The following is a 72,089-nucleotide window of genomic DNA, read 5'->3' as shown; positions in this document are numbered from 1 at the left end:
ATTAAAATGTAGATATTTGAGTAGACCCTTCTTTACTCAGTATTGTACCCCCATTATGCAAGTGATTGAGCATTACCAATTCGACAAGCTAGTTTATTGTAGTCATGCAGTAAATCATGATTTGTGTGCTCAATTTTATAATAACTTAGAAAAAAAATAGATGACCTGACTTACTCCACCAGAGTTGGTAGAAAGGATTTTCAGTTTTCCCCAACCCTATTATGTACCGCCCTAGGACTCAGGCCATCTGCATGTCCATTTTTGTGTTACCCTGGTATAGATCTGGCGAGCCCTACTCCCACATTACATTAGATACTATCTATATGTATTTTTTTTTGGAGGAGAGACTGTTGGGACCCGTTGGCCAGCTAAAAGGGGGGGTTGAATAGCTCTGCACAAAATCAAAAACAAACCCTTCTCGGACTTAAAGGAACACTTGCATTAATAAAATAAGAAATGAATTGAAAAACAAAGACACCGAAGTTTTACTTTGTTATAACCAGGGAAGTTGTTAATCCAAGGAAGTAGAACGCACTAATATCTCCTTTAGGCGGAGAAGCCTCTTTACAACAGTGAAAGCTCAGAAAAGAAGAAGCTAAACAAAACAGAAAAGCTCACAAGTGTTCTATCAAGAATTGCTTATGCTACTTTAGCTTCTAGACCAAAGCTGTATTTATAGCCTTGGTCGGGGCGCCTGGAAGGGTTCCAGGTGCCTGGAGTGGAATAGAATTCTATCCCCGATGCATCGGTCAATGCCCACGTCAAGCATGATAAAAATCATGTTCCGGGCGCCCAGAATGGGTCCGGTAGCCCAGACCCATAAAGTCAACATTGTTGACTTTTTGGTCCAGGCCCTTTGCTCCGATTTTGCTGACCTTGGTCCGGGGTCTTCCGCTCTGCTCTCTTGGATGATTTCGGCCATCCGGAATAGAGTTCACCCAAACCCAACTTCCATCCTTCTCCTCGATCAAGCTTCCGCTCCAGCTTCTCGTACCTCAGAATCGTCGCATGCTTCCTTCTCGTCCGCCAACGTACTCTTCCACAGCTTCGTCCCTCAGATGCACTGAGCCCATCGGCTCTCTCCCATGCTGACCTTCTTACTAGCTGCATCTTTTACTCCCCGAGCAATCTTCCACTCCAGCTTCTCGTCCCTCAGAAACATCGTACGTTCCTTCTTGTCTGTCGGTATACTCTTCCGTAACACCTCATCCCTCAAATGCACCGAGCCCATCGGCTCTCTCCCGTGCCATCCTCTCGGATCCTCGTCCTGATCAATGACTGAGCAACCATGGTAACCAGAATACCCTGCTCTGTCGGTCCCTGCTCCTCAAGGCCTAACTCAGAGAAACCTTGAATCAAGTCTGTGACTGAAGTCCGGTGGCAAGCCAAAGTCCCTCTGAACTTCCTACTGAGTGCATCGACAACCACATTAGCTTTCCCCGAGTGGTAGCTAATGGTACAATCGTAATCATTCAGGAACTTCATCCATCTCCTCTGCCGGAGATTAAGCTCCTTCTGGGTAAAAATATATTTGAGACTCTTATGATTAGTGAGAATCTCAAATGTAATGTCGTACAGATGATGTCGCCAAATCTTCAAAGCAAAGATGATAGCGGCTAGCTCCAGATCATGTATTAGGCAGTTCTTCTCATGCTCCTTCAACTGTCGAGAAGCATAGGAGACTACCCTACCGTGTTGCATTAGAACAGCACCTAAACCCTGAAGAGACGCGTCGGTGTAGAGTACAAATCCATCCTCTCCAAAAGGTAAAATCAAAACTGGAGCCAACACTAATCTCCGCTTCAGCTCCTGAAAGCTGGTCTCACAATCCTCGGACCACGTGAACTTCACGCCTTTCCTGGTAAGGCGTGTCAACGGCATAGCAATACGCGAGAAACCCTCGACAAAACGTCGGTAATATCCGGCCAGTCCGAGAAAACTACGGATCTCCTGCACTGACTTCGGCTGCTCCCAACTGGTGATAGCCTCGATCTTCTAAGGATCTACTAAAATACCTCTGCTAGAGACCACATGTCCCAGAAAACTGACTGAGGATAGCCAGAAAGCACACTTGCTGAACTTCACGTACAGCTGATGTCGTTGAAGAGTCTCCAAAACTATGCGAAGATGCTGCGCATGTTCCTCCTCAGAACGCGAGTAGACCAATATGCCATCGATGAAAATGATAACAAACTGATCAAGATACTCCAGAAAGACGCTGTTCATCAGATCCATAAACACCGCTGGAGCATTGGTAAGCCCAAATGGCATTACCAAAAACTCATAATGACCGTACTTGGTACGAAAAGCTGTCTTCTGAATATCAGATTCTCTGACTCTCAGCTGATGATACCCAGATCGCAGATTAATCTTAGAATACACTGATGTACCTCTGAGCTGATCAAATAAATCTTTGATCCGTGGTAAGGGATACTTATTTCTGACGGTCACTGCATTCAGCTGTCTATAGTCAATGCATAATCTCAGTGTACCATCCTTCTTCTTGACAAATAACACCGGAGAACCCCATGGAGAAACACTAGGGAGAATAAATCCCCTGTCCAAAAGCTCCTGGAGTTGAACCTTCAGCTCGTTCAACTCTTTTGGTGTCATACGATAAGGAGCTTTCGATGCCGGTGTGGTCCCCAGAACCAGCTCAATAGCGAACTCCACTTGCCTTCTGGGAGGCAAACTTGGTAGCTCCTCTGGTAGCTACTCTCTGACTACCAGCACATCAGAGAGCTACGAACTACTGCTGTCGTCAGTACTAATCAAAGATAGCAGAAAACCCTAACAACCATGCGACAGCAGCTTCTGAGCCTGAATAGCTGAAATGATTGATATGTCATCGTCTCTGATGCCAGTGAAATCCCACGAGGGTTGGATCGGAGGCCGGAATGTGACCACTCTCGTCTGGCAATCAACAGTGACATGATATGCTGACAAATAGTCCATGCCAAGAATAATATCAAAATCGACCATTTCCAATACTAAAAGATCTACCGTAAGTATCATGTTGCCAAAGTCTAACGGGCAACCTCTGACCTCTTGGGTGACGTCCATGGTGTCACCGGACGGTAGAGAAACGGTCAGTCGCTGCGATCTAAAAGTGGGTAATCTACCAATCTCCTGCATAAAAGTACGGGATATAAAAGAATGCGAGCTACCAGTATCTATTAGTATATCTGCAAATAAGGCATAAATAGAAATCGTAACGCGGAAAATGGATCCATCGGCTCGCTGCGCATCCTCTCTGGTGACCACATGAATACGCCTAGTCTCTGGTGGAGGAAGAGGTGGTAACGCTGCCTGCGACTGCTGCGTCTGGGCAGGAGCCTACCACTGAGGCAGTGCTAGATACTGTGCTAGAGAAGTCTGAGAGGGCGGCGATTGATACTGTACCGATGGCTGGGACTGCGTCTGATACTGAGCCTGTGGCTGGGGCTGCGACGGGTACTGGAATAGGGGCTGAGGCGGCAGCTGATACTGCCCCTAAGTCAGATAATGAGGTCCCGGAACAGAGCTCTGGGGTACTTTGGAAGTACTGGGGTACTCCTGTCCGAGCATGCCAAATGCAGTTGCTGAAGGGGAAGCTGTCCCCTGCTGGCGATGTGAGGGTGGAAATCTCCGCCCTCCTCGTCAAGTCCCTGACTAACTGTGATGTCCTCCCTGAGCAGTGACTCCGGGAGTAGTATGCTGAGCCTTCAGTGGACAATCTCGACTCTGGTGCCCAGGCAGTTTGCAATAAAAGCAAACTGATTGTCCCAGAGAGCAGGCTGTGGTGATGTGATCTTTGGACCCCCACATCGGAAATAGTGAATGTCGCTGACGGTTTGTTTCCAGTCCTGCTGAGGAGACCAGAAACATCCTGAGGAAGACTGCCCTGATCTCTGAGGCCTACGTAATACCCCAGAAGTACTCTGACCTGGCTGACTGCGACTACTCTGCCGCTGTCCGGTCATCTGTGCCTGTTGGATCTGTCCTGATGTCTGACCCATCTGCTTCCTTTTTCTGTCCGGAAATGCTCTCTGCTGAGTTGACTCAATCATGAGGGCTCTATCCAACGTCTCTAAATAAGATGCGCTACCAAGACCGGCAAGCCTTACTTGCAAATGTCCATCCAGCCCCTGAATGAACTGCTGCATACGTGAACTGTCCTCAGCAACTAGCTCTGGACAAAATCTGGCCAATCTGTCAAACTCTGCATTATACTCTGTCACCGACCAGTTGTTCTATCGCAGACTCAGGAAATCCTGCCGGCGAGCCATCTAATAAGCTCATGGGAAGAAGCGGCTCTCAAAAGCCTCTCTGAACTTGGCCTAAGTGATGTTCTGCTCGTCGATGATAGAACGCTCATCAACCCACCAAGTGTCAGCCTCATCCCGTAAATGGAAAGCAGCCAGCTCTGCTTTCTTCCACTCGGAGCAAGCCATATAGAAGAAGGTCCGCTCCATAGCCTCTATCCATAACAGGGTCACACTCGGATCAAGGTCTCCTCGGAAGAGTGTAAATCGACTCTTCATCGACTCTGCTAATGCTGGAATCCTGGCTCGTGCCGCGCCAATGTCAGTGAGGTGTGTCGGGACGGCTATAGGAATTGGCGGAACCACTGGAGCTGGTGCTACAGGTGATACCGCTGAATAGACCGAGGGAGGTACTCCCGGTGCTGCTGCATAGACTGGAGCATATGCCGCCGGTGGCACTGCAGGGTCAACATAGGTGGCCACGGCTGAATGTACGGTAGGTAGTGGTACAGGATATGGTGCAACCGGTACCGCTGGTATAGGTGCTGTTGGGTACACCGTGGGTACTGGGGGCATAGGTGTCACTGGTGTCGGGTAGTCCAGGTGGCAGTGGTGTCAGGACCACCGCAGGCTCTGCTAGAGCAGGTGTCGGATATGCCAATGGTACCCCTGGTGGTACCGTAAATACAGTAGGGGTGGATACAGCCAGTGCAGCCGAGGTAGGTACCTCTAAAGGAGTCATCAGGGTCTGAGAGCCCGACGCACCCGCTATATCCTGAGTCTGTCCCTGGCTGACAAGCTCAACCCCAGTAGGCATCTCTGGCAAGTCCAGATATCCCAAGGTCCTCGTACATGGCCATCCAGCACCACGTCTCGCAGCTATTCGTGTAGATCTCCTCATATCTGTTAAGTTATATCACAGATATTACTACAAGTATAAAAATTAAAAAATAAACATCATACCTATTTGTCATCTGGAGATGTTCCATCACTGTCCAATCCCCATTTTACCTCAAAATTTCGTACGAGAAAAGCAACGGAAATCCATACAAATCCGAAAATAAGTACCCAAGTTTACTCGCAAACTTGGGCTAACACAAAAATCCAGAACACCAAAAGCAGGTATTCGTAACCCGCTCTGATACCAATAAATTGGTATCAGATAAATCTCGAAATCCTTAACACGATATACAAACAAGTATCGCCTACTTGGCTCTGACACCAAATAAATTGTTACGCCCCGGGGGAGTCCCTGTCCGAAGAAATTTTGGCAGCATCTCCCCTGTACGGCTGACAATCTGAAACTTTATACATTGCCTCCAGGGCCACATATACATCAGCCAACACGGCCGGAATAATAATAATAATAAAATACAACACATAGACATCCACGTAGTTTAATAGATAACAAAACTAGAACAGTGATAAGAAGACTCAAAAACAACCCTACTCAACTACACCCATAAAGCACAAAACTGATGTCCTACTCCACTACACCAATAAAGCTCAATCCGACGATAAAATCAACTCACCTCTTCTGCCGTCTAGGCAGGCATGTAGTAAAATAAATCCAAATAAAACTCATCGACAATATCCATAAAGTAATACAAGTCCAGATAGTGCAATAAGAAACATAACAAAAGACCAAATGAATGTATCCTCTCTGGATCTTCAGGGGACTAGCGACTGGAACTCTCCGAACAGCCTCAACCTGAAAATAGTAAATATCCACGGGGTGAGTCAACTCCTTAGTGGGTAACTACTGATATGCATAATAAAGAAAATAACAATCAGCACTAATCATGCGTACAGTCTCCTGATACAAGAAGGATAAATGCAACTGAAATAAGCAGGAGAAAACTGTACTAACCAAGACCAGGGTATCAGTATAACAAGGTCATCAGACCGAGAGGTATTAAAATCCTGTATGCATGTCAAACATATGCATCCATCCAAATGCAACATATAAGTGCAGCAAACACAATCAAAAAATGCATAAATGCAGATGATGCCAATGATGGGTCCTGGTCACCCCTAACGCCAGTTAACCATCTCACACACGATGGTGAGACTGAGTGGGTAGGGCTGTGACAATCGTGCACTCTGATATCACTACTCCTGATGAGTGACCGAGTGGACGAGATGCTGTCGGAGTACACCTATCCTCCTACCTCAAATCATAAGTGGGGGAGCTCAATGCTCTCATCTCCCGGTACACGATGACGGGGAGGGATCCCGGCGTGCTACCACGCTGCAGTACACTACCCATGTGCGTCCCAGCGGAGCACCACCGAGCAAACTGACGTGCTACCACGTTGCGTCACGCTACCAATGAGCGGACCAGTGGAGCACCGACAAAAATGAAACTGGCGATGTGCTCAACAATAATGGAGCAGACTATCATGCAGCATGCAATCATATGAATGGTGCATGACACTAAGCATGGCAAAATCCTGAGCAGCATACCAATATCCATATATATGTAAAATGTATACCATAGGATAATGAACCAAATCAAAGGTACACAGATCAGATAAGGTACAAAACCTATGTTGGTTGCTACTCGGAAAACCTAGAGGTTCCACTGTACAAAAATTTTGTACAAAGGTCTGAACCTTTTCCTAGCTACCATGTGTTCTTTTAAATTAAATTTTGGATCGCCTGCGGAACTTAACACGTTTGATCCAAAACTTAATCTATTTGTTCTTTTAGGTTTTGACTTGGATCTCCTGCGGAACTTAACACGTTCGACCCAAGTCACCTTAAGTTATTAATTCCATTAAATATTAATTTCCATAATTGGTTCCCAGTACTGACGTGGCGAGGCACATGGCCTTCTTGGATATGGGAGCAACCACCACCGACTAGACAAAATCTTTTATGGAAAGCTAATATTTAATTTCCTAAAATAACTTTAGGTCAACCGAAAAGAACAATCAAATCACAGGGAAAAGAAAAAAAAAAGAACACTATATCGAAAACTAATTCGAAACACTAGAATAGTATGCTTCTTGTATTTAGTATTATTTCCAAAAATAACTAGTATGATGCGGAAAGAAAAATTACTAGTTATACCTTTTAGAAAGACCTCTTGATCTTCTACCGTATTCCTCTTCTAACCTCGGACGTTGTGTGGGCAACGATCTTCCGAGATGAGAACCACCTAGCACCTTCTTCTTCCTTACAAGTTTCGGCCATCAAAACTTCTCCTAGGATGAAGAGGTTCGGCCACCACCACCATGCTTCAAGGGATGCTAGAAAAGAGGCTTCTTTTCTCTCCTTCTTAGTTCCGGCCACCAAAGCTATCTCCACCATGAGAAGGTTTCGGCCACACAAAGGAGAGGAGAGGAAAGAAAGGGCCGGCCACACCCAAGGAAGAAAGGAGGGAGAAAAATAATAGAGTTGTTCATCCATGAACGCACCTCTACCCCCTCTTTTATAATCCTTGGTCTTGGCAAATAAGGAAATTTAAATAAAAACTTCCTTAATTCTTTTTCCATGAAAATTAATTTAATTAAAAAAAAATTTTCTCTTCTCGATTTACAATGGCCGACCATTATACAAATCTCCAAGCAAATAAAATTTTAAACACAAATTAAAACTTCCTTATTTGCTTCCGGAAATTTATAAAATTTTTCCAATAATTTTATCCCTTCATGATTGGTTAATAAAAAGAAATTTTATAAATTAAAATCTTTCTTTTAAACATGTGGATAAAAAAGAAAGTTATCTCTAAAAATTAAAATCTCTTTCAATCTACAAATAAGGAAAGATATCAAATCTTTTCTTAATCTTTTGTAGAAACTTATAAAAGAGATTATTTAATTTTTAAACTCTCTTTTAAATAATGAACATGTTTAAAAAGTAAAGTTTTCTTAAAATTTAAAATCCACCTTTTAATCAACAAATAAGGAAAGATTTCAAATTTTTAAACTCTCTTTTAAACATGTGGATGATTTACAAATAAGAAAAGTTTTTAATAAAAATTAAAATCATCCTTTTAATCTACAAATAAGGAAAGAGATTAATCTCTTCTCTTAATCTTTTGTAGAAAGCTATAAAAGGAAATTTTAATTTTTAAACTCTCTTTTAAATCATGATATCCACATAAGAAATAATTTTAATAAAAAAAAACTCTTTTAATATTCTAGTGGCCGGCCACCTAAGCTTGGGACCCAAGCTTTGGTCGGCCACCTACATGGCTCATCCACTTGGTCTTGGCCGGCCCTAGCTTGGGTTCCAAGCTAGCTTGGCCGGCCCCATTGGATGGGTAAGAAGGTGGGTATGCGGTGGGTATAAATCTCTATATACTAGAGGCTACGATAGGGACCGAGAGGAGGAATTGGTTTTGGTCTCCTGATAAAATTAAGCATCCCGTGTTCGCCCCGAACACACAACTTAATTTTATCAATAATAATTTATTCCACTAAAGACCTATTATTGAACTACCGCACCAATCCCAAATTACATTTTTGGGCTCCTTCTTATTATGAGTGTGTTAGTCTCCCTGTGTTTAAGATAACAAATGTCCACTAATTAAGTAAGTTACTCACAACTCACTTAATTAATATCTAGCTCCAAGAGTAGTACCACTCAACTTCATCGTCATGTCGGACTAAGTCCACCTGCAGGGTTTAACATGACAATCCTTATGAGCTCCTCTTGGGGACATCCTCAACCTAGATTACTAGGACACAGTTTCCTTCTATAATCAACAACACACACTATAAGTGATATCATTTCCCAACTTATCGGACTTATTGATTCATCGAACTAAATCTCACCCATTGATAAATTAAAGAAATAAATATCAAATATATGTGCTTGTTATTATATTAGGATTAAGAGCACACACTTCCATTATAATTGAGGTCTTTGTCCCTTTATAAAGTCAGTATAAAAGAAACGACCTCTAATGGTCCTACTCAATACACTCTTAGTGTACTAGTGTAATTATATAGTTAAGATAAACTAACACCTAATTACACTACGACCTTCCAATGGTTTGTTCCTTTCCATCATGGTCGTGAGCTAATGTTTATAATTTATAAGGTACTGATAACATGATCTTCTGTGTGTGGCACCACACACCATGTTATCTACAATATAAATTAATTGAACAACTACATTTATCACAAATGTAGATATTTGACCAATGTGATTCTTATTTCTATATAAATGTTTATACCAAAAGCTAGGATTTTAGTATACACTCTAACAACCTAGGCCCTGAACATAATAAAAATATGGTTGTGTCACTACCCCTATAAGCATGTATAATCAGGGAGGTACTAACATGATGTGCATAACAAATAAACAAACAAGCATGTAACAGATCAGGTAGTGACCAACCGAAGCAGATAAGAAACACAATCATTGCTATTTGTTAAAAACATTACTATACATATCAAATGACATAAAGTCAAAGTACCCGCCTCCAATAAGAAAGGTCTAATCGGTCCAAATCTGACGTGGAGATACTCATCTCGCGTCAAAATCCTATAGTACATGGTATCCAGATTTAGCTAATTATGTATAAATAAATTAGCTAAATCAAATCCTCGAGAAGCTAACATAAATCCAAATCAACTTATAAACCTTAATTGGATCATCTAACACCTCAACCAATTCTAACTAATCCATTCGAATTAGGACTTGCAATAAGCAAAATCAATCATAGCAACTTACCCAATTTAGCCCTAATTCAACACATATATTAAATCCTTATGTCTTACCTCAAATCACAGCTTTGTTCTAGAACAAGAAGCTGCTAGAATCAGTGACTGAAAATCACAGCTATTGTCGGATCCAAGAACAACCCACAGCACACTATACCCGCTGGAAACTTCACTGCTCGAAAACAATAAGAGAAGATTCACTTATCAACACCCAACAATACTACCCAGAAACAACTACCCAATTTACCAATTAGGGTAGAACACTTACCTCCCAGATCACTGCTAGGGTGACCTCTTACTTCTCACTGTCAGCTAGAAGATCGAAAAATCACAAATAATGCTAGGGCACGGGAGGCATGACCACAATGAGGAAGAAGGTGTGGAGGTAGTAGCGCGAGGGAAGAAGGACTCGCCACTGGATGGCTAGTGAACCGGCGCTAGGGCACAAGGACGATAGCACTGCTCGGGTCGAGAGACGGCAGCGGCGCCGACAGGGTACAGCGGCGACAGCCGGCGTTAGGGAAGAAGGTAAGGTCAACTGGAGAACTAGTGTAGAGGAACGGAGACCCTCGGTTGGCTCTCGTCGGCCGATGAAGATAGCGTCGACAGAAGAGAGGAGAAGGGAGTCTTCGGCGTCGGCGGTGGTGGAGACAGCTAGGGCACGGGTAATTTACGCAGAGAGGAGTGGAGACCGGAAGAAGGGGAGAAGAACTGCCGCATGCGGTTAGGGTACGGGCACGCAGGGGATTCGGCGAGGGAAAGAAGAGGGGCGCGCGGGGTTCGGCGAGGAAGGAAAGAAAGAAATTTAATAAAAGAAAAGAAAAAAGGATTTAAGAAAATAAACATTTCCTCGCTTAATTGGGGTAGCCCAAACAGGCTTTCCCCGGGCCTCGTTTTTATCCCCGTAAACTCGTCCATACGAGCTCCGAAAAATTCCCGAAAAATTTCTAAAATTCCAAAAATTTTCCTTATCATTATTCACCCATTTTCGGTATTTTACGGCACTAATATCTCCTTCAGGCAGAAATGCCTCTTTAAAGCAGTGAAAGCTCAAAAAAGAAGAAGCTAAACAAAACAAAGAAGCTCACAAGTGTTGTATCAAGAATTTCTTGTGCTACTTTAGATTCTGGAACAAGGCTATATTTATAACCTTGGTCGGGAGGCCTGGAAGGGTTCCAGGTGCTTAGAGTGGGATAGAATTTTATCTCAGATACTTCGATCAACGTCCATGTCAAACATGATAAAAATCAGGTTCTGGGCGCCCAGAAAGGTTTCGAGCGCCCGAACCCACAAAGTCAACATCATTGACTTTTCAGTCGGAGCCCTTTACTCTGGTTCTGCCTGCCTCAGTCCGGGATCTTCCGCTCCAGCTCTGCTCGCTTGGGTGATTTCGATCATTCAGAATAGGGCTCACCCGAACCCAACTTCCAGCCTTCTCCTCGAGCAAGCTTCCGCTCCGGCTTCTCGTACCTCAGAATCATCACATGCTTCCTTCTCGTCTGCCAGCATACTCTTCCGCAGCTTCGTCCCTCTGACGCATTGAGGCCGCCTGCTCTCTCCCGTGCCGACCTTCTTGCTAGCTACATCTTTTGCTCCCCGAGTAATCTTCAGCTCCAGCTTCTCATCCCTCGGAAACATCGCATGATCCTTCTCATCCGCCAGTGTACTCTTCCGCAACACCTCGTCCCTCAGACGCACCGAGCCCGTCGGCTCTCTCCCATGTCATCCTTCTCGCTAGTTACGTCTTTTGCTCGACTTCTTGTGCTCCTAAGCTGCTGTACACTTAGACATAAGGTTAAACATTACAGGACCTAACTTAACTTGTTTGATCATATCAAAACAATCTTGGGGTACCAACAGAGACCACATGTAGTGACTGACTTCAAGTCACTCTCTCTTAGGGTCCAGGACTATATCTTGTATCGAGTCCTGACTACTTGCATTTTGCCGATCACATCTCACAACGTTGCAATGATGCATCCTTCAGACTCTTTCTTTTTGTATGCCCTATGTCAGCATCTTGATATAGACATTGCATTACATATATTCCATAATGTAATTCATGCATCCGGTCTTGTCACTAGACTTGAAGTCCTCTTGCCTTATTATCGTATTTTGACATATATTTTTTCGACCTTAGAGATAGACACGACCCAAGGGAGGATCACTTCCCTTAGTGCATATGACGAGATCAGTCAGTGTCAACTAGTGTTAGTACATATGAACATTACTGCTCAGGGGATCCTAGCCTGGAGAGGTGGGCAGCAGCTAGCTGCTCCAGTCGAGGCCGAGGATGAGTTTTTTGTTCCAGCCGAGGGAGAGGAGTGGCTAGAGTTTACGAGTGAGGAGCTTGGATATCCTCCTCCGGCACAACCCTCGACTTTGACCCAGCCCTCGACCTCACTATCCGTCGAGGATCGACTCGCTCGTCTCGAGGAGTCCTCCGCGCAAATAAGGCAGTCAGTCTCGGATGGTTTCAGCACACTCCGGGGGGAGATGACCTCCGGATTCACTTCTCTCCAAGATGACATGACCACCAGATTAGCTGAGATTCTTCAGACTCTGCGCACACCCGAGCGACCCTACCTCCACCTCTAGCTGACGATGATCAAACTTAATCGTATCACATACATTACTATGTATTATATATATTTAACTTGTTATTTATAAATAGTTTTTTGGTCTATTTGAGAAATTAGTAGTGTGTTTAAATAGACTAGGATTCTTAATTGTAAAATTATTTTCAAAATTTTTCTTTAAAATTCTATGATAAAACTTTTATTTATATTTCTCAAAATTTCTTATTTTTAGAAATTTTAAAATTAGTTTTAGTCTTAGTCTAGATTAAATCCTTAGAATGCATGCTCCTATAGATCTAGAACTTGAGCATCTCACCAACATAATAGGACTACCTTGTTTGTGTATTGCTGAACTTAGAAAGGGGTGAGATGCATAGGCAGATTTTCTGGACTTAAGATACTTACATCAGTGCATTAATATAAGTCTGGGCGTTAAAACCCAAACTAATATAAATCAGGTTAAGTTTTTCAGCTTAGTCAAACACTAACTAAATAAATTAACTTAACCTGACTAACTAAGAGAAAATTATTATATTTTGATAGTCAGTAAGTAACTAATGGTTGGACAGTTAAGGACACTTTCAAGTTGTTTTATTTTAAAATACTGTCAGGTTCAGGGGGAGTATTAATAGTTTGCAAACTGTTTGCATTTTTTAAAACTATTTTGTAAAATTATTTTTAAAACCAGCTTCCAATTTTTTTTAGGGGGTTTACTAAATTTTTGACAAATGTCTAAATTTTTGAAAATGACTTAACATAGCCTTCAAAAGGTTTTCTTACTTAAAATTTTATCATCTTATTTTAAAAACCTAAAATTTTTTGAAAAGATATTTTTGAAAACATCCCTTATATCTTTTTCAAAATTCAATTTTTGAAAATGTTTTTCAAAATGTTTTTGAAAGTTATATTAAAATTTTTTCAAAATTTAATTTTCAAAATGTTTTCCATTTTTCAAAGTCTATATCCTTTAGAACTCTAATGAAATGATAGTAAATTATGCGAAGTTAGAAGACTCTAAAAGTCATTTCAATTTTATTTTTAGAAATTATGACATAAAGATTTAAGACATATTTAAAATTTTTATTGAAAATCTTTATTTTTTTAACAACTTATTAACTTATTTTTGTAAGTTTAAACTTCCTCCAGTAACCTTGAAAATTTTCTTTTATTAAAATTTTCCTTCCTTAGCCAATTTTCCCAAATTTGTCTATGCTTATTATTTTTGATGAATGCCAAAGGGGGAGGGTTAGATGGATTAAGTTAGCAAAATACCAAACTCAGACTAAATCAAAATCATCTCATTAGTCTAGTTATTTTTTGCATATTTTTCACTAACTTAACCCAGGTTGTCATTGCATCAAAATGGGGGAAATTGTTGGTGCAGTTAGCACTAACGGTCTAACTCAGATTTTAATGAATGACAAACTAAGTTAAGTTAGGTTCATCATGATCTAATAATCTGACTGAGTGTGCAAGAGAAATCTAGCTAGGTCAATGGGTCAACTGGATAGTTGGTATGAAGTCCAGCTAGGTCGATAGGTTGACCAGATAGCTGGCACGAAGTCCAACTAGGTTGCTGGGTCAACCGGATAGCTGGCACGAAGTCCAGCTAGGTCAACGGGACGACCGGATAGCTGGCACGAAGTCTAGCTAGGTCGACGGGCAAACTGGATAGCTAGCATGAAATCCAGACTGGTCGACAGGCTGATTGGATATCTACAAAAAGGTAAGTAAAGGTAACTCACTAGAGGAGAGTGACTCTGTGAGGACGCATCCCAGTTGAGGGACAGTAGGCATTGGTCCAGTTTAGGTCCATTTGTGATCCCTAGACTGAGACCTTGACTAGTTCCTAGTCCTGGGAGGACAGGAACTAATTACTACTATTTATATTTGTGTTAACACTTGTCTTGCAGGTTATTTTGACTAACACATGTTTACAGGGAAAGAAAGCAACATTGCCTTCAAGTGAACAGTACCCGAAGGTGCCTTCAATGGCTATAAAAAGCACCTCGGTACTGTTCATAGAAGGCGCCTTCCATGGCTATGGAAGGCACCCTCCGTAGGATGATTTTTGGAATCTTTCGCAGATAAGTGCCTGTTTGCTCGGGATAGGATTTGCCTTATTGGAGGTGTCTTCCATGCTTATAGGAGGCACCCTCTAAACCCTTTATAAGGTAGTCTCGAGTAGGCACTTACACATCAACTACATATGAGCTACTGCGCACACATTTGAACCTCTGATTGCTCCCGGGTCCTGTTGTGACTCTACTGCAAAGCTGCTGAGCCCGACGACTACTCCGAGGAGTTCCGATCACGCCCGGCAGATAGACATCAACACAAAGCACTGTCATTTCTATTATTGAAGTGTTGGTAAAATTTCTTTTTGTACTTGCAATAAAAGGACAAGTGCAGGGTGTTGCACTTGGCCTAACTTTTCTTGTACTCGATTCTCTCTTTGGGGGGTACCGAAAGAGGTTTTTAGTGGATTGTCCATCGATAGGTCCGCGAGACCTTGGCCTTGGAGTAAGAGTTGCTGAAGGCTCCGAACCAAGTAAAAATCGCTTGTGTTCTTCTCGTATTTTCTTATCTTCGAACTTTTTACTTCCCGCTGTGTACTCATGTTTTTAAACCCGAAAAGAAGAGTTTTTGAAAACCACGTTATTCACTCCCCCCCCCCCTCTCTCACGTGCATATCGATCCAACAAGTAGTATCAGAGCAGGTTCTACTCTGAATTGGTGCAACCATTAATCAAGCCAAGGGGATTTATTTTTTTTTGGTTTTTTTTCTACTCAGATAATATTTCTCATTCGATTTTAACCTGAAGCTAGTGCAACACCACTCAAGTTCTTCGGAATAGTTTTTCTTCTCAAATTCTGCTAATCCAAGACCAAGTCTTGGTACCTCTCTTTAGTTTTGTTTTACAACTCTAAAATGGCACAAAACGAAGGATACAGCACTATTCGTCCCCCACTCTTCAACGGGGATGACTTCCCATACTGGAAGAAGCATATGGAGATGTACCTAAAGACCAATTTTGACCAATGGTTCAGTGTCACCAAAGGATACAAGGTGCTCGTCGATAACTCTAGAATTCCAATTGACCCAGAAAATTAGAATCTGGAAATGAAGAAGAAGGCCTAGATCGATTTCAAGGCCCTCAACACAATCCAGTGCGGGCTAACAAAGGAGGAGTTGAACCGCGTCGGCCCATACGAAAACGCAAAGAAACTATGGGACAAGCTTATAGAACTGCACGAGGGAACCAATGATGTAAATGTAATGAAGAGGGATTTGTTTTCAAATAAATTATTTAATGTTAAAATGTAGGAAGGTGAGACTGCCAGTCAACTGCATGTGGGGATAAAGGATATCGTCAAAGGACTTCACACAATCAACAACCAAATGGAGAACCAGAATCTAACAAGGTATGCTCTAAATGCATTTCCTCAAAATGCACTGTGGACATCCATCGTGGATGCCTATAAGATTTCGAGGAACTTGTCCAAGTTAAAATTAGATGAATTATTTTGTGAGTTAGAACTGCATGAATAGACTAACGTCAAACTCGAGAAAGGTCTTGCTCTTATTGCAGGGTCATCAAAAGACAAGTTCAAATCCAAGCCAGAAGCTGAAGTCAAGTCTGACCCAAACTCAGATGATGAAGAATACCTGGTGAACTTTGTAAGGAAAATGTTCACCAGGAGAAAGAAGAACTTCACCAACAAGGACTTGCACAAGATCAACTCCACCTCCAACTCTAACAACAAGAATGTAACATGTTTTGGATGCAACAAAAAAGGGCACTACAAGAACGACTGCCCGAGTCTAAAGAAGAAGAAAGCCCTTAAGGCGAGTTGAGACAAATCATCCGCGAAGGAATTGGATGGTGAAGAACCAAAGCACATCAACTACCTCGCGTTGATGGCCTATGGACCAAAATTGGAGAGTGAATCAAAAGACAGGTCCGAACCCGAGTCGAGCCACGAGTCCGCACTCGTTTCTGAAGGTCCCGATGAGGTACATTTTAATTTAAGAAAAAAAGTTTTTAAGATCATTGCATGCATAAATAAGAAATTAACTAACTCTAAAAATAAAATAAATGAACTGACAAAAGAAAATAAAATACTTAATGAACAATTAAAATCAAACTCAACGACTGAACCGTTTCAACCTAAAATCCTGACTCAAGTTGCAAAACTTGAGGAGGGCAATTCCAGGTTGATAAGTGAAATACTTGAACTAAAACAATTACTAGAGAAATTTACAACAAGATCCAAGTATCTCGACATAATACTTAGATCACAAAGAGTTGTGTACAACAAGTCCAGACTCGGATACAAGTCCAGCTCGACTAACAAAACCTTTATATCCTTAGTTAACCAAAGTAAAAATTAAATTAAAGCCTAGGTTCCAAAAGAGTGCCTAAACATGCAAGTAGGACTCAACTAATACTACGTACCTAAAAATAAAATACACTATCTAAAACCAAATAAACCAATTAACTCAAACTTAATTACTCCCTCTAAGATAAAGTCACATAAAACAAATCAAACTAAGCCTAGATCAAGTAGAAACAATTCAAATTCAAATTATAATCACGTCTATTATAACTATAAAACAAAATGACATGAAACTTAAAATCTAAGCTTAATAATTCAGGGGAGGCTCCAAACTAGTTGGCACCTCCAAATATAACAACTTACCCGGATGGGTAATTAGGACTAGTTTAAAAAGGGACAAAAGTTTAACTTGACCTATGGTACTGATGAAGTTTTGGATGATAGTAAGTTAGGAAAACTCTATTTATGCATGTTTAGGAAGATATGGCTTCGACCTGGTGCATTTGGCTTAGTGGAACTAACTAAAGCTACCCCTTACGGATCCTAACTAGTTAGACCAAGGTTTTGTACTAAGTTCAATGGATAGAACTATTTGAAAAATCTCGAAGACATGGTTACTCTAATGATGTCCAGGTGACTCACCATAGCACAAAAGTTTATCTAAAGAATGTCTATTTATTGAACCCAAAGCCAAACTTGAATCTAACACAAAGTTAAACCAAACTCTGAAATTGAACTTAATTCATCTCACAAAATCATATGATTCCCTAATTGAAAATATAGATCAGGTGAGATGACTAAGGTAAAATATTTAAAATTAAATTAAATTGAATTGAATTAAAATTAAATTAATTAAATCAAATGTAAATTTACTAAAATTAAATTAAATCAAATTTAAAATTAAATCAACTCAAAAAAATATTACCACAGGTGCCTACCGAAGGCACCTCCATGACAATTGGAGGCGCCCTAAAAAGGGTGGGAAACATTTCACCCAAATCAATGGAAGGCGCCTTCATTCATTTAAAGGTGCCCTCCATAAACTTTAAAGCCTTTAATTAACACTGAAGGCTCCTTCGGTCAGATTTTTTCCAGCGAACAGAGTCGTGCTCTGTTCATGATTTTGGACACAACAAGGCACCTTCCAGCCACTTTCTCCCATGTTCCTTCATCTCCAAACCTCAAAAATACCTCTTAGGTATACCTTAACTCAATTTATCTCATCAATACTTAGTTTATATGTATTTTCTTTATCAATTTGTGTTAATATGCTTGTATAAAATTAGGAAAAGACGGCATGTAGCCCCTAGCCCTAGTAATGCCCCATCTACTGATGCTAGATTTCCCTCTGAGCAACTTAGATTAGATTTTCTGAAACACACATATCTTCAATAGAAATCTAGATATCTAAATAGGACTTTCTTCACCCAGTATTGTGCTCCTATTATAGAGATTATAGATTACTACCAGTTGGATAAACTTGTTTATAGTAGTAATTCAGTAAATCTAGATCTATGTGCCCAGTTTTATAACAACCTAGTTAAGATAGATGACCTGACATATTCCACCAGAGTTAGTGGAAAGGACTTTTACTTTTCCCCCATCTTATTATATGATAGCATAGGACTTAGGAGATCTACATGTCTGTTTTTATGCTACCCTAGTAGGGAGTTGCCATTTGGCAAACCCTACTCTCACATTACGTTAGATACTATCTATATGTATTTTTTTGGGGGAGGAGAGACTACCTATAGTGACAGGCTTTAAGCCACTCTCTCTTAGGGTCCAAGACTATATCCTATATAGAGTCCTGACGACATGCATTTTGCCGATCACATCTCGCAACGTTGCGATGATGCGGTCTTCCCACTCCTTTTTGTATGCCCTTTGCCATCGTCTAGACATTGATATTTCATTACATATATTTCATAATATCATTCATGCATCCAATCTCGTCATTAGGTTACAAGTTCATATGCCCTATTGTCACATATTGACATACATATTCTTGACCATAGGGGTAGATATGACCGAGGGTACGACCACCTCCCTTAGTGTATATGATGAGATCGGTCAGCGTCGACTTGCATTAGTATATATAGACATCACTGCTCAGGGGGGACTAGCCTGGAGAATAGGACCATAGCCAGATATACCAGGTGAGCATGAGGATGAGTAACCCGGTGAGGAGATGCCAGCATTCATGGTCGAGGAGCTCTTCGGATATCCTCTGACTCCGACCCAGCCCTCAACCTTGACCCAGCCCTTGACTTCACTGTCTGTTTAGGACTGACTTGCTTAACTCGAGGAGTCCTCCGTATAGCTATGGCAGTCAGTCTCGGATATATTTAGTGTTATTCGGGGAGAGATGACTACCGGGCTCTCTACTCTCCGGGAGCAGATTACCACTGTCTTTCAGCATATCTTGTGGACTGTGTGAGCACCTGAGCAACCTCCACCTCCAGTTGATGATCAACTCTGACTTTATTTACTATACAGTGCATGTTTTGGATTCTATAAATATTTGAACTTATGTTATTTGCCACTTTTTACCTTAGTTGTTTGATCAACTAGGAATGTGTTCTATAGAGTGGGACTATTGTCTTCAAAAATAGTTTTCAAATGATTTGCAAATTCTAGGAAAAACCCTTTTATATTTTTTAAAATTCCCATTTTCTTAGCATTTCAAAATCAATTTTAGCCTTAGTCTAGATCAAATTCATAGAAAGCATGTTCCATTAGATTTAGTACTTGAGCGTCTCACAAACACAATAGGTCTACCTTGATTGTGTATTCCAAACTTAGAATGGCGTGAAATGCATAGGCCCTTTGCCTGGACTTAAGATGCTTATATCAGTGCATCAATATAAGTTTAGGCATAAAATACCAAATAGAATAGTGATCAGGTTAGGTAATCCATTTTAGTCGAACACTAACTGGATAAACTTACTTAACTTGACTAACCAAGTGAACACTACTATTCTCTGATAGTTAGTTAGTAACTAACAGTTAAACACTTAAGGACAATTTCTATTTGATCATATTATTTCTAAATAATATTAGTTTCAGGGGGAGAATATTTAAAAACAACTTTCAAAATATTTTTTTGTATTTAAAAATCCTTTAAAAAGATGTTTCCAAAAACATACTTATATTTTCAAAAACTCTTTTTCAAAATGCTTACTTTGAAAATTATTTTTAACATATTTTGAAAATTCACATGTTTTGAAAAATTCTAATACTTTCTCAAATCATATGTTTTGAAAAATTAAGTTGAAAAATGTTCCAATATTTGAAAACCACTTTAACCCAACTTTGAAAGATGTTTTTGAAAACACCTTGGAAAGATTTTAAATAGTTTTATTCTTGAAATAGCTTCATATTTGAAAATTTTTGAAAAGTCTCGTTCTTGCAAAACTTATTGTAAAATTTCCTTAAAACCTTTCATGTTTAAAGCATTTGAAAAATATTTTCTAAACCTTCTTGTCCAAAGTATTTTAAAAAGCTAATACACTTTGAAAATTATTTTAAAATTTTCTTAACAACTATTTAAAGTTAGATTTCAAAACCTAGTATAAACTTTCCATGGAAAAACTTCTGACAATTTTTGGGTTGAAAAATAAGTGTTTTTCCGTTTTATTTTTTTAATGATGATTTGAAAAAATTCTTTAAACTCCCCCAATGAATTTGAATTTTTTTTTCTTTGCCAAATTTACTTCACTTAGCATTGTTTTGATATTTAGTCATATTTTTTTTTGATGAATGTCAAAGGGGAGGGTTAGGAATTAAGTTAGCAAATAAAATAAAATAAGAATAACTTAAACCCTAAAAATGATCAAGAGAACAAAACTAATTACTTCTCTTAAAAATCTTTTTTTTTTTAGTGTTTATTCTATATATTTTTTCCCTAACTTAACCCAAGTTGTCATTGTATCAAAATGGGGGAGATTGTTGGTGCAGTTTGCACTAATGGTCTAACTCAGGTTTAAATGAATGACAAAATAAGTTAAGTTAGGTATTATTGTAATCTAACCACTTTACTAAGTGTGCAGGAGTTAACCAGATAGGTCGATGGGTCGACCGAATATCTGATGAGAAGTCCAGATAGGTCAACGGGTCGACTGAATATCTGACGGGAAGTCCAGCTAGGTCAATGGGTCAACCGGATAGCTAGTGCAAAGTCCAGAGAGGTCGACAGGCCAACCAGATATCTGGTAGGAAATCTAATTGGGTCTGTGGACCAGACAACTGGCAAACTGGTAAGTAAAGGTAAGTCATTGGAGGAGAGTGACTAAGTGAGGGTGCATCCCGATTAAGGGGACAGTAGGTGTCAGTTTAGGTTAGGACAATTTCGGATCCCTAATCTGAGACCTTGACTACCTCCTGGTCCTTTAACCCTTATCTTGTAGGTCATTATTTAGTTTATTGTACTAATGTTGTTTTACATGACAAAGGAGCTAATTTTCCTTCAGATAAAAAGTGTCCAAAGGCGTCTTCATACTATTCATCGAAGGCGCCTTCCATGGCTATGGAAGGCGCCTTCCGCATGATGAAATTTGGACAAAGTCACAGATAGAGGCCGAACTATTTGGGATTGCCTTTCTCAAGCTCGAGGTGCCTTCAATGGGTATGGAAGGCACCCTCAATGCCCTATATAAGGCAATCTTGAGGAAGCTTCAAAAAATAACATATATACGAGTTACTACGAATCTATTTGAAGTTCCGACGGCTCCGAGCTCCTACTACGACACTGCTATGAAGCTATTACGCCTGACAACTTCTCCGATGACTTTTGATCATGGCCGAAATATCAACATCGGCACACGAACAAGGTGCTTCATTTCCAAGTGCCGGTAATAATTTTTGTACTTAAATTCTGTAAACGAGAAGTGCAGTTTGTTGCACTTTTCTCATCTTCTTTGTACTCGATTCTCTCTTCAGGAAGTACCGGAAGAGGTTTTTAGTGAATTACCCATCCATAGGTCCACGGGACCTGGGTCTTAGAGTAGGAGTCGCTGAAGGCTCTGAACCAAGTAAAACCGTCTACGTTTCCTTATGTTGTTCTTTTTAGTTTTCCACTGCATACTTGTTTCTTTCAAAATGATAAATCAAGATTTCCAAAAAACATGTGATTCACCCCCTTCTCACATGCATATCGATCCAATAGGGTCAGCTACATACATATCTCGAAAAACTTCAAAGCCCGCAATGCTAGTGCTCATGGTGGTGAGTAATGAAGAATGCCAACCCAGGGCATCTATGACATGATTCATACTTCCAGTTTGGTGCCTTAGTGTAAATGTGAACTCTTGCAAGTAAGTCACCCACTTAGCATGCCATCTGAGCTTATGTTGACCATTGATATACTTTAATGTTTCATGATCAGTCAGCAGGATGAATTCCTTCTAATCCGGTGATGAAGGAGGGGGCCCGGCCGTACAGTGGTCAACGACACATGGAAGTCAAAGTCAAGATGGGTAGACCAATGTTTTGGTCGAACAGGGAGGTCACCTCGCCGATCGGCCTTAATAGCGCCCGAGTCGGCGCGAAGACAACTCGATCACAGGTCGGGTTTCTGATGCTCAGGGGGTTTCGTATAAAAGAGGCGATGCGCCGACCGGCGAGTCCGCTCAGCCGAGCTACCGAACGACTAAGGTTGCACGCCTGTCCGAGTATATGACCGAGAGGCTCACCCGCTCGGCCTAGTAACAGACAAAAGAGAAGAGGACAAAATAGACAGTTGGCGATATCCTTCTCAAGACATGCGTCGTCGACAGACAGCATGGTCGGCGACCAGACCGGATAAAAGATCGTACGATGGAAGTTTCTACTATCATGTCGGAGATATGCTCGGACGGTTGCAGTATGGCGTCAGACACACTTTTCTGACACGTCCATTTTGAGGTATGCTTTGAGGAGCGTGCACGTCTCGATAAGCGTACACACGCCCACCAGGATCCTATATAAGGACCCCCAGACTTCGACAGAGGTATGCATGATCATCTACTGTAGCTCTTTGCCTCGTTATTCTGCTTCAATTTCTTCTCGCCTGACTTGAGCGTCGGAGGGTCGTCACCGGGATCCCCTCCCCGGCTCGGTTTTGTTATCGGTTCACTGGAGTCCACGTCAGTCCAGAGTCTACACGGAATCAGTAGAGAGCGCCACGTCTCCAGCGTTCGTCTACTCGACTCTCAGACAGGATCAAATTGGCGTCGTCTGTGGGAACACACCTGAATCCAAGCGGAGAAGATGGAAGGAGCTGGACGACCGCACACCGTGACACTTTCTCAAGAGGAGCTCGATGCTCTTATCGAGGCGAGAGCAGCGAAAATTATGGAGCAGCAACAAAAAGTGTTGGCCGAGCGGCTGGCACAGCAGGCGACCTCGGCATCGGGTGGCTGAGAGGCGCAAGAAGAGCGACCGGAACAATACTCCACTTGGGCACAGAATAAAGGTCAAACCGGCACACCAGGAGATGCGCCGCCCGCCCCTATTCCGTTCCATCAGGCCTTGTTCCAGAGGCCGTCTGAGAGCTATCTTAAGCCAACCAGGGGGCATCCGACGAAGCGCTCGTGCGGGACACCAGAAAGGGGAAAATGCCTCAGACTGAGTTATCCCCCGAGCGGATCAATCGCCAGTTCTCTAAGTCGATTCTGCAAGATCCACTTCCGAAGCATTACGCCCCCTATCAATCGGAGAGTACAACGGTACAACCGACCCGAACGACCACCTCGGTAAGTTCGACAATGTCGTCACTCTACATCAATACACCGACGGAGTCAAATGTAGGGTCTTCCTCACTACCCTGTCTGGCTCCGCACAACGCTGGTTCAGGAGGTTGCCGGACGGATCGGTACGGAGCTTCAAAGACTTCCGAACAGCGTTCCTCCACTACTTTGCCAACAGCCGACGTTACTAGAAGACCAGCGTCAGCTTATTTTCTATGAAGCAAGGGCCGAGAGAGAGCCTCCGAGCTTACATCCAGTGTTTCAACCAGGCGGCCATGGATATCCCCACGGTCTCATCCGAGACAATGATGTATGCCTTCACTCAGGGCCTGGTCGACGGGGATTTCTTCCGCTCTCTCATCCGAAAGTCGTCTCGCGACTACGACCACATGCTGAAGAAGGCGAACGAGTACATCAATGTGGAGGAAGCTCAAGCGGCCAGCAGGAAAGAAGCACCACCCGAGCCTTCAGCTCCGACCAAGCGGAGACCACCGGCCAGTCATCAACCCCCGAGGGGACCCCGTGCTGAGGGAGCATGCCCTCATCAGGAGGCAAGGCCACACACCATCCAACATTTGGCAGTCGATCGGCCCAAGCAAAAAGGAAGGGTATGGACTCCCATGTTTTGTTCGCTTCACTAGACAGCGACCCACAATACCCGTGACTATCAAAGTCTCGGCCCGATTGCTCACCCGGCGCCGAGAATCTATCGCCGCTGATCGCCTTCACTTGATCGACAGCATCGACACCAGAGTACCAGGCGACGGGTGGCTAGGGAGTCCCCCGAACGGCAACCGCATCATCAGCCGAGGGTCAATCCCTGGGCCTCGCAAGAGCGAACGAAACCCCCCGGCCCTAAGATCGTCAAGCGGCGACGTTAAACTCTAGAGTCAGACCAGCGACTATAAACCCCCCGGCCTGAAGACCATCGAGCGGTGACGTTAAACTCTAGAGTCAGACCGGCGACTATAAACTCCTCGGCCCAAAGACCATCGAGCGGCGACGTTAAGCTCTAGAGTCGGACCGGCGACTATAAACCCCCCGGCCCGAAGACCGTCGATTGATGACGTTAAACTCTAGAGTCGGACCAGCGACTATAAACCCCCCATCCCGAAGACCGTCGAGTGGCGACGTTAAACTCTAGAGTCGGACCGGTGGCTATTAAAAATTCAGCTTGCAAATCGCCGACCGACAACTACAGAGTTCAGCCTCGACATCGCTTAAACTTAACAGGATTTGGCCTTGTACTCGACTGTCGGGCAGCAGCTCAGAGATCAAAGGACAAAGGCTCTCATGAATTCAGTAATGATAAAGGGAACAGATAGCTCTCTCAAATACACCCGGCAATAAAACAAACAGACAAGGAAAATTCACTAAGCAAAGTAAGCCGAATGGCGAGTACACAAAATGAGATAGACTGAACGGCCAGTACACAGCCACAACTTCACTCTAGATAATTAAAAATATCATCCAGAATCATGGTTAAAAGATCAGCATGATCACGGACGAGAATAGTGAAATCCTCAGGAAGCTGACCCTTGGTCTTCAGATAGTCAGTCATGGCAGTGACAGCCAACTCGAACGCATGGACTAGCTGAGCGCAGGTCTTCTCTACGAATTTGTCTGAGTGGATGTAGTTCTACTGCATGGCAGTGACTCGGCTAGGTTCGGCCTCCTGATACTCTTTGAAGGCAGCTCGGGAGGCCTCCAGTGCGTCTTGAAAGGTCTTCAGATCACTCTGAAGAGCGGCCACCTCCGTCGAACGGTCATTCTTCTTGGAGTGAGTAGGTCAGTCAACTTGTTGACTTTTAGCTCAAGCGCCCGGGCCTCGGCATTCTTCGTCTCCAGGTCGGTGATGGCCCGATTCTTCTTGTTGGTGGCCAAAGTGATCTTCTTGTCGTATGTTTTGACCTGGGTCTCGAGCCGGCCCACCATAGTTTGCAAGCCTGAAGATTTGTGTCGCTCGGCCTCTAGTAGTTTGTTGGTCTTATCCAGGTCGGCCTTCAGCTTTGCATAAGAGGGGCCTTGAAGGGGAGCCCCACCAGAGACCTTGAACTTTTTGAACTCCTCTTCAAGGAAAGCTAAGCGGTGGCATACTGCTATACTTTCCACCCAATGCTGCAACCCGGTTAAAAGAAAAATAGTCAATACCGAATGGAGGAGAAGAAATGAAGGCTTGTGATAAAAGTTACCCCAGTGATTTGTTGCAGATAGCTGTTCTCGAGCAGCCCAGGAGGCATCAGACCCATGCGCGCTCAGGCGTCCTCCCAGACTTTCGCGAGAGGTCCCCGGACGGTTATTAAGTGTTCGGGGCTCATCGGCTGTTCGGCCGCCTGCATATATTCCTCTGTCGGTAGATGGAGTAAGGCATTGATAGTCCTGCGCCGACCCGGAGTAGACTGAGCGGACGTGGAAGTGGCAGAAGATTGTTCGACCGGCTCAGAGCGAATAAGAGATCTCTTGATTACCCATGGAGCCAGAGGGAGCGAGCTGAGAGGCTGAGCAGCGACGGGGTCGGAAGGCCAATCTCCTTGAGATAGGGTCCGGTCAGAAGACAACGCTTCCACAGTCGTGGAGCCAGTGGAGGAGGATCGTTCATCTACTCGGACACGTGGACGGCTGAGGTGGTCGAGCGGGTTGGTGTGCTCGTTCGGTGGCGTTTGCGTCCAACCAAAGGGAGTTTGTCATCAGAAGACTCGACTTCCTCAAGTCGAGTGGCCGGTTGTGTAGTCGATGGAGCGGTCTCTCCAGCTACATCAGTAGTGACCGTCCGGGCGGCAGACACATCGCCCACCGTCTGCACCTCTTTGCTCTCGCCTTCATGAGAATCGATCGGGGTGATGCCAAGTCTCTCTGCCTCTTGCGCTGCAGCCACCTCTATCTTGGCCGCCTTGCGTTTCAGCATGCCGAACAGCACCGATTTCATCATGGTCTCAGCTGCAAGAAAGAGAAAAGAAATCAGTTAGACTCAAAGAAAAGGAGAGAAAGTTATTTCTTACCAGGGTCGTTCGAAAGCCGCGTTCGGATCGGGCTTAAGCCGAATAGATACAGCATCCCTTCGGGCAGCAGCTTATGGATGTCCAGCTTCAGCCTGACCAGCAGGCTAGCCGCGTGTAGAAAAGCGGGCTCGGTCCTATACCTCTTCAGATCGGAGGGAGGCGGCAGCGAAGTTTGCCATTGGGTTCGGAAGGGTGGCGGCTCAGGAAAAATCAAAAAGAAGAAATGATCCTTCCAATGCTTGTTGGAGGTAGACATTTTATCAAAGAAAACTAAGCCGATCCGAGCTTGAAATAAGAAGGTGCCCAGCTCAGACTGCTTGGGATAGTAAAAATAATGAAAAATCTAAGGCTTAAGGGGGATATTGTGTCTCGGAAGAGCACAACTACGCATCACAGCAGCCTAATGGAGTTGGGCACGAGCTGGCCGAGTGGAATGCGAAAGTAGTTGCACACTTCTATGATGAATGGGTGGATGGGAAACCTAAGGCCGCCTACGAATTGGTCGCGGAAGAAGGTAACAGTGCTGGCCGGCGGGTCATGAGGTCGGTCGAACGACTCGGCCAAGGTGAGTTTGTGGTCAACAGGGATGTCATATGCATTGATCAGTTTAAAGGCATCTCCCGAATCAAACCGACTCTCCATGGCTTGATACCAAAGGTCGGGAGAGGGGGCAGACGAACTGGCCATGATCGGAAAGTGAAAACGTAGAGGCTTCATCGGAAAGATCGACGGAAAAAACAATGAGAGAGGCGATGCCAAGGAAAGCAAGGGGAAGCAAACGCGAAAACAAGAAGGGATCAGGGAGCTTACAAAAGTAGACCTAGGAGAGGGAGGGGGAAGATCGTCGGAGCACTGGAGGTCGAGGAAGCCGATGAAACACGCATAAGCAGCAACGATGGAATAGTGGTCGGTGCCTGTGCTTTATAAACATAGGTCTCGACCAACCTTAGCCGTCCGATCCAGGTCATCAGGATCGAAGCCGACATCTGATCGTCGAATTCAAACCGTCGCCTATCCCATCGGAGCTGACGCCCTCACCGAACGATGACGGTGGTGGCGCCACGTGGTAGCAGGTTAAAGGGCGGCATTTAATGAACGCCATTACACAAGCGTTGTCGTGTGCTCTGCCTTAATAGCAGGGATTTGCATAAATTCTGAGGAGACCCTAAAGACGTCAGCATTAATCGCCCTCGGGTCGGCAAGGTAATCAGCGGCAAGCAAAACTTTCCAAGGCCCAGCAGGTAGGCTATCGAGCGATTGCTTGGCACCATCACAGTGTCCGAACAGAGAAGCACCCACCTCAGTGGTCGAGCGGCCGTTACACCACTAGACTAGTAGTCCAGTCAGTCGGACTTTTAGCCTCCTTCAACTAGACCTGAGGGGGAGGCACGTGATCCGGTGATGAAGGAGGGGGTCTAGCCGTACAGTGGTCAATGACACGTGGAAGTCAAAGTCAAGATGGGTAGACCAATGTTTTGGCCTAACAGGGAGGTCAACTCGTCGATCGGCCTTAATAGCGCCCGGGCCGGCGCGAAGACAACTCGATCACAGGTCAGGTTTCCGATGCTCAGGGGGTTTCGTATAAAAGAGGCGATGCGCCGACCGGCGAGTCCGCTCGGCCGAGCTACCGAATGACTAAGGCTGCACGCCCGTCCGAGTATGCGACCGAGCGGCTCACCCTCTCGACCTAGTAACAGACGAGAGAGAAGAGGATAAAATAGACAGCTGGCGATATCCTTCTCGAGACATGCGCCGCCGACAGACAGCATGGTCGGTGACCAGACCGAACAAAAGATCGTACGATGGAAGTTTCCAAGGTTATGTCGGAGATATGCTCGGACGGTTGCGGTATGGCGTCAGGCACACTTTTCTGACACATCCATTTTTGAGGTATGCTTTGAGAAGTGTGCACACCTCGGGAAGCGTGCACATGCCCCCCGAGATCCTATATAAGGAACCCCCAGATTTTAGCGGAGGTATGCATGATCATCTACTGTAGCTCTTTGCCTCGTTATTCTGCTTCAATTTCTTCTCGCCTGACTTGAGCATCGGAGGGTCATCGTCGGGATCCCCTCCCCGGCTCGATTTTGTTGCAAGTTCACCGGAGTCCACGTCAACCCAGGGTCTACATGGAATCAGCAGAGAGCACCACGTCCCCAGCGTCCGTCTACTCAACTCTCGGACAGGATCACCTTCTATACTAGGTAGTGTCGTCAATGCTTCAAGAATTGTACAATTGTTAGAGTGTATACTAAAAGTCTAGCTTTTGTAAATAATTATTTTGAAATAAGAATCACATTGGTCAAATGTCTACATTTATGCTAAGTGTAGTTGTTCATTTAATTTATATTGTAGAACATGGTGTGAGGAGACACACAAAAGTTCATGTTATCAGTTCCTTATAAATTAGAAACAGTTGCTCACAACCAAGATGGAATGGGGCAAACCATTGGAGTAGTCGTAGTGTAATTAGGTATTAGTTTATCTTGACTAATAAATTACACTAGTACACTATGAGTGTATTGAGCAGGACCATTTGAGATAGTTTCTTTTTATACTGACTATATAAAGAACAAAACCTCTGTTATCATTAAAGTGTGTACTCTTAATCATGATATAATAATAAGCATGTATATTTAATATTTATTTCTTTAATTTATCAAAGGGTGTGATTTAGCTCGTTAAATCAATATGCCCGATAAGTTGGGAAATGATATTATTTATATAGTGTGTTGTTGATTATAGAATGAAACTGTGTCCTAGTAATCTAGGTTGATGATGTCCCCTTGAGGAGCTCATAAGGATTGTCATGTAAACCCTGCAGGTAGACTTAGTCTGACATGATGATAAGGTTGAGTGGTACTACTCTTGGAGCTAGATATTAATTAAGTGAGTTGTCAGTAACTCATTTAATTAGTGGGCATTCAATATCTTAAACACAGGGAGACTAACACACTCATAATAAGGAGCTCATATTGTAATATGGGATTGGTGCGATAGTACAATAATAACTCTTTAGTGGTATGAGTTGTTATTGATGAACTTGAGTTGGGTGTTCAAGGTGAACACGGGAAGCTCAAGCTCATCGGGAGACCAAAACTAATTCCTCCTTTAGGTCCCTATTGTAGCTTCTTATATAAAGCCTTATATCCACCCAAAGCCTAGCTTCTTAAGGCTCAAGCTAGGGTCGGCCAAGGCTTGCTTGGAGACCAAGCAAGGGGTCAGCCAAGCTAAGCTTGGAGCCCAAGCTAGGGTCAACCAAGCCTTGCTTGGTACCCAAGCAAGGGGTCGGCCACACACAAGAAGAAGGAAGTTTTATTTTTTGTAAAATCTTTCCTTTTATAAAGATCCATAAAAAGGATTTAAAAGGATTATTTTAATATAAAACTTTCCTTTTTTAGATTGGTCATAAAAGGAAATAAAAGGGAGTTTTTATTTTGTTAAAAACTTTCCTTTTATGTTGGTTTTAAAAGAGAGTTTTAAATTTTAAAATCTTTCCTTTTATAGCTTTCTACAAAGGAATAAAAAAGAGATTTGAAATCTTTCCTTATTTATAGTTATATATAATATGAAAGAAAGATTTTAATTTTTGTTATAAAACTTTCCTTTTTTTGAAACCATGTTTTATTTTTATCTTTTATAGATATCCATAAAAGGATTTAAAAGAGAGATATTTTAATTTATAAAATATTCCTTTTATAACTATCCAAAGGGATTTTAAAAGAGAGATTTTAATTTTTGTTTAAAATCTTTCCTTGCTTGGAGAACAAGTTTGTGGCCGACCATGCTATGATAAGAAAGGAAGTTTTATTTTTTGTTACAAAACTTTCCTTTTTTGCCAAGACCAAGGAATATAAAAGAGAAGGAGAGGGTGTCTCACCCAATAACACATCTACTATTCCTCTCTATTCTTCCTTGGTGGTCGGCCCTTGCTTTTTCTCTTCTCTCCTTTTGTTTTCTCTCTTGGAGGCCGGCGACATCAATTGGTGGTGATCTCTTGGTGGTCGGTTGCTTGAAGGAGAAGAAGAAGAAGAGAAGGAAGCTCTCTTGTCTAGCATCCCTTGGAGGATAGTTGGTGGCCGGATCTTGGAATCTTTGGAAGAAGCTTGGGTGGACTACCTCTTGGAAGATCGTCGCCCATACGACGTTCAAGAGAAGGAAAAGAATACAATAGAAGATCATGAGGTCTATAAGTTACGAAAGGTATAACTAGTTATTAGTTTCCGTATCATGACTAGTTCATCCTTTTGTATAGATCTTGTAAAACCAAACACAAGAGGTTATCAGTTTTAAGTTATCATTTTTATTATTGATTTTATTTTTCGATTTCATGTTTCGATAATGTGTTTCTATTGAGGTCTCTATAGTTAAATATAGTTTACTGTAAGAAGTTAAATATTCAATTTCTCTGTGAGGCTTTGTCTAGGAAGTGGTGGATGATCCCATACCCAAGAAGGCCTAGTGCCTCGCCATGTTTAACCTGGAAGCCAATCTTAGAAATAGATATTTGATAACTTCTGTAATATGGTTTAACTTAGGAAGATCACATCGGTTGAACTTGGGGTAAGAATGTTAAGTTTCGTTCCCAATCCAAGATTAACTTCTAAAGGGGAAATTTGGATTAATAATGTTAAGCATCATTTACAATTCAAATTTAACTTTAGTAGAGCACATGGGTAGCTAGGATAGTTCTATGATTGTACAAATTTTTGTACAAGGGAACTAGGACGGTATTCCGAGTAGCAACCAACAACAATAGCATAGAACTCCAAGTCGTAGGTAGAATAATTTTTCTTAGACTCAGAGAGCTTCTTGCTGAAGAAAGCAACTAGTCGCCCAAATTGACTCAAAACGCCCTCAATACATATGTTGGATGCATCATAGTTGACCTCGAATAATCTATCAAAATCATGAAGATTCGGAACTGGTGCTTCGGTCATCCTTTGTTTGACCAATTCAAAGCTATCCTTTGCTTCTTCAGGCCACTTGAACTCCCTTCCCTTGAGACAATCGGTGATAGAAGTAATCAGAGTGCTAAAATTTTTTATGAACCGGCCATAGAAAGAAGCTAAGTCATGGAATCTTCTGACATTGTGCAAGGTCCTCGGTTGAGGCCACTCCCGGACTTCATCTATCTTTATTTGATCTACATGTACACCATCAGTAGACACAATAAAGCCGAGGAAAATTATCGATGTAGTAAAGAAAGTGCAATTCTTCTTGTTTACAAATAAGCACTCCGTTTTCAACTTTTTTAATACAACACGGAGATGATCGAAGTGTGATGCCTATGGCAGACTGTAAACGAGGATGTCATCAAAGTATATCATCACAAACTTTCCCATAAAGGGCCATAAGATCTTATGTATAAACATCATGAAGGTGCTGGGCACATTAGACAATCCAAAAGGCATGACCATCTACTCATATATCCCATGTTGTGTCTTGAATGTCATCTTTCATTCATCACAAAGCCTTATTCTGATCTAGTGGTATCCATTTTTAAGGTCGATTTTTTAGAAGATATTAGAATCAGATAGCTAATCCAACATGTCGTCCAAGCAAGGAATTGGAAACTTGTACTTCATTGTAATCTTATTGATGGCTCTGCTATCGATACACATATGTCATGAGTCATCCTTCTTCAGTACTAGTAGGGCAAGAATTGCATAGGGGCTCATCTTCTCTCGGATGTATCCCTTTTCTAGCAACTCCACCACCTGATGCTACAATTCTTCTGCTTCCTTAAGGCTAAGGCAATAAGTTGGCCTATTAGGAAAACTAGATTTCAAAACAAGGTCAATCTGATGTTGGATATCTCACATAGGCGATAGCCCAGAAGGAAGATCCTCCAGCATCAACTCATCAAAATCCACTAGTAGTTGTTGTACTTCGATTGGTAACTCGGCATCCATGGTCAAAGCAATGCTTTGGCATGGTAGCAAAGCATATACAACTCCATGCTCTACTTCATCTAAAAACCTAGATATTGAAAGTAGATTAGTATTTTTATCTATCGGAATTAGAGTAGTTCCTTTTCGCCGTGGCGCCAACATAATTTGTTTTCCCTTAACGTTAAGGGTATAGGAATTCTTCTACCCATCATGAATACACTACGATCATACTGCCAAGGTCACCCCAACAATATATGGCATGCATCCATGACCACCACATCATACTAAGCACTATCAAAATATTTGCTAATTGAAAAGGAAATGAGGCATCGCTGATCTATTGTTACCTCACTTTCTTTATTCAGCCAAGATAACTTGTAGGGTTTAGAATGGTGGTCTGTCTTCAGTTGTAATTTTTGAACAGCCTCTGCGGATATTACATTCTCACAACTGCCGCTGTCAATAATCATCTTACAAACTTTATCCGCAATGATGCAGGTAGTATGAAAAATATTGGTTCTCAACTAATCATCCCTAGCATCACCCTTGAGAGTCAGCAGACTCTTATGAATGATTAAAGTCTCATGACCATTGCCATAAATTACTTCATCAGATGCTTCATATATCAAATCACCAATTGTTGTTGTATCTTCCATCACTTCTTCCTCGATCAATAAGTTTTTGCCCCTTCAGATCAATAGAAGAGGGCATTCTGCATTGGTGTGCCATATATCCTTGTTCGTCACATTGATAACATCTGACAAGGACCTTAGAGTAAACATGTAGTGACCGTTGTGGTGGTCATTGCGATGGTTGCCTCGGTGGCTCCTGTTATGAAGGATGAGAATTTTGAGGGTGAGCTTGTCGATTATTCTAGTCGTCTCACTCCACTGGTTTCCTTTTTGTTGCCTTTCAGCCATCGATGCATACTGAAAGGCCTCTGACACCTTCAAGAGTGAATGAAGACTGAGGGAATCTTGCAAGGCTAAGCGCAGACCCCCTAAGTAATGCGCCATCTGCTTCCTCCGTCTCAGATAGATCATTTTAAGCTACTAGCTTGAAAAACTCTTTTGTTTATTCGCCAACCGATCTCGCACCCTATCTTAATGAGTGAAGTTGCTGGAATAGAGTTTAGGTGCAGGCGAAGGGAAGGAAGTGTTCCTTTATGTTTTCCTTCATATCTTCCCAGACAATCATTTAGGATTTACCTTGTTTGTCTTGAGAGCGCCGTATCTGTTCCCACCATACTGATGCTCACCTTTTGAGTCTGATGGCAATTAACTTCACTTTTATCTGATCTGGAACTGGCTTGTAATTGAAGATCCACTCCACTTCATTGATCCAGTTGATGAAGTCCTCTGCTTGCAACAAACCAGAAAATTCAGGCAGATCCCGAAATCCGAAGTCTCCAGTAGGTAGGGGTGTAATCGAGCCGAGCCAAACTCTTGGATGTTTGAGTTTGGCTCGTTTATAATCGAGTCGAGCTCGAGCTTTATTTAACGAATATATTCATGGCTCACGAGCTTTTATCGAGCCTAAACGAGCTTAATAAATATAAATTATAAATTTAAATATTAATTAAATACTAAATTATATATTTTTAAAAAAAAATTGTAATATTCTTGTTAAATTTTATAATTTTATTCTAATAAATAAATTTAATATATTTGTCTATGTTTTTCATAAGTAGAGTGTAAAATCTATAAATTCAATATCAAAACTATTATTTTTTTATTTAAAAGTTGATTCATGAGCTTAACGAGCATGTTCACGAGCTAACGAGCCGAATATTGTGAAACTTGAGCTTGGTTTGTTTATCTTAACGAGCCTCATTAAACGAGCTCAAACGGACTTTTATCGAATCGAACTTCGAATAACTCACGAGCGGCTTGGCTCATTTACACCCCTACCAGTAGGCTCCTCTCATCTACGGCGTTCCTAAGGTGAGTCTCATCGGTAATATGGGTTCTCAAAGAAAGACTCAGATCCACGATCTGAAATCTCACAATCTTCAAGATCTCGCCCCACCATACGCTGGGTTAAATCTGCAACTTGCTTCCGTAAATCCTCAATCGTCCTTATGTCCTGGACACTATGACCACGATGCTCAGCTTCCTCCGTTGAAGCCGGCATGTTGTTGCGACCGCGGCTACAACCACAATAACCCACCATTAGATCTGTTGATGACCTTCTCGCGCTCTGATACCAACTGACACCGGGTAGGATAGTGATTATCCTGCGGGCTGATGGGAAGAGGAAAGATTAAGGAGAAGATGAGAAAAGGAACCTCCAAGAAGAAAAATTTTTATTAAAATTCGAGGTTAATTTCTCAATATCTAAATATGACTCTTATATAGACCACAACGTAAGACTCAAATAAAGAACAAAATTACAATTAATAGATCTTAATTCTAATCTTGTAAAGAAATGAAATAGATTTTTACCTAAAAATAAAAGTAATTATCTTAACGATCTTAACTCAAATCAAGACCTGGATCAAGACAAATCCTCTCTAAAAATACCAAAAATATAAAAATTACCGTAAATATCCAAAAAATTAAAAATTATCAAAAATAGTAAAAAGATCCTGAAAAGTATTTAAACGGTGGAATTTAGGGTTGAAAATTTGACGATTTTGGTTTCAACCGTAACAAACGTAGGTTTTCAAATTTTATATGTATGATGATAGACAAAGTCTGATTCCAAGTCCCGAGTTAAAATTTATATCCATTTAAAGTATAAAAACTCATATTGAGCTTTACCATGGGTTGAGCCGGCAGCTCAAAAGCAATGTTCTTAAATGAACTTTATTGATTTGAATTGGGAATACATCTACGTAGAAAATGTTCTTAATTTAAAAAATGGTTTCTTTGCAGTTCTATCAAGATTTTTTTTCAATTTTTTAATCGGATTTTATACAAATTTTTATAATCCACAAAAGATCAGAAAGGCTAAGAAATGATAGACTGGACTATACTTTTCTTTCTCTTCCTCTTCCTCTTTTTGTCTATTTTTACATTATTGATGTCCATTTTTTTGAATAATATGTTCGTTTGTTTGTATTCTCCTTATGAATTATATCACCTTCCATTTTTAAAAGTTGATGGTGTTTGATTATACTCTCAAATTAAAATGATTGAAATAGCTGTCGATTTAGATAAGAGTGAACAGGAACAATCTCAGATAAAAAAAGTCAACTGCAAATTTACATAAGGAAGTCAGAAATCAAATAGAAAAAGTAAACAATATTAACACAATATAATTTAATATAAAACATTAAATAATATTGAAACAAAACTAATATTAAAAATAACTTTATATATATCAATCAATTATAGTACAAACAACCAAATCAGGGTGTTTTGATTATGATGTTGTACCCTTTAACTGAGGTATTAGGTTCGAGCACCTCTTGCGCAGGCTCTTATCAATTAAATGGTATCGTTCACCTAAAAATTCCTTCGGGGGTTTCTGATAAGTGACCGTTTCGGCGGTGGTGTCGGTCACTATAAAAAGTTTACCCATATAATTTTTTTACAATCGAATCAGGGGTGCTCTGGTTATGACGTTGTACCCTTTGACTGAGGTGCCAGGTTCGAGCACCCCCCGCGCAGGCTCTTATCAATTAAGTGGTATCGCCGTTTCGGCGGTAGTGTCGGTCACTATAAAAAGTTTACCCATACAGTTATTTTTCCCTCGGATGGACCTAGTGGCTAGCGCATGAGGTGTTGCCACAATGAGGTCTGGGGTTCGAATTTCGGCAAAGCCGAGGTAAATGTTGGTGCAATATCCCAAAGGTCAAGGTTGACCTAGTTGACTAAGTTTGAGTCTTGGTTTGGGTTTCGATGTTTAACAATACAAGACATCGATGAAATGGACAAGTGCAGGTGCAGTTGTTCATGTGGGCAGATTGTTGGTGCAATTCTCCACTGATCAGGGCTTGATCAGTTTTGGTTGTAGAAGAGTCAAGTAGGTCAAGGTTGACCGGATACTTGACTGGGAAAGTCCTAACTGGAATGTTAGGCAGAAGGAAAATCCTGGTGAGTGAAGCCAGGTGAAAAACCTAGTGAGTGAAGTTAGGCAGAGAGAAAATCCTGGTGAGTGAAGCCAGGTGAAAGACCTAGTGAGTGAAGCTAGGCGGTGAGAAAATCTTGGTGAGTGAAGCCAGGTGAAAGTCCTAGTGAGTGAAGCTAGGCAGTATGAAAATCTTGGTGAGTGAAGCCAAGTGAAAGCCCTGGTGAGTGAAGCCAGGCAAATGGAAAGTCCTAATGAGTGAAGCTAGGCAGTTGGAAGTCCTGGTGAGAGAAGCCAGGCAGATGAGAAGTCCTGGTGAGTGAAGCCAGGCACAGGGAAAATCCAGATGGGTCAAGGTTGACTAGACATCTGGTGAAAGTCCAAGTAGGTCAAGGGATTGATCGGATACTTGGCAAGAAGAGAAAAGTCCAAGTGGGTCAAAGGGATTGACCGGACACTTGGTGTGCGAGTTCTAGCAGGTTAAGGGTGACCGGATGCTAGGCACGATGAACCAACAGGTCATGACTGACTAGATGTTGGTTTAGGAGGCTTTAGACTTGATTTTAGGGAGAAATCATGAGCTGGATCGATCAGCCGATCGATTGGCTCATGCCCAATCGATCGGCCGATCGATTGGGCGAGTCTTGCGACAACCTCCTCCCAATCGATCAGTGGATCGATTGGGACAAGTGCGCGATCGCACAGAACAGCGCTGGATCGATCGGTCGATCAATCCAGATACCCCAATCGATCAGTGGATCGATTAGGAGTTGCGATTTCGTACGATAAGCTCTGGATCGATCAGCCGATCGATCCAGGCAATTTACCGAGAGCACAGAGGCGCTCTGGATCGATCAGCCGATCGATCCAAAGCCTCCCCGATCGATTGGGAGCAATCCAATAGATCGGGATCCGACCGTTAGCGTCGATAAAAGCCGTGTAGGTCCCTTTGGAGGCCGACAAGAGGGGAGGGGTGAATTGCCCTACAAAAATTAAACCAAAACCCCTTCTCGGATATTCAACTAATTTAAAAGACACTTGTAATAATAAAACTAAGAGACTAAAAGAAAAGATCAGGCACAAGAGATAATCAGGGGATTGCTAATCCAAGGAAAGTAAGCGCACTATCTGTTTATCTCCTTCGGACGGAGTAGCCTCTTTACAGCGTTGACGGCACAAATAAAAGAAACAGAATTGAAAGCACAGAGAAAACTGATTACAAGTGAGTTCAATGATCTGTACAAACCAGTGCTATATTTATAGCACTGGTCGGGGCGCCCCGAAGGGGTTCCGGGCGCCCTGGGGGGATAAAACTTTATCCCCAACGTTCAGATCGAGTTTGACTCGATCTGGTCAACAACTTCGGTCCGGGCGCAACGGAGGGTTCCGGGCGCCCCGGAGGGGTCCGGGCGCCCGGACCCCAAAAGTCAACTCTGGTTGACTTTTTCCGTCCTGTCGCTCTGCTTCAGTTCAGCTCGTCTCGGTCCGGGTCTTCAACTCCGGCTCCGCTAGCTTGGGTGATCTCGACCATCCGGAATAGGGCTCACCCGAACCCAAGTTTCGGCCTTCTCCTCAAGCAGCCTTTCTTCCCGGTTTCTCGTCCCTCGAGCGTCGTGCACATTCTTCTCGTCCACCGGTGTACTCTTCCTCGGTCACCTCGTCCCTCGAACACACCAAGCCCATCGGCTCTCTCCCGTGTCGTCCTTCTCGCTAGCCGCGTCTTCCGCTCGACTTCCTGTGTTCCTAAGCTCCTGCACACTTAGACACAAGGGTTAAACAAACGCAGGACCTAACTTAACTTGTTTGATCACATCAAAACACCTTGGGGTTCAAACAATCTCCCCCTTTTTAATGTGAGCAACCCAAGTTAAGTTAGGGTAAACATATGCAATAAAAACAATTTATATTCAAATAAATCCAAATATTTTTCAATTGAAAAACTATATTACCTCCCCCTAGACTTAACATACTTCTCCCCCTTTGATTACATAAAAATTGGGGTTATAAACAAGTCTAAGGTAAATTTTTAAAAAAAAAATTAAAATGTCTAAGTAAAGACACTCCTCAGAATTTTTTTAAAAAAAAAAATTTTAAGGCAATTTTTATAAAAAATTCTAAGATAACTTTCATAAAAAATTTCTAAGTCAATTTTCATAAAAATTTCTAAGGTAATAATAAAAAAAATTCTAAGTCAAGTTAAAAAATTTTAAATATTTTCTAACACAAATTGAATAACTCTTTTAAACCATTAAGTAATTTAAATTAATGCTTTTTCAGTTAGTCAATTAAACTTTTCATTTCGATACTTGGCTTTCAGATCGTAGCGAGGCACTAGGCCTTCTTGGTTATTGGAGTAACAACCACTTCCTTAGACAAAGTCTCATAATGAAATTAGTTGTTTAATTTCCTTGCTGAAAATGCTAAGTCTAATTTTAATTTTAAATTAAACATACTTTCGGAACCCAATAGAGGTTCCTACCTATAGGATTAACCAAGTATTTCCTGGGTACATAGTTTTTTCATATATTTCTAATTTGACTTTGATGAAATCTATAATACCAATTTAAACCTCTATAATTTCTAAAAGTAGAAATATTTGAACCATTAGATTTTTTTTCAATCTTTCTATTTCTTCCTTTAGTTTTTCATTTTCAATTTTCAATTTATCAAAATCCTCTATAAGACATGATTTTGCCAAAATTCTTTTTGTTTCTAAAATTTCATTTTCTAATTTGATATTTTTATTTTCTAATTTATACATGGATTTAGACATTGCCTTAATGCCAAAGTAAAGTTCATCAGGGGGTAAGAGGCATACCTCACTTACCATATCAGACTTGAAGCCTGAATCTCTCCCTGGTTCGCTACTTCCATCTGAGGTCGCTCCCCCTTCATCGATGCTGGGTTCTGATGTACTTTGTCCTTCGTACCTTGCCATCAGTGCTATCCCCGCATATTCTTGAATCTCGGACTCAGATGATGAAGTGTCGTCCCAAGTGGCTTTTAGGTTCTTGTGTTTCTTGGGTGTCTTCATTTTGTCCTTCTTTAGTTCTGGGCAATCCTCTCTTAAGTGTCCTTCCTTTTGACACTGGTAGCAACGCACTTTTCTTCTATTCCTAGGATTCTTTTTATTCTGCATTTCTTTAAATTTATTAGCTCTAAACAAACTTTTTAAAGTTTCTTACCATGTACGCTTCCTGATCATCCTCTGAGTCTGACTCGGGTTCATCCCTTTTGGTTGCGTTTAGCGCAATCATCTGGCTTGATTCCTTTGTTCCTGCACACCTGGTTTCATGCAATTCAAGAGTGGAGAACAGTTCTTCCAAACTACTTACCTCCAGGTCTTTCGAAATGTAGTAGGCGTCGACGATTGATGTCCATTCTGAAGTTTTGGGAAACGCGTTGAGTGCGTAGCATATTGTTTCCCGATTTGTTACCGTTTCTCCGAGGTTCTCGAGACCAGTAATCAGTTCTTTTACCTTTGCGTGTAGACTGGCTACCTTCTCACCTTTTTCCAGTCGGATGTTCATTAGCTTGTTCCGGAGGCTGTCTCTTCTAGCGAGCTTCGCTTCGGATGTGCCTTCGTGGAGTTCTAGGAATTTCTCCCAAAGTTCTTTGGCAGATGAATAGCTTCCGATGCGGTGACCTCTTGAGGCGGCAACACGCTCAACAGGTGGTATTCCGCACGGCTGTTTGCTACAGACTCATTTTGCTCCTTCTTTGTCCAATGGCTCTCTTCTTTTTCTTCTCCATCTTGATTCATCGGAGCTATAAAACCATATTTCATAATAAACCGAATTTCGAAATCAGTTCTTAGGAATACCTCCATACGTCGCTTCCAGTCTATGAAGTCCCCCTCGAATTTTGGTGGAACGATGCTTGGTCCGGCCATCTTGTTGCTTCGATCGGCGATTAGTCCTCCTGAAGCGTCTTGCTCTGATACCACTTGTAGGTCCCTTTGGAGGCCGGCAAGAGGGGAGGGGTGAATTGCCCTACAAAAATTAAACCAAAAACCCTTCTCGGATATTCAACTAATTTAAAAGACACTTGTAATAATAAAACTAAGAGACTAAAAGAAAAGAGTAGACACAAGAGATAATCAGGGGATTGCTAATCCAAAGAAAGTAAGCGCACTATCTGTTTATCACCTTTGGACGGAGTAGCCTCTTTACAACGTTGACAGCACAAATAAAAGAAACAGAATTGAAAGCACAGAGAAAACTGATTACAAGTGAGTTCAATGATCTGTGCAAACCAGTGCTATATTTATAGCACTGGTCGGGGCGCCACGAAGGGATTCCGGGCGCCCTGGGGGGATAAAACTTTATCCTCCAACGTTCAGATCGAGTTTGACTCGATCTGGTCAACAACTTCGGTCCGGGCGCCCCGGAGGGTTCCGGGCGCCCCGGTCAGCTCTGGGCGTCCCAACCCCAAAAGTCAACTCTGGTTGACTTTTTCCATCCGGTCGCTCTGTTTCGGTTCAGCTCGTCTCGGTCCGGGTCTTCAACTCCGGCTCCGCTAGCTTGGGTGATCTCGGCCATCCGAAATAAGGCTTACCCGAACCCAAGTTCCGGCCTTCTCCTCGAGTAGTCTTCCTTCCCGGTTTCTCGTCCCTCGAACGTCGTGCACATTCTTCTCGTCCATCAGTGTACTCTTCCACGGTCACCTCATCCCTCGGACGCACCGAGCCCGTCGGCTCTCTCCCGTGCCGTCCTTCTCTCTAGCCGCGTCTTCCTCTCGACTTCCTGTGTTCCTAAGCTCCTGCACACTTAGACACAAGGGTTAAACAAACGCAGGACCTAACTTAGCTTGTTTGATCACATCAAAACACTTTGGGGTTCCAACAAGTCGCAGACGTTCGATTCCTTCGGTAGAGACTTTTACGATTCATCGCCGATTCTCTCCAACAGCTCTCTACACTTCTTCTCCACTCCACCGCCAGTTCTTGAAGGGTTCTTGGAGCAAGGTTTTCTAGTGATCCAAGATCAAGAGGCGGGCAACAACAAGAAGTTAGGGTTAGGGTTTTCGCTGCATAACGTGTAAACTTTTGCTTGTATTTTGTTTCCCTTTCCTTCTTCTTGTATTGAGAGTGTTGTAGGGCTTCTCCGCCTTTGGTAGTTACCATAAAGGAGTGTTTATTAGTGGAGGTGTGTGTGTGTGTGTGTGGATCCTTGGACTAGTCACCTCTTGTGAGGTGGATACCAAGTAAAATCCATTTGTTAGCATTGTTGTAGTTGTTTCTTTGTATTTCCGCTGCGTATCCTTGAAGAAACAAGCAACGAAGCACACGAGCACGCGATGAGCTATTCACCCCCCCCCCCCTCTAGCTACTTTTCGGTCTCAATAAGTGATATCAGAGTGAGGTCGCTCTTCACCGGAATCATCGCCGGAAGGGCCAAACAAAACAAGCAAAGCTAGAGGGTGAAGAAGTTGGAGCAAATTCATCAAAGTCAAAGAATTCAAGAAGCACAACTTCAAGATGCAATTCTAAGATGGACTTGGATTTGACATAAGGGTGGCTCCACCATACACATCTACAAGCTTCGATCTTTGGAAATCAAGGATCGAAAACTTCTTAATGGTGGAGATAGAGCAATGGTTTGCTCTTATGGAAGGCTTCGAAGCTCCAACGAATTCAAAGGGAAAAGTTCTCAAGAGGAGCAAATGGAGCCCGGAGCAAGTCCAAAGGTGCGAAGCAAATAACAAGATAACCAAATTATTGGTTAATTTATTGCCTAGCACAATTCTATGCAAAATTGGAGAGTTCAAGGATGCCAAGGAGCTATGGAGCAAATTGGCATCAATTCATGAGATCCCCTCCACTGCACCAATCCAAGAAGAATCCAAAGAGGGTGACTCATTGGAGCAAAATCAAGAGGAAGAGGACTCCGAAGTTGAGAGATGCTCAACTTCCGAAGAAGAAGAAGTCCAAGAAGCATCATCCTCAAAGGAGTACAACCAAAAGAACAAGGAAGGAGCATATTCCTTGTTTAATGGGCAAGAGGATGAAGAAGATGATGAAGCCTCCACCTCTAGGATTGAGGGGGAGAAATTTTTGGTGACACCGGATCAAGAAGAAGGAGAAGTCTCCACATCCAGGTCAAGAAGGGATGAAGAAGCTTCCACCTCCACAAGTCAAGACAAATCTAACGGAGGAGCATCACTATCGGATCAAGAGGAAGCCTCTACATCCACATCACATGGAGGACCAAGTGTCATCCCTACACAAGAAGGTATAAATAGTTCAATAAATAACAAAAATCATATTATATGTTTTGAGTGTAGAGAGAATGGAGACTACAAGAGCAAGTGTCCCAACTTGGCCAAGAAAAAGAGCCAAGTGGCACCCAAGGGCAAGGAGAAGCCCAAGGAGATCATCCCCGGAACAAAAAGGAGCAAGGAGCACATTGTGTGCTTTTTGTGCAATCAAAAGGGACATTACCAGAGTCAATGTCCCAAGGGGAAGAAGGTGGTCAAGGCTCAAGGAGGAAGCTCAACTCAAGAGGGAGCCTCCAAGGTAAAAAGGAAGGTAACTTTTATTGAGCCTACCCTTTTAAATTATGGTAAAAAGCATGCTAGTTCTAACTTATATCATTTTAATTCTATTTACCATGAAAATAGGAAGCATGATAAAGTTAAGGAAAATCATGTAGCTTTTCATGCAAAAACCTCTCAACCTAGGGCTAGGAATGTAGATAAAAATCTAGGCAAGAACACTAAGATCAATAACTATACGCCTAGAAATAAAAACACTCAAGGATTAAATAGAAAACCAAAATCTAGGGATTTATGGGAAGAAAATCAAGTCTTGAGGTCAAGACTTGATAAAATGGAAAAGACCCTAAAAAGGATGGAAAATATCCTAATAGGGCAAAATGAGCAAAACCTAGGGCTAGGAGTATCAAAGTCATCCAATGGCCATAAAGGTTTGGGATACAAACCAAAGGTCAAGAAGGATGTAATTTCCTACCATAGAGTTCCATATAGTTATGGAACAAACCCTAGGTCTAGTGGTCAAGTCAAGAATACTTGGGAGGTTATCCCTAAGAGTATTTTTGCAACAAATGTGACTAAGACTTCTAAGAAGTCTAAGAAAGTCACAAAGAATGTCACAAGGGAAGCAATCCCTAGAGTTGACCTAGAAAATATGACCAAGGCTTCTAAGAAGCCAAACAAGGTCACTAGAAAGGTATCTAGGGAAGTTATCCCTAGTGAATACCTAGAGCATCCAAGGAGCACCAATAGGTTTTGGGTTCCTAGGAGCATTTTCTCTACCCCATAGATGGGTTAGAGATTGTCAACTCTAAGAAGAAGGATAGTTAACCCAACTTTGAAGAAATTGACACTCAAGGAGCATTTTCAAGGTTATTATTGGCCTTTGAAAATGAAATAGATTTATGATTTACTCTTTGAAAGAGTAAAATGTGTCAAATTTGAGAAGTATTGATTTTATTTTAGAATGGCACAAATTTGGGAAAATATAATAAATACCAGGTTGGGATTTTGGTATTTTCTTAATGCTACTCTTGAGGAAAAATGAAATATGTCAATATTTGAGGAATAAGCTTAATTTCAATTGGCATAAGTTAATCAAGAGAACTAGAAATGTCAATTTAGGTTTTGGCATTTTCTTGGAGAGTTTAGAGGGCAATCTAGGTTTAATTTTTAATTTAACTAAGGCTTAAGGGCACTTAGATAGGTAATCTAGGTATTTTACTTATGCTAAACATTGCCATGATTGTTTACTCATTATATGCCATGACATCATGATTATTTTTTGCATTCATACTTTATGATGAAAAACATAAAAATATCATGTCATGTCATACATACATCATGTAGTTATAGGAATCTTTCTTTTGAAAGCTATTTCATTTTGATGTATGACATAACATTATCATGCATTATGTTTATTTCCTTAAAATTAAGGACAAATGGCATTTATCAACAAGTATCAACAAGTGACATCCTAGGTGGATGTTCAATATCCATAAAATGCCTAGATAGATATGCATGATCCCTCGGCTAGGGCAAAACCAAATTTTATATCTCACAAAGATCCATAAGGTGACGTGTATGTGTTTTAGTGCACATTAGATACAAGTGAGATGTTAGGATGATGAACAAAACTCAAGATGTTGATTTAGTGCATTCTTTTGAGTTTTAAATTCATCAAAACACATAGTTATGTGTTTTCCCATCATTGGGAAAGCTAATGTACAAGTCATGTGCATTAAACCCAAGGAACATGGTGGGATATTGGTTTTGAAAATCATTTTAAAATGCTTTTGGAAAACCTTGGTGAAGGCTATCTTTTGATAGTAATCATCATTGAATAGTTAGACACAAACTTGAAGAAAACACTAAAGTTTTTGTAGGTTTTCAAGTTTGTGTCAATCTTTGAAAATATGAAGTATTTTCTTAGAAAACTATTTTTCCATGATAATATATACTCCAAATAATGTCTACACCAATTTTTATGATTTTTAGAATTTTGTAAAATTTTCTAGGGGTTTCTGAAGTTGACTGAAATGAAATTTCAATAACTATCAGACCTCAATCGATCGGGCGATCGATTGAAGGGTCTCAATCGATCGGGCGATCGATTGAGAGCAGGCTTCTCGCGAACAAAAGCCTTCTGGATCGATCCATCGATCGATCCAACCCCTTCTGAATCGATCGGTCGATCGATTCAAGCTGGTTCAATCGATTGGAACCTAACTCCAATCGATCGAAGATGCTGCTTTTGGCTAGGAAAGCCTGATTTCAGCATTCCGAACCTATTTTAGTCTAGGTAACCATTCCTAACCCCTCAAAATACATTTGTATACATAAAAAGGGTGTTTTCATGTTGAAAACAAGGATGGATTGGTTAAGGAAGACTAAATTGAAATTTAGGTTGAGGTTTGGTTTCAAAATTGAACATTTGAACCTCTAAACTTCTAAATTTGGGGTTTCTAAAGGTTTAGGGATTCCAAGTCATTGTTGGTGCAATGACAGAAGGTACGACCATGTCTTTAGGGGGCGGTACTCTTTAAGGACATGAAAATTATTTTTCATACACCTTAGAAGGTGGTTAACCTTCTTTAGTAAAAATGCTCAAGGTTGAGCATTGGATTACAATGGAGAGTGGTTATCTTCATTGTTTAAATTTATAAATACTCAAGGTTGGGCATTTGTCTACATTGGGGGAGAATATAGGGTTAAGGATAAATAAAGGGTATGGGACCTTCATTATCGTGTTGATCACAATGAGTGAAGTTGTGAACAACGATGAGCAACTCTTCAGGGGGAGAGTCTCAAAGGGGAGAGTTTTCAACAAGAAGTGGCATCAACAAGTGAATTTGTTTGATGTGTGCCAATAAGGGGAGAATGTAGGATTTAAGTCTGCCTTCTTAGAGGGAGAATGTAGGTTGTAACTCAAGCCTTCATTACCTAGTGGCATGAAGGAAGTTGAGGCTATGGGAATTAGCCTAACTTAAATGTGGTATTGTTAAACATCAAAAAGGGGGAGATTATTGGTGCAATATCCCAAAGGTAAAGGTTGACCTGGTTGACTAAGTTTGAGTCTTGGTTTGGGTTTCGATGTTTGACAATACAAGACATCGATGAAATGGACAAGTGCAGGTGCAGTTGTTCATGTGGGCAGATTGTTGGTGCAATTCTCCACTGATCAGGGCTTGATCAATTTTGGTTGTAGAAGAGTCAAGTAGGTCAAGGTTGACCGGATACTTGACTGGGAAAGTCCTAACTGGAATGTTAGGCAGAAGGAAAATCCTGGTGAGTGAAGCCAGGTGAAAAACCTAGTGAGTGAAGTTAGGCAGAGAGAAAATCCTGGTGAGTGAAGCCAGGTGAAAGACCTAGTGAGTGAAGCTAGGCGGTGAGAAAATCTTGGTGAGTGAAGCCAGGTGAAAGTCCTAGTGAGTGAAGCTAGGCAGTATGAAAATCTTGGTGAGTGAAGCCAAGTGAAAGCCCTGGTGAGTGAAGCCAGGCAGATGGAAAGTCCTAATGAGTGAAGCTAGGCAGTTGGAAGTCCTGGTGAGAGAAGCCAGGCAGATGAGAAGTCCTGGTGAGTGAAGTCAGGCATGGCGAAAATCCAGATGGGTCAAGGTTGACTAGACATCTGGTGAAAGTTCAAGTAGGTCAAGGGATTGACCGGATACTTGGCAAGAGGAGAAAAGTCCAAGTGGGTCAAAGGGATTGACCGGACACTTGGTGAGCGAGTTCTAGCAGGTTAAGGGTGACCGGATGCTAGGCACGATGAACCAACAGGTCATGGGTGACCAGATGTTGGTTTAGGAGGCTTTAGACTTGATTTTAGGGAGAAATCATGAGCTGGATCGATCAGCCGATCGATTGGCTCATGCCCAATCGATCGGCCGATCGATTGGGCGAGTCTTGCGACAACCTCCTCCCAATCGATCAGTGGATCGATTGGGACAAGTGCGCGATCGCACAGAACAGCGCTGGATCGATCGGTCGATCAATCCAGATACCCCAATCGATCAGTGGATCGATTGGGAGTTGCGATTTCGTACGATAAGCTCTGGATCGATCAGCCGATCGATCCAGGCAATTTACCGAGAGCACAGAGGCGCTCTGGATCGATCAGCCGATCGATCCAAAGCCTCCCCGATCGATTGGGAGCAATCCAATAGATCGGGATCCGACCGTTAGCGTCGATAAAAGCCGCAGGCGTTCGATTCCTTCGGTAGAGACTTTTACGATTCATCGTCGATTCTCTCCAGCGGCCCTCCACACTTCTTCTCCACTCAACCGCCAGTTCTTGAAGGGTTCTTGGAGCAAGGTTTGCTAGTGATCCAAAATCAAGAGGCGAGCAACAACAAAAAGTTAGGGTTAGGGTTTTCGCTGCATAACGTGTAAGCTTTTGCTTGTATTTTATTTCCCTTTCCTTCTTCTTGTATTAAGAGTGTTGTAGGGCTTCTCCGCCTTTGGTATTTACCATAAAGGAGTGTTTATTAGTGGAGGTGTGTGTGTGCGTGGATCCTTGGACTAGTCACCTCTTGTGAGGTGGATACCAAGTAAAATTCATTTGTTAGCATTGTTGTAGTTGTTTCTTTGTATTTCTGCTGCGCATCCTTGAAGAAACAAGCAACGAAGCACACGAGCACGCGACGAGCTATTCACCCCTCTAACTACTTTTCGGTCTCAACAGTAAATACCTCCCTTATGTACTAGTCACTATTCCAAAGGCTAGTAGTCGCCCGTAATTTATATCCTCCGTGTTAATCTTGGGACGAGTTGACGGGGGCGCTGGGGACGAGCGTATTTACCTTTTTGCCACAATCAATTATAGTACAATGATAAATAAACAAACGATAATTAAAAAGTAAATACAACCGTCATCAACAAACAAAACGCATCAAAAAGTAAATATAAACATCACCAACAACAAAATATATCACATTGCATTTTGGAGAAAATATATAAAACGAGAAACATATTACATTGAAAAAAATATCTACACACAGATCTATATAAGTACATCTATATATCCAATAAAACAAATAAATAAATGTAATCTCGTTGGAAAAGGAAAACGCACACACATAAGCATATTATATAAGCAACTAGTATCATACCGCATTAATAAATTGATAGTCTAGTCCTCTTATAAAGAGAGAAATTATTAAATATATATGTGTGTGTATTATTATTGAACCCGTCTACGTTAATAAAGGTTAGCATATTTGTCAACATGACAAATAATTGCAAATTGTTACTTATGGTTTGAAAGATAAGCATCATCTCATATTGATCAACAGAATTAGGCTATAAATCACAGCAAAAACAATTGTAATTCCTACAGGAACTACTCGCAAATCAAGTCAAACATCATTTAAGAAACAATGCTTGCACTCATACTTCGAGCATCGACAACAGCCTCTCTTAATCCAACTTGAACTTCAGGAACAACCTCTTGTTTCCTAGCTTCTTGTGCATTAGCTATTTGTGACTGGGGTGTGATTGAAGCTTCTACAGATGAAAAACTTGAAAATTCAAGAGGAACTGAAGCTTCGACGGTGGAAGAGGTTTGAGGTGCTGGTCGTACTGAAGCTTCAACTATCGGCACTGATTTGAACTTGTTGATGTAGTAACCGAGAGGTGGTCCAGAATAATCAACAGTCGGCACTGGTGGCTGATTTTTACCAACTTGAATAAGTATGGTAGAGGCTGCAGCGATCGAAACAAGTGCTAAAACACCAGTTACGGCTAGAGTATTCCCAGCTCCATCAGGTGAAGTTCCGGCAGTCCCAGAGCTTATCGCACTATCTGCGACATAAACTGCTGGCTGGATGACAAAGATTTGGTAAGAGGAAAGACAACTTCATGTTTATAATTCTCTTCTTAAGTACAAACTTATGGGAACATTTAGTTTCTATAAACACAAGTGACCAGCAGAATATGTAAAAGCAAAGGAACTACAGAAAATTATGAGGCAGAAATAGCAAAACCTCCACAGAGTAAATGTTTGTTTGTCCAGCAGTATCTTTCTCTACATAACCAGTCCAGCCCCTGTTTCGAGGTGGGAATGTTCCGACCACCTTTGTTCTCTCAGCAGCTAACCAATCGACGCTGACCTTTCCGACCTGCAAAAGTGAGTGAAGTAAGCTTGTGCTTGGAATATTGTCTTGCCTTTGCAGAAAGAAATTGAAAGAACAAAGTGTTCTTTCTGAAATGCTAGGTAATGTTTGGCGGAGGAATCAGTTGCTTTCAAGCTGGAAAACAGAAGGGTTATTCAAAATTCTGTAAGCTGTTGAAAACCTATTCTAAGATAATTCATTACAACTATCAAATTGGTTTTTTATCTATACTTCATTATTATCATATGATTTTGCTCATTGGTGAAAGCCATAACATGATCCACGTTTGACAAATTAAGCAATGATCAGTGTCAACTTCTTGGAGTTGACTATATGGATACTCATCATTCAGCACACATTTCAGCTGACATCCTTAGTAATATTGGATCAATTTAAAACATAAACGTCTTTCCACACTAAAAGATGATCAAACAAGAACTGAGGAATTCTCTCCATTTTAAACACGTATGCTTTTATCCTATGAATAATGACTAATATTGTTATCTAGATGCATAGACATCTAAAAAATCTTACTCATAGTAAAACCCTAAAAGTATCCAGAATATTGCCACAGGCTCAAGGGAATCCATGATCATCCAAGTCAGGGCAAAAGTTAACATGGATAGCAAGAACAAGAATCAAAGAAGGGATGAAATAGATTAACTACCCAATAGAAAACCGATTGCCAAGAAAAAAAAATTGAGCTCTATCTTAGTGGAATCATGAAAGGGGAATCTCAAAGAAGAAGGAAAAGGCAACATTATTGAAGCATGTGAATTGATTTATAAATCGCAAAGAATGATTAAATTGGCATGATAACATTACGTTTTACAAAAGTAATTGAGTTATGGCAAAAGTGAGAACGCGGATGACAAGAACAACAACCAAAAGGAGGGAGATTGACATGGACATGGACCATTCACACCACATCAGGTAAAAAGGCAACATTTTGACAGATTATCAACACAAGGGAAAACAAACTGCCCATAAATGAATTAGACAACCCTATCTTAATGGAAGAAAGAAAAGGGACTCTCGAAAACCAAACCAAACCAAACGTATCCAAATCATGTGAATTGATGTTTGCATCGCAAAGGCTAATTAAATTTGGCAACGTAGCATTAGGGTTAACAAAAGGAAACAGATTGAGGAAACAAATAGCGAGAACAAGAATCAAGCGGAAGGGATGGAGGTGGAGATGCATACCTCCTTATCAGGAGCACACTCTTCGTCGTTGCAATCAGATTCGTCGGGGCCGGAGGAAGAAGCCGTGGCAGAGAATAAGATCCTGGTGCTTCCGCACTTTGCCCTCTGTGGATTCCTCCCTAAGAACCTCTGAGATGGGAACACGCAGCTGTTAGCTGAGATCATGGACTGGGTGGTGCACGCCATGGAGAGGAGACTCAATTTGCGGGACTCGAGAAAACCACTGGAAAGCAGATTAAATTGGGAATTTGATTTTCATTTTCTTGTTTCTTTCACAAAAGCCTTAAAATAATCTCAAATTTACCACGCGCACCTCTTAATTGTTAACTACTACTATCTTTTGGCAAACCGAACTCGATTGAACATCAAAATTTATTAGAAGGTAAAGGGAAAGACTCCATAAATTTAAAGGACGTGATTTTTAAAACTATGGGGACTTTTTGGTGAAAGTAAGAGGGGAAATAAAGAAATTTCTCATTTTATTGCGTGTTAAGTCTGTATCGGTGGGTGTGGTTGCATCGGGGAGATCTTTGTAGATGCTGTGGTGAAGTTTGAGCGGACGTCCTTTGGCTGCGTGGCTTCGTTTTTTCTACTTAAAATGATATGTAAGACAAAGTATATTAGTATTGTTTATTTATTTTGTTTGCTTTGGAAATAAAAATCTTTTGGTTAGGTACCACTTTCTTAGGTCTGATTTAACGGATAAGTCTTCTGATTGATACGCTGGAGCAGGCCTTTTTAGACCACCATGAGGACTGTTCCCCGCCCAACCACGCATCTGTCAGGGTCTGGTTTAACAGAAACCAGGCCTTCACACGGCTCACTTGCATAAGAGCAAATCCACAATGTTGCATCAAGTATGAGTGCCCGAAAATGGCTTACAAGAATTGGCAATGCAAGCTGTAATATTTTACAACCCTCACGGTTTGATCTAAAACCAATGGAGTTACAAATGTTAGACATTAGAGGCAGCGCCATGAGTCAGTTGGGGGATCAAAGATAAGATGAAGAGATAGGGATCACATCTTCAGTGTCAATCACCTGCTGCCCGTGGATAGTTGTGAGCTAGTTACACGTCCACGATTAAACAAGATTTCATAATATACCAAAAATTGAGATGAAACAGGATCAATATTCTTTGATACGAAGCCAACCCAAAAATATTTGGCATATCAGATTGCCTTTTGGTTGTTAAATGGCACTGCACTGACGAGATGGGTTTGGTGGATCATAACCCCTTCCACTTGTTGATATATCTGAGAAATCCAGTCGTGGAACTATCCCTAGGTTGGGCTCTCACTCGTACAGATCGTCGAAGAATATTTTCCTCGAGTTGGAGTCTGTGAGTGATATCTTTTGACCTCTTCTGTAATGCAGAACTGCAATCCAAACATAGGGGTAAAAAGTTTAAGTTGGCATTCCAAGTAACGATTGATGCAGAATTTAGTAAACCACTAACCTTGATTTAATTAAAGAACATTGAGGTTGCAAATCAAAAGTTAGTCGGTCAAAAAATGTACAGCTAAATGACTCCTACAATTTCAACTGGCAATTATCCCAATTCTTGGATTAATTGACACTGACAGCATTTCCTGCTTACTGGATAAGGCTTAAACGGTAATCTAAACCAAATCAATATAAAAAATAACAGCTACAAAGACTTGTTCGAGGCTTGAACAAACCAACAATCAAGTTTTATCCCACTAGATGAGAGTCGACTATATAAATTATTCTATATATTAGACTTTATCCCCTACTATATCATCATTTATATTTAAATAAATTTTATCTTATTTTACTATTGCTAACTAAGTTTGTTTACATTGTCTAACTAGAGCATTTATTGGTGTCTAAATACATATCTCCCGGAGTTTTTCCTTTTCCATGTCCACACATCCACATAGCAGATCTAATTACCGTTTTGTAAAATTTTCCTTTAAGTCTTAGAAGTACTTTACGATCACAAAGAACACCTGATGCTCTCAATTCATCCATCTCGCTTGTATTCTATGTAAGATATCTCTTTCAATCCCTCTATTCCTTAAAAAAAATTATCCTAAATAGTCAAAACTCTCTAACAACTCGTCATCTCCTATCTAAATAATTGTTTCATTACGTCTAATATTGCTAAACTTAAATTCCATATATGTTGTCTTTACTCTACTAAGCCTAAAACATTTCAATTCTAGCGTTTACCACCAACATGCAAGTTTAACATTTATTTCTTCACTTTGTCTCATCTACCAAAATAATAAACATGCACCGTGGTATTGTATCTTGAATGCATGATTAGTGTAAAAAGATAGGAACTTAGAACTTATTATTGATATAACCTTATCTTTATGAGAAACATTTCAGTTAATCAACCTAAAGTCTTCACTCTCGTCATTACATCTTCAAACAAAGCTTTAATTAGTTCAATATAAAATATCCTAATTCCTAACACCTCTCTTTTATAGAGCTCTCCATATAATTTCCCTTAGTACTTTATTTTTTTCTAAATCCACGAAGACCATATGTAAGTCTTGTTTTTGTTCCCAATACTTTTCAATTAGTAATTTGCAAAGATGTATAGCTTATATTATCGACCTTCTAAACATAAATCCAAATTGATTTTCGATCATCAAAGTCTCCTTCCTTAGTCTTTTTTCGATTACTCTTTCTCAAAATTTCATAGTATGACTTATTAACCCTATAGGATGCACAATTTTGTACATATCCTTCATTCTTACTAAGGGAACTAGAATATTTATCCCCAATTGATCAGACTTTTTTTTTATTTTTCGATATCAAGTTGAATAACTTTGAAAATTATTCAATACTTTATTTCCCAAGGTACTTCCATATTTTTATTGGAATATCATCTCCAACTATTTTTTTCATTTTACATCCCATTTAAAATTTGCTCTATTTCTGATGTTTGAATTATACGATAAAAATTTAAATTTTTATATTTATTTGATCTACTTAAAGTACCTAAATTTAGTTCATTAAGAAAAACTTTGAATAAAAAATTTATTTATTTGAGGCCTCCTTAGTTTGAGGTTTGAATAATAAGAAAAAATTAAAAGAAAAAAAAAAGATAACTGTTTTAGGTCTATTTGAAACTAGAAACACTTCAATGCTAACTCTCATAAAACACCTTTACACAAGTCAGGTAAATAAGATAGAAACTCACTCAATCAGAAACTTACATCTAACAGGACTAATTCCATATAGGGCACTTGAAAGTGTGTGTGTAGTGTGTACATAGAGAGACAGTGAATTTTGTTTACACCTTACCTTCATACACATTTAACCAATTTTCTGGATGACTCCATTGAATAGTATGAAAAATCAAAACCATGACAACAAAGGCATGGGATAGCCAAAGCGGGCAACATCCTGTTCATGATGCGTAAGAGTTGTAACAATTTAGTTTCAACGATGGCCTTGTTTAGGTGTGGTTCGAGGAGCTAACTGAACCTAATGGCTTGTAATAACCAGGTCTGACAAAACCATGATGGGATTGGGTAACCTCCCAAGAAGCTCGTCACTTCAGAACTAATTCCACCATTAGACAGATATCAACCAAAGTAGACAACACCTCAAGGTAGACAAGAGAATGTAGTGTTACAAATAGGTATTAGAGGAAAATATGTAAGTTATAATTTGCATTATAACTACAAAAAAATTGAAATGTCTTAGAAATTGAGTAATTGATAAATCCTTATATTTTTTCCAACAGTGGAAGTATATAACAAGGAAAACTACCTAGCTATAGCCCATCATTTCCTTGGTCAAAGAATGATGGAAAGAAGAAGTTAGGGAAAAGTTTCACTAACTTCTTCAACTACGGTTGGGCAGCCCAATCGGACAAAAGCATTGGTATTACTGCTCAGACAATTGACTGAGATTTTTTTTATAAATCTATTTAATTGTTTTTTTAATGATTTAAACAATCAATTTTAAGAAACTAAACTTTCTTGAAAAAAAAATAATAAAATAAATCCGCTACCTTAACGGCCCTCTATTGCCGACCTCGCAGATATGGAGGAAAACTACACTTTCTTGAGCTCCTTCCTCCCTCCAAAGAAGCATAAATTACAAAAATCTTCTGGTATCCATTTCTTCTATATTTTCCCTAGTTATTTCCCTTCTCCATAGGAAACCGAATACCCTAGACATTGGCATGTTTCAAGCCAACACTAACAGATCCAGCCCTTACTTTCAGAAACATCAAAACTAAACCAGAACTTTTGATTTACAACAAATGTGGCCAACCACATTATTCTGTGACTATTTAATGGATAGGTTGTGGGAGAGAAACTAAGCAATTTTAAGTATAGAAAAAGAGAAGACTTCCACCGCTTTCATCCATTTTTCTTATTTGCACATAACCAAAAAGAACAAAATAATGTTATTTTGGGTATTAAATTTCTTTTCCCTCTACTCATTTGAGGGAAATAAAAAGAAATAATTGGATGAAATTAAATTTCTTCTTTTTCTCCTCTCCCATATTTTTATTCATTGCGTCAAACATCCTTCTTATCTAGACAGGGGGTCAGGTTTATCTTAGGTAGTTAGGTTTAATGCAATGAGTTCTACAAGAATAGTTAAGATGCTAATAGGGAATAAAGTAAGTAGGCATCCAACAAAAATGACAAGTGATCTAATTTGGCTTAACATGGCTAAACTTATTCCAAATTGAAGTATAGGTCAAATCAGAATTATCCATTCTATAACAGAAGAATAAATTATGAGCATACAGAAAAGACCATGTCTTGTAAAGTTATGCACCTACTTTTAGAAAATTTCTGATGCTGATCTATCCTTCTCTTAAGTCAATGCTCCAAGTCAGATTCATTTTTCATGGTTCAGAGCTGTGCTATACACACATATTGTTCTTGGATAGTTAGGTGCAATATGTTCTTGCTTTATATATACACAGAGATTCATAGTATATTGGCTTGAATAGTATGCAATAAACAGGATTGATTCTAGGGTCGTTTTGGATCTATGACCGAGGGAGATAGAAAAGGAAGGGGCGAGGAGAAAAACAGAGTTGATCTAATTCCTTTGCTTTGAAGGAGGATATAATATAGAGAGGAATGGAAGGAACTGGAAATGGAGGATAAGGTTTTACAGTTTTGCTTCACCCACCTTCAATTAGAGTTTATTTGATCTGCCCAGGGAGGAAAAGCAAGTCCTTGCTCCCTTCCCCTTCCCCTTCCAATTCATTCATTCACAACAAACCCTAGCGTATCTCTGATTATTCTGAAATAGTTCTAACGAATTATTTCATTTTCATCTAGATTACTAAATGAACAAGATGATTATAATAACCATTCATAACCCAATTATTAAATTTCTAGCTATTCTTGATTGGATGACGTAGCAATATCTACAATAGGTTGTTTCTAGTCAGGCATGCCAGACTAAATAACATCCTGCAATAAAATCTCGTGTCAAACCCATCATATCAAGATCCTTGTGCAACTCAACTACTATCTAGTAAATATAAAGTAAAAAAACTACAGATAAGGTATAATCAGTAAAGCAAGCATACCTTATTTTATTATAGTGTTTCTCAAGTTGTCTTTTAAGGCCTCTCTCCCTCTCACCTTTTGGATTAAGTGAGCCCAAAAGTGCATCAAGCTTGCATACACATAGAATAGTTAGCAAGGAGGGTCAGTAGCATGACAGGATACCCAAACTTAATGAATAGAAAGTTTACAAAATAATAACCTCGTCCTTAGTGCTGTAGTAGCCCCACTGTGTAGAATCTGAATTCTCAACAAAGATTCTTCCTTCGCGCCGAAAGAACCAATACCTGTTGTAGTTTCTATCTTTCCCTAAAGAATTGGTCCGACCAGATAATTTCTCAATTTCTCTTTCAAGGTGTTCTCCCTGTAACATCAAATTTTATAGTGATTTATTAATTGGACAAAGAGAAGATACACATGTAAAGTATGTGACTAAACACTGGTGCTGATAAATATACTTGGAAAGACAGAGATATAGACAAACCATGGTTACAGGCTTCTTTTCGTGAGTCTCTTTATCTTTGTCCTTAGTTCGCCGCTGACCCCTTGCACTCTTAGTATGCAGTTCATCGTCCACTCTCTGCCTTTTCGCGGCTGATTCTAGAATGGAAGAATGACGCTTCTTTTCTCTATTGCAGAAAAAATAAGAAATTATAGACTGCACAATCAGCACCCATATGATAGAAATATAATAGAAATATACCCATTTTCTGCAATTTGATTTTTATCTGGTAGATAAACCTCTTCTGAATGATTTACATTGATTTCATTCAAAGAAGGAATGTGACCATTACTACTCCCATTCTCCATTATGTTTCCCTCTTTTGCTTCCAAGTCAGAATTTACCATTTTTAGTAATTCTTCTTTTTTCTTTCTAGCTTCTTCTCTTTTTACAGCTTCAAGTGCTTGCTGTTGTTCAAAGCGTTCATCTAACTTATCTCGAATAGCATTTGTCTCAAGGGCCTCTGCAACCAATTCCCTTAATATCTGTAGTTTGCTATGAACTTCAAGAAGACCATAATGACCACGTTTAATAGTTCCTACACAGGTTGAATTGCATTCTCGATCTTCCATCTCCAAGAACTCAGACAAGAACTCAACCCAATTGCTTTGTTTTATCTGTAATAAATAGAAATTAAAACCGGAATATCTGAAGCAGCTTGTCCATGAAAGAAAAAGATTTCAAGAAACATGGAAAGAAAATTTTGTTGCATTTTACCTTTGTTTTCCTCTTTTTGTTCTGGATTGCTAAAAAATATTTGCCCTCATCCATGATAATCAAGTGGAGAATTGACGAATGGAGTTCCATAATTAGAATTAGATTAGTGTCCTTGTGACAAATTGCATTCTCCAAATCATCTAAAGTGAATGGATACAAATGCAGCAACTTGCCAAAGGTACAACAGAAGTCCCACACCATAAGAAGGTCGCCCACGCATTCCATTGGCACATTAAATTCCAAAGACAAAGGAGGTCGTTCAGTAAAAGTAGGATCATCATGAGCAGGGCGCACCAAAAGGTCATCAATAGGATATCTGATCCGATCTGAATTTGAATACCATTAAGAGTGATAAAAAATAGATACTGCTTGTTACTTTAAACTTCTCAAGAGGATAGCAACCTAATCCAGGAAAATTGTCCAGTTAAAAAAACACATTATACATTTGTCATACCTTTTTTCATTTCTTTCTCAAGAGCTGCTAGAATTCCATTCCCAATTTCTCCTCCATTCTGAAAATCAAGATGATGTAACGTTTCAGAATGGAAAACTATGTGATAAATTAAAAATAAAAGTAGGATTTATTATTACTGCAATATCAGCTTTGTTGAATTTTTTGAAGCTCCAAACACTTCCATTTTGAAGTGTAAGCTTATCTCTTAATTCTTCTGGCGGTTCAGTGAAGATTCCATACTTCTTAGCAAGCTTTTCATGAACTACCCATGGGAAATTCTGATAAGTTGATTCTTTAATAAACTCTCTAAGTACTCGTCTACTAAATGGTCTCCTCTTGTGTATCAGATCTTCAGCTTTTACTATAGTAGAATCAAATACTTTTTTTTCTTTATCAATCCAATCTACTTTGTACTGAAAGGTGTCGCCATCATATAAAGCCTTCAAAATTTTGCATGAACAAACTGAATCATCTTTCTTTCCTTGCAATTCTAGTCCTTCAAAAAGGCTATCTTGTAATTTATCATACAACTCGTTCACAAGATCTGTTAAGTTAGCAATGCCTGCAGATATATCCATAATTAAAATTCCTGAAATTTAATCTTAAATAAATGTTCTTAAGATTCAAGGAAACAGATAAGCAGCAATGAATGCTTCTAAATAGCTTGGAAATATTGGTATTTCGACGAATTATTCACAGAGCAAAGAAAAAAATGGTGATGCTAAAAGAAAGTTTATCTTGTGATGATCACAGAGTAATATCTACAAGTCATGGGTTACCATTATGTAGGTCAGACCATAAATATCATCATTGTTGTCATCATCAAGTGATTTTTATCCCAACTACTTGAGCTTCACTACATGAATCTTGTACACCCATTAAACTACAAAACATCATATTTGACATCGTATATTTTTTTTATTCATATATTAATTCGACATCCAGACATAATTAATTAAGATAAGAAGATATTTGACATTGTATACTAGGTGTGCTTTTCTATGCTTTCAATCTTTCAACAAGGTGTGCACCTTAATATTAGTGCTTTTCTAATGCATAGGAAATGTCACCTGGTCTCAGATACTAAAGTTCCTTTCAAATTACAAAAGATGCTTCGAATATGGGCCTATTGCCTAAGCACCAAAGCACACACTTTAATAACACTGATCTTGTCCTAGTTCATCTTAGATCACAATAATCAAACTTCATTTTTAAATGCATGCAAGAATTACAAGCATAAAAAGGTGGTCTGGTGCACGAGTCCCAAGAAAGAATCTATTGCACATAGTCTTACCCTGCTTTGCAACAAACTATTTCTAAGAAGAATTACAAGCATATCCTTGTAAAATAATTTCCATCTTTTTATTGTTGTATCCTTTCTCTCTCTGATATTACTCAATTTCATTCTATTTGAACCCAAACACCACTCGGTTAGTGGAAATTTCAGTTAACAACTTTATTTCTGAACAAAATTTGATTTGTATGGATCAACTGAAACTGATATTAGGCATACTATAGCAACACGTAAAACAAGAGTTATAGAAAATAAAATGAATGATCCATGGATTTAAGAAACAAACTAACACATATGATGGAGAAATCAGGCTGATACATGCATGATACCACAACATCATATCAACATAAAAAAATGAATGTATATTAAAGAAGAGTAAGCAAAGTAACTGATGGAGAGATATTAAGCATCAATCATTTGTACTTACTGAATTGGATCATCTGAAGCACTGGAGCTATAAAATCCTTAGGGAATTCCTGAACCTTTTCAGTAGCATGATGCTCTGAGACCAAAGCTTCTTCGTAAGTCAAATTAGATTTCCCTGAAACTCTACATGTCCACACTCTTTGACGATAAAGGTTTAATCTCTTCAAGTACTCTCTGAATTAAGTTAAAGGGTAACAAAATAAACATTTTATTGGGCATCAAACAAATCAGCAAACACCTAAACATGAAGCTTATTGCAAAAAGTCACAACAGCAAAATACAACAAAACGGGTTCCTTTTAAATATTAAATTTAGATTGCACTACGAGACATTTAGTAAAGGATACTCATAGTCCCTGAACAGTTCCTTCGTGAACCGAATTTGAAAGATACTCTCGTCTGCATCCAAATCCTTTGGAGGATCCATCAAAGTAAAAGGCTTTCTTTTATAAAGAGGCATGATTGCTCTTAAATACTCTCTTTTAGCTGTATAAAATTACTTAATCTAAGTGCTAACTTCCTATCTTTTTTACAGAATAACCTTCAGTTCCTGCAATGGTACAGCCAAAATTTACTTTGAAGGTTACATAGATACACAAAACTAGAAAACAAAAACAAAAACATAATGAAAGAAAGATGATGGGAAATGCAAGCGCCTAGTCAATACATAGAATAAGTAAAAACTAAATGTATAAGCAATGTAAACAACTAATTGATTCACATTTTTCATGGAAAGTTAACAAACTTAAAATTAATTATGACAAAATAGGAAAGTCTTATTTGGCAAGTATCAATGGGTCTGAACAAAAGCTTTGAGCATGAGTACATCAAAGGAATCACGAGAAAAAAGATCACAGAAGAAACAGTCATAAAATGCAGCATTCTGACCATTGTCCACAAAATGAAACCTTCAGGCATCGTCTGTTTTTTTTTCTCTCTCTTAAAGTTTGGCAATGTGAGAATAAAAACTAATGCTTACACAGTCACAATTATGGATAATACATAGTGTTAAAACATAGTTTTATGCAAGTGGCAAAGAAACATGAACAGAAACATAAGGGAAATACATAATCATGTTGAACAATAAAATGCCATGGCATGTCCGAAAGGAATCAGATTAAGAAGGATAATCAACTTTCTTAACTGACAACAAGTCTTAAAAAGCAATATTAAAAAAAGGAGCCAACCGAGCATAACAAAAACCCTAACAGCGAATGTATTAGTCCTTCTAAGCGAGTTATAAGAGACGCAAGGTGAAGTTTTCCAAAAGAAACCAACATAAGCCAACACCAAACCCGATCCGTAGAAGCGACATTGAGAGAAAACCCAATTAGTAGTTCCCTAACGATTGGGGGAGATTTTAACCTAGATTTCGCCGGAGCTACCGCGGCCGCAGCCACGGGAGGGAGAGGGGCAGCAGCAGCTCTAGGAGCGGCGAAGAGATCGACGCAGGAGAGACAATAGACAGTAAAAATGGAGCTCGAATCCGATCCTCGCCGAGGAATCGAGGCGGCGGCGGAGGACGAGGAGGAGGGAGAGGGAGAAAGAAGTAGAAAAGAGGGAACCCCACGTAGCGGTCGCGCTCCCTCTCTTTTGGGGAGAAGCGCTCGCCTCGTTTTGAAACGATCGCTTTATGCCACCAGAACTGAACGCGGACGGCCCGGATCGGCGCCACGTGGTGACGAGGCCGGGTGAGTCGGTCCACGAGCTGGTACGTTGTGTCTCGGGCCATATGATGATGTGAATTAGGCCCATTATTCTATGTAATCGAGAAAATTAAGAAAAGTACTTCTTTTTTCCAAAGGCGCCAGTATTTTCTAATATCATCAAAATACCCTGATGTTTCCCAATTGCTTTTTTTCCTATTATTATTAACATTGTTATTTGATTAAAAAAATAGTCTGGCACGGATATAACATATCCATAATAATTATAAAAAAGAAATGTATTTTTTTTAAATGATCTTATAAATCTTAAGATTAATGTTAAAAAATTTACAACATAAATAATCCACGTCATACTCTATTGGGTGAATTAACCACATAAATAACAATACAACAAAAAGATAACAATTTAACAATATTGAAAGTATTTTAACAATTTTAGCACTTCAAAAACATTTTGAAAAAGAAAAAAGAAACTCAAGAGTGAAATGAAAATTTCTCACAAAATTAACAATAACAATAAATTAGATAGAGAAGGAAGGGAAGTTAAAAGAGGGATTTCCCAATTTAATTATTCCATTGGGCATTGATCATGTGCTTTTTCTGTCAACAGCCGTTTGAAGTGCCATTAACACAAAATTAATGAGTCAAAATGCATCCTCAGGCAGTTATTGTAAATATTCTAAATGTTAAGATCCTGGATTCCTAGAATTAGTTTTTTCTTTAATTGCAATGGGAGAAATATATATATATATATAAAGAAATATTTTATCAAGAATTGAACCAATGAATATAATCGCAGCCCACACAAAGGATGATTCATGCCTGGGATTTGGCTTCATTTTCCATGACTTATTTTTGACTTTCCTGGAGTTCATACAAAATCTGTAGACAGTAGCAGTGGAATTCACATGTGCATCCCACACCTACAACATTTTTATAGTTTGGAAGTCATGAATCAGATTCAAGAAATGGATAGTCTGTGTATCCAACAATAGGATCGGAAATGCAGAAAGTTCCGCGATTATACTGGTTGAGTGGAGCATTCATCTCGAATCGTCGTGGAAGATCAGGGTTAGCCAAAAATAGTCGCCCGTAAGCCACCAGATCTGTATAACCACTAGAAATGGCCTTATTGCCACTTTCTCTAGTGTATCTCCTGCCGACAATAAAAGCTTTTCTGAATGCTTTCCTAATTGGAAGAAGACTGCACGGAACTTCTCCTGCTCTTGCCTGCCAAGGATCCACCATGTGACAATATGCAATTGCATGTTTGTTCAATGCATTGACCATGTGTAGTCCAAGAGCTTCAGGGTTGGAATCCTCGCATTCGTAATAGTTGGTGAAAGGAGAGAGCTTTATTCCCACTCTATCAGGTCCAATTTCATCCACCACAGCATCAATTACTTCTAAGGCAAAGCGGCAACGGTTATCTAGGCTTCCACCATAGTGGTCGATACGATCATTCACTTGGTCCTTCATGAATTGATCGATCAAGTACCCATTAGCCCCATGAATCTCAACTCCATCAAAGCCTGTACATCAAAAGAAGAGCATGTCTCCCAATTAACAACCTTAAAATTACCAAAAAGTTCAGTTTTCAAATGCTACCATAACCATAGAGATTATCTTCAAAAATACAAATAAATAAATAATCCTAGCCTAAAGAATGCTTCCAGCATTTGATGCCAGTATAAGGAAAAGAGATCATGGGTAAAAATAAAAATAAAGTGCATATGGAGCCCTTAATAACATCATTAATCAAGAAAATATTCTACAACACAGATCAAACATTATGAAAAGTAATCAAGCCTTGAGATAACTAATGGAGAAGGAGCACAATTATGATTTGAAACTCTGTATCTCTGTCTCATTTACAACATATGTCATTTTTAGCCAAATGAAGAAATTCATGGGAATTATATTAATATCATTGAGGCCATCAGATCATCAATTCATGTTAGTCTCAACTAACAATATGCAAATTGAACTTAGAGCTTATCCATCAATTGAACTTTATGCAAAATTTTTCACTAACAATATTCCATGCTCCTAAAATCACTTTTAGTCTCCATCAACACAATGCACTTTCAACTCTAATCGATCCAAGTTGTGTGTGGAATCTAACATTAAAGCATGTTATAATCAGGAATCAGAAAAAGAAAATCCAAAATCCACCAAGAGGACCAACTGATGCCTCAACAAACAAACTGTGGAGCAGTGTGTATCAGATACAGTAGATAGGGCATCTGATAACCAGATAAGATTGCACTCTGTAAGTAGACAAACCATGTGCAGCTCTATCCAGCTTGAGCTCCTTTATGCCAGTGCCTATGTGAATTCATGTTTGGCTCTTGTTGAGCATAGTGCAAGTGAAGCCTCCAGCTTGGCTAGATTGTGGACTTGCAAATCTGTTCGAAAGAGATGTTTCTGAAAAAAACTGCTGTTACCAGTTCTTACATATACATTCTTTGGCATGTCAGGAATGCAGGTTTACGCTTGTGAGATAGACAGTTGTCCAAGCTAGTTAAGCTCAATTGAGGTATCAGTTGGAATAATCATATGCCTATATGTTAAGTAAGATGCACTTAACCAATCTACCATATCTGCACCACGTTCAATTTAATCACAAACAAAATGAACCATATATAATATTGTATCTCCTTAGCCAAACTAACCAAGCTTAAGAAGTTTCCTTTCCCCAAAAAACCCCAATACAGCTGGTGACTACATAGGCATTGTGTTTTTTTAGCATTAGCGATATAAATAAATCTGCAATAGCAGAAGCTTTTCCATATCCTTAGTTGATTATCTACCATGACAAAATGAACACGGAATAAACTAAATAGTCTTACCGGCCTCAATAGCATTTCTAGCAGCAACTCTAAAATCATTGACAAGCAAAGGAATTTCTTCTATCTGCAACCTCCGTGGAGCAGAGAAGTTCACAACATCAATGCCGTTTACCCCTATTTGAGGACTTAATGGTTTGTCAGTACATGAAATAGGTGCTTGTCCATTGGGTTGAAAATCTGCAGAGGAAAACACAGGCACATGAATCAAACTAGGATGTATTGCTATTGAATAAAACTGGCATGATATTTATTCCTTACCATCCTAACCAGTAATCAGCACAATGTTTAGGAGAGATGCCTATAGACTTAGAATGCAAACTGAAGCAACTGATTAGATCTACAGATGAATCACTCAGTGTAAACAAGCTATTTCTGTTTTGGCAATACAGCTACTTCTGCGATCATGTTTTTCCATTGCCAAATGGCAAACATTTAGCATCATAGATATTCTTTCATAAATTTAGAGGGTGTCTAAACTTAAGAAGCACCGCGAGATTAGAGGACTTTCAAATTCAATCAAGACTTTGACTTTACATTGGTTTACCCAAAGACAAAGGAGTTAATGAATAAGTGCCGATGAAACAAACCGTGACTGGAAACTCTTCCAACATGCCCAATCTGGACAAAAAAGATGCCCCCTTTCTCATGGACTGCATCCACTATTGGCCTCCATGCTTCCACTTGTTCTCTTGTCCAAATGCCAGGAGAGTCTGCGTACCTTTCCCAATCCAATTTCAATCAACAAATACAAATCGCATCATAAATTATAGAAATTTCTGAAACTGAGAATGAGGACTAAATTGAACTTGCAAAGTCTCACCCTTGAGCAGTGTCGGAAACTCCAGTCGCTTCAGAGATCAGGAGGCCACCTCTGGAAGTTCTCTGAGAGTAGTACAAGATGGCATGTGGCTGTGGAAGGTTTCTGTAGGATCTCTGCCTTGTCAATGGCGCCAGAACAATTCTGTCTAGCGAAGTAAAAGCATCAAAAAAAAAGAAAAAAAAAATGCAGTTTGGAGGTGTGAATGGACTTCAAAAGATTCGATATTTAGGTTGACGGCAAGAAAAACCTAGTGATCTCATGTGAAAGAAGCCATTGCGCATGATTTGAGCGAGCGGAGAGGACAAAAAGGGAATCAAAACTAGGGTTGATGATTACCAACCTGTGGGAGAGCTCAAACTTTCCCATCGTGTAAGGAGTGAGAAGGGGAATCGCATCTAGAGCCGCCATGGTATTCCCCTGCAATGATCGGAGCTGCGCGGAGGGAGAATTAGTGACCTTGCTAAATTATCGTTCGGTTCATTTTTTGCCAGTGGATTAATTTTGGAATGTTCGTTCGATTGCATGTTCGGTTTGATTCACGAAAGTCATTAGTTAGAGCGCTCTTACCAGGTCATTAAAGCAAAATTTACTAACTCGATTCTTAAACAAATTTCTAACTCGATTCTTAGATGTCCATGTTCGGTAAAGCGATCTTTGCGGGTCATTAAAGAAAATTTACTAACTCAATTCTTAAGATGCCTCAAAAATTAAAAAGTGCTCTGCCACTGTATTATTATCCAGACCTAAAAATATATACCAACATATATAAGATTCATATAAACTTACATATATCCTCCTCCGTGTTAAACCTGAGATGAATTAACAGAAATATTGAAGGTAAGTATATTCATCTTTTATCATCATCTGAACTTACATATAACCTCCCACCATAATGATATAGGTGGGTCTAGTGGCTAGCGCATGAAATGTTGTCACAATGAGATCTGGGATTCGAATCTTGATAAAGTCAAGGTAAATATCTCTCTTATGTGCTAGTCACTATTCCAAAGGTTGATAGTCGTCCATGATTTATCTCCTCCATATTAATCTTAAAATAAATTAACAAAACGCTAAGGACAAAAATATTCATCTGTTTTTACCACAATACTCGATTTCCATCAATGTATAATCTTTTATAGAAATATCTCTACATATCTCTATATCCCGCCGTCTCATACGGTTGGCCCAAATCGAATAGGATATTTATATGGGAGGATATTTCTATCAATTTTAGTGCTCATTACTCAATTTTGTAAATCTAGTACGTGTTGACTATCTCGATTTGCCGTGGTATAGTTAGGCGTGTGGTGAATTTAGGACAAGTTGGTCAGGGGAATTATGTGAATAAGTTGGGCGTGTGAGGCAAGGAAATTAATTAAGTCAATCAATTTGGATGAATACTGTAAATTAGTAAAGATAGTTGATGCAATGATAAAGGGGAGTCTATCTATTACAGGTCAATTGACACGGTATCAGTTAGAGTCAAGGCGGTCAGCGTCAGGGCTTACAGAAAAAGCATCGGCCAAAGATGGCTGTCTGGTTATCCTGATCGGCAAATGAGTGGTCGAGTGGATCACTCGGCCGGTCAGATAAATGGACATCATGGGTCGATCGGACGAATGGACAACCCATAGTCGATAGGAAAATGAGCCGCTCGGACCACCCATCCGACAGGAAAGCGAGCCGCTCGGACTGCCCGTCCGACGCAAGAAAGACACTACACAGGAGGAGGCGCGAAAATAAAAGAGAACACTCCGTCTATCATTATTAAATATGAAGAAGTCAAGACCAAGAAGAACACTCCATTTATCATTAATGTGTTAGACGTTGCATCAGTTGCAACGTCGGGAAGATGAAGGGATGTCGATCCTTCATCTTCCTCCATTGAAAGCTGTCATCAAGGCATCAATTGGTAACTGATGTCTTGCTTGATATAAATGGTGGCGTCCAAGGCAATCAAAAGTGGGTGCGATCAAGGTGAGCAGAGGGATTGTGAAGGTGTTCAGAGAAGAGAGCTGTGAGGTGATTTGGTCGAGCAAAGGAAGAAGATCCAGAGTGGGATTTGGCTCGTGAACCTTGAAGCGCTTTCCGGCAACTTCGTGATCGTGCTTCCGACAGCGGCAATCTCTTCATCGATCGGCGTCTTCAGTTGCGGTTCTTCGGGAGATCAATGTGAGTGTTTATGGTTTTCGCATTATTATTTTAATTGCTTCGTTTTAGTTTTCATGCTCTCAAAACTACCAACAATGGTATCAGAGCATGTATAGTTTTGACAGCATGAAAAACAACGTCGAAAAGCTCGTGTTTTTCCTTCTTCTGTTGCGAAGAAGAAGATGAATAGTGAATTGAATCAATTGAAATTTCGTTTCAATCGATTCAAAAATCGCGAACAACATGTATTTTTTGTTTGAATCGATTGTTCAATCGATTCAAATATTTGAATCGATTGAATAAGGAATTGAATCGATTCAATTGACGGCACAGTGCTTTGTTGAATCGATTCGTCAATCGATTAAAAATCATGCACAGTAATATTTTGGATATTTGAATCGATTCATTTCAAAATCTGAATCGATTAAAGATCGAATGAAAAAGGAATGAACAGTTTCGAAGCACAGTGCATGTGCATATATATATTTTTTTTCTTCACATTAATAAACCGTAGATGTGAATATTAATTAAATATATTTATTAATTAATTAAATGCATATAGTTATGGATTATTAATTAATAAATAGATATTTAATTTCTGGTTCAATTTGCTGAAAATTGAATCAGACCAACTTATCCGATCAAACCTTGGTCTGGTTTAAATTATTAATTGATTTAGACAGACCAATTTGATTCAATGATACCTAAAGCTGGTTTAAATCATTTGTTGGTTTAACCAGTCTGGTTTATTGAATTAATTGGGTATTCTTGATTACAGAAGTTGGGCTGATCAAATATGACCGGATTAGTTCCGTTGTGTCAAAATTTGATCAGAAACATTGGATTTGTTCTAATGAGTCAGACTTAATCCAATGGGCAATTGGACGAGTCAAACGAACCTGAGTTTGATTAATAAGTCTGTGATTGACTCAAATGAGCTTAAACGAAAACAGAGCATAGGTCCAATTAGATTAGTTCTAATGAGGACAATAGATTAAGCTTAAGATTCGGATTCATGATCGACCAATCCAATGTGTCAGTCACATGAGACTCCCCAATATAAGGAAATTTGTTTTTCTTAATTGCTTGTGTATACTGTATATTTTGTTCTATATGTGGGAATTGAATTTGACCGATTTTGTACTGGTCAGTAGGTTTTGTACTGACATCATGCTTTTCAATTCCAGATACAAAGAACGATATACACGATGATTGGTCGCTATGAACGACAACATGAGCTGTGGGAAGAGATCAAGAAGCTGGAATATGGCCCGGATCACGAAGTCGGTAGGCTTATTGGTCAGCTCGATTGGTTGTTCTGGAATCTCGAGCAAGAAGGGTATCCAGTTCAGGAAACAGAAAGAAGATTTTCTCTGGTTTATTCATTATCGGAACATCCGAGGCAGATAGCATTCCAACTTTGGGATGATTCTGATGGGCACATCTCATACTCAGAGATGTGCAGACAACTACTTTATCTGCAATGGGGTCCTGATGAATCTGAAGAGGATCCAGAAATGGAGTCTGAAGATTTAGAGGAGGATCCAAATCCTGTAGAATCTGAAGATGATCCTGAAATGAACCTTGAAGAATTTGAAGAGGATCCAGAAATGGATCCTGAAGATTCTGAGGAAGATCCAGAGATGGATTCCGAGGATGATCCAGAGATGGATCCTGAGGAGGATCTAGAGATGGATCCCGAAGGATCAGAGGAGGATCCTCAGGAGTGTGTAGAAGATCCAGAGATGGATCTGATAGATACATCTGAGGCTGATCCACCTATCATAGAATCTGGGATAAACAGGATGCAATTACCCACTGCTCTAGCATTTTTCCTAGTGGAAGTAGTGCTAGCTTATCTAGTTTATTAGTGTTCTGTTACTATCGTTATGTACGAACAGTGTAAGCTCATCTAGTTTTTGAATCATGTAATAATTTCTGTTGTTTTGTACGAACAGAATTATATAATAAAAGTTATGTTATATGTTAACTAACTTGGAAATGATTAGTTCATTTCATGATATATTAGTTCATATAAATATGATTCGTTCATATAAAATGATTTGTTCATTGGTTGGGATATGTGTAATATAATTAATCAGTGTTGATTAGATTAGAACATACAAATGATGAGTGGAAACAATGTTATCACTTGATTTTGTAAACTAACTCTAATTTACATTGAGTCAATAAATAGTTGCACATATATGAATTACACTGAAATAATAAATAATTTGTTTATTTATGTAGATCATGGCAACTAAAAACATCATAGCTGAACTCAATAAGGGTGAGAAATTATATGGGGATAACTACAAAATCTGGCACCTCAAGATACAATATGTTCTTGAGGAACAAGAAGTTCTGGAGGCTGTAAACCAAATTATGGAGGAACCGGTTGATGATTCTTCAGCACAGCACAGACGTGACCTTGATGCCTATAAGGAATGGAAAAGGAAGGACTCCATTGCTAAGGCCATATTGATTAGTTCAATAGTGGATGACCTGGTATTTGAGTATGAGCCATTACCATCGGCTCATGCAGTCTGGGTAGCCCTTAGAGAGAAGTACAGTGGAGTCAGTCTGAGTAAGCTCCGTCAGCTGACTATCAAGTTTGATAGTTGTACGAAGTGCCCGAATGTTACCATGGCCCAACATCTCAGGGAGATGGGTAACATGATTCGAGAGCTGAAGACTGCAGGTTATACGTTGACCGATGAACAATAGGTTCAGACAGTTATCCGTTCCCTTCCTGATTCTTGGGAAACGATGAAACAGAACCTGACCCATAGTGAGAGTATCAAGACTTTCACTGATGTCTCACGCCATGTGGAACTTGAGGCGGAGAGGATTGAATCCGCAAGGATTTCGGCTCAAGCTTTTGTAGCTGAAGGTTCTGGTTCCAAGAATAAGAACAAGTGGTTCAAGAAAGGAAAGGGGAAAGGAAAGGAGGTTAATGCTGTTGCTGCGAAAAACCAAATTAAGAAGAAAGGAAAGAAAAATGGACAAAAACCTAGGAGCAAGTTGACCTGCTTCAACTGTGGCAAGAAAGGCCATTTTGCTCGAGATTGTACTGAGCCTAAAAAGGTAGATCCATTTTTGTCTTCTTTCCATGAGCAATATATTGCAAGTACAGTGTTGTTAGCTGATTCGTATCCTTTGTGGATTGTAGATTCAGGAGCAACGAACCACGTAGCTCGTGATCGAGCTATATATGTGGAGTACCGTCGGGTACCAGCTAGCAACAAATGGATATATGTAGGAAACAATGCAAGAATTGAAGTCAAAGGAATTGGCACTTGCAAGCTCAACCTACGTGGTGGAGGCACCTTGTTTCTACATGATGTCCTGTACGCTCCTGAGATTCGACGGAATCTGGTTTCCGTTATTTGTCTTCTTGATTTAGGTTACAATGTAAATTTTTATAGCCGTTGTGTGGAACTTCGAATTAACTCTGTGTTAATTGGATATGGTTATGTAACAAATGGTTTTATGGTTCTTGATGTAGAACCAAATAATAATAGTTGTTTTTCAAACATTGCTCTTACTAGTAATGCTGATGTTAATGATGAAATTTGGCATGCTAGATTGGGACATATAGGACAAGAACGAATGAATAGATTAGCTAAGGAGGGCCTATTAGGCACTCATGCTAAGATTAACTTGTCTATATGTGAGCATTGTCTTGCTGGAAAGACGACTAGGAAACCATTTGGTAAGGCTATTAGGGCTGATTCACCATTGCAATTAATTCATTCGGATATTTGTGGTCCAATGAATGTGAAGGCTATAAATGGGAGTTCTTATTTCATTACATTTATCGATGACTTCACACGTTTTGGTCATGTGTATTTGATTTCTCACAAATCTGAAGCATTAGATTGCTTTATTCGTTACTTGAACGAAGTTGAGAATCAATTGGAACGTAAGGTTAAAACCTTGCGCACTGACCGTGGAGGAGAATATTTGTCTGATCAGTTCAAGACAATGTGTAATGAGAAAGGGATTATTAGACAGCTTACTATCCCTGGAACTCCACAGTAAAATGGGGTTGATGAAAGAAGAAATAGGACTCTTCTTGAAATGGTTAGGTCTATGATGGCGCAGGCTAATTTGTCAATCTCCTATTGGGGAGATGCATTATTAGTTGCGACCTATATACTTAACAAAGTGCCTTCAAAGTCAGTTCCATCTACCCCATATGAACGTTGGACAGGCAGAAAATCGGATTTGAGTAATCTGAGACCTTGGGGGTCAGCTGCCTACATTCATGATAAAACTCACGAATATGGAAAACTAGGACCCAGAGGTAAGAAGTGTATCTTTATAAGGTACTCTGAGACCTCTAAGGGTTATGTTTTTATTGGTGAGCGACAAGATGGAACCATCTCTGAGATAGAGTCAAGAGATGCTACTTTTCTAGAAACTGAGTTCCCAACACGAAGTGAAGTTGATAAGACAATTCCTCTATATGAGATAGAGGAGGAGGATAATGTTCCTTTATCAACAAATCAGGAGATGCCTGAATCTAGTCAACCGAGTGGGAGTAATTTACCACTGAATGAGTCAGTTTCTCAACAGTCTAACCTTTGAAGAAGTAGTCATCAGATTATTCCTCGGAGAAGGTTTGATATTAAGAATGAGGCATTGATGGTTCTCCCAGTTGATGATGAGGAACCTCGAACAGTTGAGGAAGCTTTGACAAGCTCAGTTAGAAAAGAATGGAAAATTACAATGGATGAAGAAATGGAGTCAATGAGGAAGAATCAAGTTTGGGATTTAGTCGATCTTCCTCCGTGCCGAAGGGCTATTGGGAATAAGTGGATTCTCAAAGTAAAGAGGAAAGCAGATGGATCGATTAACCGATACAAAGCTCGATTAGTTGCAAAAGGATATACCCAAATGGAGGGTATTGACTTTGAAGAGACATTCTCCCCAGTTGTAAAGTTTGTGTCAATACGTGTTATCCTAGCTATAGTAGCACACTATGACATGGAATTATATCAGATGGATGTAAAAACGGCTTTCCTTAATAGTAATCTTGATGAAGAAATCTATATGATACAACCAGAAGGTTATGTTGCTGAAGGCCAAGAGAAAAGAGTATGTAGACTTCGAAAGTCTATATATGGGCTAAAGCAAGCATCAAGACAATGGAACACAAGATTTAATGAAGTAATATTATCTTATGGTTTCGAAGTGATCAATGAGGATTATTGTGTCTACCTAAGAAAGGAAAAAAGAAAGCTTGTCATTTTATCATTATATATTGATGATATGCTAATAGCTGGAAGTGACATAAAGTGTGTGATAGAAGTCAAAAATTAGCTTTCATCACAAGTTGACATAATAGATATGGGAGAAGCAGAGTACATCTTAGGAGTGAAGATCGTT

General features: G+C 40.2%; 3 protein-coding genes across 4 annotated transcripts; all 3 read right to left on the bottom strand.

The window, feature by feature from the left end:
• Window positions 1-48,169: 48,169 nt before the first annotated feature.
• On the bottom strand, window positions 48,170-50,521 carry LOC121996442 (protein MAINTENANCE OF PSII UNDER HIGH LIGHT 1-like). Its single transcript, XM_042550425.1, has 3 exons — window positions 50,289-50,521; window positions 48,954-49,088; window positions 48,170-48,790 (listed from the first exon to the last, which is right to left on the bottom strand). The coding sequence occupies exons 1-3, from the start codon at window positions 50,472-50,474 to the stop codon at window positions 48,338-48,340; spliced, it is 774 nt and encodes a 257-aa protein (XP_042406359.1). The 5' UTR covers window positions 50,475-50,521; the 3' UTR covers window positions 48,170-48,337.
• A 596-nt stretch (window positions 50,522-51,117) lies between these two features.
• On the bottom strand, window positions 51,118-60,804 carry LOC121996441 (DDT domain-containing protein DDB_G0282237-like). The gene is made up of 11 exons (XM_042550424.1): window positions 60,571-60,804; window positions 59,553-59,755; window positions 59,208-59,380; window positions 57,624-58,048; window positions 57,487-57,544; window positions 57,033-57,358; window positions 56,517-56,932; window positions 56,298-56,442; window positions 56,016-56,177; window positions 55,837-55,925; window positions 51,118-51,667 (listed from the first exon to the last, which is right to left on the bottom strand). Exons 2-11 carry the CDS (start codon window positions 59,663-59,665, stop codon window positions 51,517-51,519), a joined length of 2,058 nt encoding a protein of 685 aa, XP_042406358.1. The 5' UTR covers window positions 59,666-59,755; window positions 60,571-60,804; the 3' UTR covers window positions 51,118-51,516.
• An 896-nt stretch (window positions 60,805-61,700) lies between these two features.
• Window positions 61,701-65,080, bottom strand: LOC121996440 (putative 12-oxophytodienoate reductase 11). Of its 2 annotated transcripts, none has more exons than XM_042550422.1 (5): window positions 64,885-65,080; window positions 64,545-64,685; window positions 64,312-64,442; window positions 63,725-63,901; window positions 61,701-62,404 (listed from the first exon to the last, which is right to left on the bottom strand). In XM_042550422.1, the coding sequence occupies exons 1-5, from the start codon at window positions 64,950-64,952 to the stop codon at window positions 61,821-61,823; spliced, it is 1,101 nt and encodes a 366-aa protein (XP_042406356.1). In that variant the 5' UTR covers window positions 64,953-65,080; the 3' UTR covers window positions 61,701-61,820. The 2 variants fall into 2 exon arrangements, with proteins under 2 accessions (XP_042406356.1, XP_042406357.1); XM_042550423.1 differs by having other exon boundaries at window positions 64,545-64,689; window positions 64,885-65,075.
• Between the last annotated feature and the right edge of the window lie 7,009 nt (window positions 65,081-72,089).

This window comes from Zingiber officinale, chromosome 6A, assembly GCF_018446385.1.
Source record: "Zingiber officinale cultivar Zhangliang chromosome 6A, Zo_v1.1, whole genome shotgun sequence".
Taxonomy (NCBI): Eukaryota; Viridiplantae; Streptophyta; class Magnoliopsida; order Zingiberales; family Zingiberaceae; genus Zingiber; species Zingiber officinale.
Note: the sequence above shows the minus strand (reverse complement) of the source record. Positions and strands in the feature narration are given on the sequence as shown.

Coding starts and splice junctions, on each gene's coding strand:
- LOC121996442 (XM_042550425.1), bottom strand. CDS start 50,474: ATGGCGTGCACCACCCAGTCCATGATCTCAGCTAACAGCTGCGTGTTC. Junction 49,089..50,288: donor AGTGTGCTCCTGATAAGGAG/GTATGCATCTCC, acceptor TCACTTTTGCAG/GTCGGAAAGGTCAGCGTCGA. Junction 48,791..48,953: donor CAAACATTTACTCTGTGGAG/GTTTTGCTATTT, acceptor TTTGTCATCCAG/CCAGCAGTTTATGTCGCAGA.
- LOC121996440 (XM_042550422.1), bottom strand. CDS start 64,952: ATGGCGGCTCTAGATGCGATTCCCCTTCTCACTCCTTACACGATGGGA. Junction 64,443..64,544: donor GTTTCCGACACTGCTCAAGG/GTGAGACTTTGC, acceptor GGATTGGGAAAG/GTACGCAGACTCTCCTGGCA. Junction 63,902..64,311: donor TGGAAGAGTTTCCAGTCACG/GTTTGTTTCATC, acceptor TTTCCTCTGCAG/ATTTTCAACCCAATGGACAA.
- LOC121996441 (XM_042550424.1), bottom strand. CDS start 59,665: ATGCCTCTTTATAAAAGAAAGCCTTTTACTTTGATGGATCCTCCAAAG. Junction 57,359..57,486: donor TGAGAAAGAAATGAAAAAAG/GTATGACAAATG, acceptor ATTCAAATTCAG/ATCGGATCAGATATCCTATT. Junction 56,178..56,297: donor AAAAGAAGCCTGTAACCATG/GTTTGTCTATAT, acceptor TTGATGTTACAG/GGAGAACACCTTGAAAGAGA.